Genomic DNA, 72089 nt, shown 5'->3' on the forward strand with positions numbered 1-72089 from the left:
GGTTGTCATCAACATCATGTTAAGTAGGTTTAGGAGGCATGATATCAGGAATGAAAGGACCAAATTGATCAGGTCTCACTAGATAATTACTATAGTTGCATAATTTTAGGAGCTGAAACAGAAATTAAAATTAAAATATTTTCATTCATAGCCTCCAAACATTAACAACGTAGAGTTTAAATACAGAATCTAGAGAATTTAGGGTGACTAAAGAGACTGGGCTTGGTAACAAGGGTCCATTCTGGAAATTAATAGACAAAATTAAGCTTATTCCACACAAAGTCAAAAATCCAACTGTGTCTTTGTTTAATACGTGTGGGCCTTTGGACCTTGATAGGATGTGGGCTCCTATCAATCACACTACTCGAATCAAAATCACAAGTTGGTTATCTTCCAAAGCTTGCTCTATCAACTTGAAGTGAAGATAAAACATCTTGCACATTAAACCCCGCCTAAGAATAACTGCACCAGAGAAAATGAAAACAACACAATCCATGTTGTAAGATGTAAACTTTGGAGCTACTAACATTGAATGAAGCATAACCATAACTAAAATGCCAAATGGTACTTAAACACAAAAAAAAAGTGCAATTGAATCTTCATATTCAAATTCCTATGAAGAATATCTGGCTCCTGACCTTGACACAGTTTTTATGAAGACACCAAGATCACAAAAAGAAGAAAAGGAAGACGACCATGAAGACACAAAAGATTCAAGCTTCAAGATATTTATAGATTTAGTCTTCATATAGGTACTTCTATCCTTATACTCACTTTAATATTTAGTAGCAATACTCAAATAAATCAAAACCATTTTTAAAGAATTGGATATGTCTAAAAATGCAAAGTCAAATTGCTCAGTAATGAGTTAATTGACCTGAGTAACAGGTTACCAGAACTGTATAACAGGTTACCAAAAATCTGTAATAGGTTACCAGAACTCCGTAACATGTTACCTGAACTGCGTAACAAGTTACCAGAGTTGTGAGGTAGTGGGTAACTGGGTTACTGGAACTACGTGCAGGTTACTAACTGAGAAAACAATAACAAAGTAAAACTAACTGATGTAATCGATTAATTCAGAGTATTAATATATTACCACCTTGGATAGAACATTTGGGTAATCAATTACCATATCGTGGCAATCGATTACACAGAGCTGTTGAAACCATATTTTCAAATTCAAATGAACAACTTTCGTCCAAAGTGAATAGGTTTCATTCCAATCGTGTCTCCTCTTCATGGAAGGATGTCTTGGTTGGTCGAAAGCCTATTTGAAGGCATTGTGACAACCAAATTAAAAACATACGACACACACGACATACACAATAACATACAATCACACAAAAACTTTCACAATTTAGTAAACAAAATTCTGCATATTTTGTTAGTAACTTTGTTCTTAAACTTTCATATTTTATGAAGTACCATCCAAAGTGTATCTAGTCTAAAATTTCAAAGATTAAGAGCATTGTATACGAAGTATTTAGATTGTGAGATTAAAGATTGCAAGTTATAAAATTGTAAAGGCAATCCTACCATTGTTATATTCTTCATCTTGGTTGTAAACTTTTCATCACAATGGTGTGTTGAGAAGGGGAAAAGAGTTCACTAGAAAATGGATTTTTCAAGGGTAGATAAGTTGTGAGTGTGTAAGGTACATAGGTCTCGTGGAGAGAATATGTAATTACAACTCAATTTATCCAGTGAAAAATCTCTTGTGTGGCAAGAGTACTAGATGTAACCTTCGTTGGACAAGAAGTCGAACCAGTATAAAAACTTTGTGTACTCTTCTTCTACTTATGCTTGTCATTTACTTTTGCATTACTTGGTTGAATTTTGCATAAATAATGTGTTGCACATACAGTTTGAGAACATAGCAGAAAAATCATCCATATTCTTACAACAACTAATTTAGCCCCCCCTAGTTGGCATCTTAAACTTACAATTGGCACCAGAGCTTATATGGAGTAATCTATTCTCCAATCGGATCATGTATTTAAGACGGCCTCAAGATCATTTCTGGCTGGGAGAAGGTTCCAACATCAATCGCCCTCCAAGCTTTTTTGGAGAATACTATGACTTCTGGAAAATCAGAATGAGTATCTATATAGAATCTCAAGACCTAGATATTTGGAACATGAAAGTGAAGTGCACCATAGGAGATTGATCTATGTTTTGATGAAGAAAAACATGAAGACCAACATGGAGACAAGCTTTAAGATCATTCAACATACAACATGTTGAGGACTCAAGTGGTGACTTATTAGACTTAGGTTATAATTCTTTATTATCTTTTTAGAAGTCTAAGATGCTTGCCATAGATATTGAGTCTAGGTTAGGTAAACCTAGGTGTGAATCTCACAAGACTTAATAAATTAATTAATCCTCTAAAATGAGACATCATCTAGAAATATATGATAATTAGGTTCATGCATTTGAATACATTGATTTTGTTCATTAAAGGTATTATATTTGGAAATCATGTATTGCATGAGCGTATATCATATAGGTAGTTTACCATGCATTAACAAGCTCATTTCAATGCATTAAGAAGATGATTTTATAATGTTTAATGGATTATGAATTATGTTAATCCATTAACTTAATCGATTATGAATAGTGTTAATCGATTAACAGAATCACAGTTTCAACAAAAAACTGAAAAACTGAAAACAGTAATTTTCAACAACCCGTTAATCGATTAAATGGGTACTTAATCAATTAACTGGGACTTTAGACAGCTTTATATTTAAACTGAAATCTTAGCATATGTGGCATAAGAATCCACACATTTTTACATCATTATCTCTACATATTTTCGAGTTACTCACTATCATATCTAGGAGAAAATATTGCATGTTGCATTAGGAGAATGATTAGACCATGCTAAGGCTTTAAGGTTCATATTCATATTGCATGTTCTTTGAAAATCCTTCTTGCATCATTCTTGTGTTTCTTGGAAAGAAAAGAGAGTTTTTTGATGATTGCATAATTTCAGAAACCTCATGCATGTACATTCATATTAGACTAGGAAGCCTTGTGAGTTCTTGCTTAGGTTTTAGTCTTTGATATTTATTGTAAAATCCGAGTATTAATTACTCATTCATAACTCAAAGCATTGTAATTCAAGGATTAGGAAAATCCTAGCTGCGGCTAGGTAAGGTGTTCTTCACAAAGACTTGGAGGTCTTGGGATAAATATCGATACCTTGGCTGGGGCTGAATCACGGTAAGAAAGGTTTTCTTGGGAGGCGGTTTTAGGAAAGGTCAAATCAAGGGTGATGAAGTTCTTTGGGTTCCAAGAAAGGAGCAATCAAGTCTTGTAATTGGAAGTGTGTATGTAACGATACACTGTGTTCTATAATGAAGAAGAAAATTTCCCAAGATTAGCAGGGGAGGCTTGGATGTAGTTTTACAGTAGACCGCAAAATGAATCAGGATAAAATCCTTGCACAATCTTTTCTATCTCTTTCTCTTTTACATTTCAAGTTGTAATATGCATGATATAATATGATAATTTGTATACTGGTTCTGTGCTATAACTAGTTTAATTTGCTGTAAAAATATCTGTTATATCATTGCCTGATATCTCGTAACCTCTTGTGCAAGAGAGCTATTAAACAAGATTTTATGCATTCTGTTTCTACTGGGTTTAATCGATTATAAATAGTGCTTAATCGATTAACTGAGCATATTTCAGCAAGTGTGCAAAAACCCAAAAATTGGAACTTGAGCTCCGCCACACCTATTCAACCCCCCCTCTATGTGTATTATGTCACTGATACCTAACAAAACGTGATTCAGGAAGGACAATATGAACCTTTCATCGTTGTTAATGGTGAAAGGGAAGTAAAGCCAAAATCTGTCTAGAATGATAAACATAAAAAGAAAATGCAATATAATCTTAAAGCAAAGAACATCACCACTTTAGCACTTGGTATTGACAAGTTCTTTAGAGTATCAAACTACAAATCTACTAAAGAAATGTGGGATACTCTAGAGACCACACATGAAGGAACTGAGGAAGTAGAAAGGTCCAGCCTCAATACTCTCTCCCAGGAATATGAAATGTTTCGTACGAAGCCTGGAGAGAAAAATACTAGATCTCCAAAATAGATTTAATCACCTTACAAATCATCTTATTGCACTTGGAAAAGTATAATCAAACAGCAACTTGAACTTGAAAGTTCTAATATCACATTCAAGACAATAGAAACCCAAGGTGATTGCTATTTCAGAAAAGAAAAGCTTATCAAAGGTGTCATTGGCTCTACTCTTTGGAAAGTTGCAAGAGCATGAGTCGGAACTGACCCAACTAGAGCAGCATGTAAAGCAAGAGAAGAAGAGAAAGAACATTTCTCTCAAATCTAAAGTAGAGGCATATGAATCCTCAGCAGAAGAGTCATAAAAAAGGAAATAGAAGAGATGAGCTGCTGGTGAAGAAGTTCAGTAGATTCCTGAAAAGGAATAAAAGTGGTAAGGTTGTACAACCAAGAAGATTCACCAAAAGCAATGAAGTTTCCACTTCAAATCAAACCTTCCACTGATTTAAATGTGGAAAATGTGGTCATATAATGATGGATTGTCCTACATTGAAGAAAAATTCTTTCAAGGCAAAATTTGAAAAGAAGACCACTAGACAGGCTTATATTGCATGGGGGGATAATGACTCAAGTTCCACTTCAAAACCAGAAAATGAAGAGCATACTCATCTCTCTCTAATGGCATCTCATCACTTTGATGATGAGGAGGTAAGTGAAACTAAACTTTTAAATAAGCTATCTTTTTCTCATTTACAAAATGCTTTCAATGAATTGCATAGTGAATACGTCACACTCACTACGATTTGTTTCACACAAAAAACTGAGATTGACACATTTCGCAATAAACTTTATTCTTCCTCTTGTCCAAATTGTATTACTCTTGAAAATATAATTTCCACTTTGAGTCTTCACCTTAATAATCTTAATAAGAGTAATACAAATTTAGATGACATGCTAAAGATACAAAGACACTCCACTGACCATAAAGGTCTCAGTTTTTCCAAACCTTCTTCACTTAAGAAAAAGTGGTTTCTAATAAAATTATTTGTTAAAAGCAAAGTATCCATACTCATCATATTCCTAAATCTAAATCAAGGATACAAATGCATCAAACCAATTGCACTTACTGTCTAAATCACGAGCAAACCTATAACACTTGCAAAATTAGAAAATATGGTATTCCCTTAGGACATTTTAAATGGGTAGAGAAAGGTACTAACCATGTAGGACCCAAAATCAATTAGGTACCTAATATTACTTAAATTGTTTTGTAGGAATATTTGGGAGCTACCAGCGGCTTATGGTATATGGATAGCGACTGCTCAAAATATATGACACGCGATAAAGGAAAGTTCTTTGTACTCACTCCAAGGGACGAAGGCTACATCACATATGATGATAATAACAAAGGAAAGATCATTGAATTTGGTAGAGTCGAGAAGTCACCTTATACTACAATAGAAGGAGTTTTATATGTTGAGGGACTCACGTACAACCTACTCAATATAAGTCAACTTTGGGACAAAGGGTTCCATGTGGCTTTCTACACCGACTAATGCATCATTGATAGTAAGGTATCTTAAAATTATAGATAGACTTGTTGGTAAGAGAATAAATAATATCTACATGATTGCTTTAAATGATTCTTCTCTTCCCAAAAATGTTTAACTATTAATGATCATGATTCATGGCTATGTCATAGGAGAACTATTCATATTCATATGGCTCAGTTGAATAGATTGGTAAAGAAAGATTTGGTTGTTGGTTTACCCAAAATGAAGTTTGTTAAAGACAAATTATGTAGTGCTTATCAAAAGGGTAAACTCACAAAGACTTATTTCGAACCAAAACATGTGGTTTCTTCTGATAGACCATTGCAGTTACTACACATGGACTTATTTGACCTTTCTTGGACCAAAATTTTCGGTTGTAACTACTATGCTCTTGTGATAGTAGACGCCTTTTCAAGATATAATTGGATTCTATTCTTGGTACACAAGAAATGAGGCATTTAATGCCTTTAGCAAATATGATAAGAGAGTGCAAAATGAAAAATCCTTGAAAATAGCTACTATACGAGGTGATCATGGGGGAGAATTCCAAAATGCTTCCTTTGAGAAATTTTGTGTTCATAATTGTATCACTCACAATTTCTATGCTTCTAGAACACCACAAAAAAATGGTTTTGTAAAGAGAAAGAATAGATTGTTGGGGGTACTGGCATGTACATTGTTGAATGAAACTAATCTACCAAAATATTTTTGGGTAGATGCGGTTAGTACGACATGTTATGTTTCTAACTGAGCCCTAATAAGACCTATTCTAAAGAAAACCCCTTATGAAATGTTCAAAGGTAGAAGAACATATATTTTTACTTACATGTGTTCAACTACAAATGTTATATGCTAAATAATGGAAAAGAAAACTTAGGAAACTTTGATATAAAAGTTGATGAAGGAATTTTCCTTACCTACTCTCTTAGAAGAAAAGCTTTTCGAATTTTCAATAAGAGAACTGCGGCCATGGAAAAATCTATTTCAGTGACTTTTGATGAAACTAATCCAACCTTGGAAGAAAAATTCTTGGTTGATGATGATGACTTTCCTAGTCGATCCTTGGAAGAATCCATTAATGATGTAACAACCAACATAGAGCTTCTAAAAATAGATGACAATATACCTTCACAAGAATAGCATATTCACTCTGATTTATCTAAAGAATGGAGAATTTATCGATATCATCTTATTGACAATATCATTGGTGATAAGTGGGGAGTTTCTACTCGCCTGAAATCGAATGATGCTTGTCTAAACATGACTTTTATTTCTCAAGTGGAACCATCCAAGATTAATGATGCAATCGAAGATGAACACTGGATTCTTGCTATACAAGAAGAGCTTAACCAAATTGAGAGAAACGACATTTGGGAACTTGTTCCTAGACCTAAAAAAAGACTTATTATAGGAATCGTTGGGTCTATCGAAATAAATCAGATGAAAATGGCTTTATTGCAAGAAATAAAGCAAGGCTTGTAGCACAAGGATACAACCAAGAAGAAAGGATCGACTTTGATGAAACCTTCGCTCATGTTTCTAGACTTGAAGCTATTAAACTACTGCTTGCATATGCATGTTCTTTAGATTTCCAGTTATATCAAATGGATGTAAAAAGTGCTTTTCTGTACATCAAACAACTGCTTGGGTTTTGAAGACTACAAGCATCCCTCTCACATCTAGAAGCTTAAGAAAGCCCTCTATGGCTTAAAGCAAGCTCCACGTGCATGGTATAATCGTCTAACAAACTTTTAAATTGAGAATGGTTTTACTAAAGGAAAGGTCGACACTATATATTCATTAAGAAAATAAATTGTCATACTTTACTTGTTCAAATTTATGTTAATGATATTATATTCGATTCTACTAATGATGCTCTCTGTAATGAATTTGGTAAGATGATGCAAGGGGAGTTTGAGATGTCCATGATGGGAAAATTGAACTATTTTCTTGGACTATAAATCAAACAACTGAAGGATGACATCATTATTTGTCAGTCTAAATAATGTAGGGATCTACTAAAACGCTTCGAAATGGATGACTACAACCCCACCAACATTCCTATGGGTTATGGAACATACATTGATGTTGATGAGACTAGAAAATGTGTCAACATCTCTACGTATCAAGGTATAATTATTCCCCTTCTTTATCTTACTGGAAGTAGACCTGATATTATGTTTAGTGTATGTCTTTGTACACGTTATCAATCAAAGCCTAAAGGGTCACATCTTACTGCTGTAAAGGGGATATTAAAATATATTAAAGGCAAACTTGATGTAGGACTATAGTATCCTAAAGGAAGTATATGTAATCTGGTAGGATATTCAGATTCAAATTTCGTTGGATGTAAATCTGAGAGGAAAAGTACTAATGTTACTTGCCATATTCTTGGAAAAGCATTAGTCTCTTGGATTATAAAAAGGAAGCTTGCATTGCTCTAAGTACTGCGGAGGAAGAATATATAGTAGTAGGAAGTTGTTGTGCCCAACTATTGTGGCTCAAGCAACAATTGTAAGATTACGGATTATACCTAGGACACATTCCCCTAGCATGTGATAAATCTCACAAAGAATCCAATTATGCATTCTTGGACTAAACATACTCATATAAGGTATCACTTCCTTAGGGGCCATGTCCAAAAGAAAGATTTTCTCTTAGAATCTTAATTAGTAACCATTTGAATCTTTCAGACTTAACTTTATATTAGGTGGTACCATTTTCTTTGAAAAGTAATACAATGTCTTACAATGTTTTACTATAAAAAAAGTGAATAAGTAACTTAGCCCTTATGATTTTGTTTTCCATTGTACTCAAAGATAAAAAATGTAAGCCAAAATAGTTCTTTCCAAGAATCATAAAAATGTTAAAAATAATTAATTTAAGACATTTAATTTTTTTTTATTATCATTTTAAGTTTTTCAATTTTTAGGAACAAACAAAATTTTTGATGGACTAAAACAGGTCTTAAAAATATAACTAAGTCTGAATATATATTTTTTAAATTGAGGTCCAAAAATAGGCGTTTTATTTCATGCTAACAATTTTTTCTAGAAAACTTAAATAAGTGTAAGATTTATCCATTGTCGGTATAAATATTTATAGATAATCACTACTTCATCCACCATTTATTTGAATTACGTTTTTGAAGATTCAATGATAATTAAATATGAATGGTGAATGATGCAATGACAATGTATAAAACTCATACGCTATTAGTGCATATATTTTTCATCTACTTAAATTAGTTTACTTATTTATTAATTAAAGGAAATGTTTTTATTATCTGTCATTTGAAGAAGATTTTGCTCTTGATATTACATCGATTTTGATGAAGACGTCAACATCACAAAAATTACTAAGTAAAAGGATTAAAGACCTTGAAGATTTAGAAGCATACTCAACAAATAATATATACTTTTAGATTTATGAAGCTTACCATGTTTTTCTTCTAACAAGGAAGATGGGGAGATGAAGGAGAGTGATGTTTTAGTTAATAAAGCAATATTTTATTTGGATAGTTGTTTATAAAAATTACATTTCAATATTTTATTGTATTACCAATGATATTCATTATCCCGTGGTAAGGAATTAATCACTTTTGGGATGAATAATTATCCTTCAAACAATTATCACTTACATGAATCGAATATTTAACAGTCCGATGAGACATTTACACTAGTGGACCAAATGGTAATTACATTTTGTTATATGACTTTTGAAATATATTTTAAAAATCATATTGGAAGAGCTTTGAAAAATACTCTTAGAATCATTGCTTCCCATGAAGGAGAAAATGAATAACCTCAATGTATTGATTGATTGAAAAAATTGATACCTCTCTCGGAAGAGAAGAAGGTATTAAATACAAGGTTAACTAAAAACAGAATGTTGTTGACAAACTAACTAACTACCTAAAGCTAAAAACAAAAAGGAAATACCAAGTAACAAATGAGACTAGGCTTCAGAAACTAAAGATCCCAAAAACTAAATAAAAAGAAATACAAAAAAGAAATACTCTTTGTTTTGCAGAAATTAAAAGGTAACTTCTTTTGTCTAGATAAGTGGCAAATATCACAGGGAGTTAAAGAATTTGATTTAACATTGGTATAAGGAAATTTCTTGCAAGAAATTGTCATTATAGAATGAGGTATGTGTCCTAATATGAGATGCCATACGGCTTAATTGACATTGTTCACAATTGAATTATAAAAGCTTAAAGAACTACAATTGTGTGAATTTATTGAATGTATAGAGAATAGTCCTTGTTGTAATCTAGCTGAACTAATCATCTTCTTGGTATAGTTCTGCAATATGAGACATTTATGCTTAGATAATATCAAATGGAAATTGAAATCAAGGGTTAATTTTACAAATGATATCAAATTGATATTAAACATTGGAATAAAGAAACATTTATTATACAATTGAGTTAGCGAGATGAACAATGCCATATATAGAACTAGGAATCTGGTTACCATTTGGAAATGTAATTATCGTAGGTGGTATGCACTTGTGCGTGGTGAAATTCTGCATATCAGAGGTGATATGAATTGTGGCTCTACTATCTAGGAGCCATTGTGAATATGTGTTACCTGGAGGAGGAATTGCAGTAATGTTGTGTCTTTGAATGTTGCAGCATATCCAAGATGTCTTGGACATGATCTTCTGTGAAGAGCTTATCATAACCTTGTAGTTTTTGATGTGTCCTGGAATCTTCATTTGTTGTGTCTTCTTTATCCATGGGAAAACAACAGTATGGTTTATATGTATGACATTTTTATTAGAGGGTGGCCTGGTCGATACCCAAGCTTTGAAAGCAGGCGTCAATAGTATGGTTTGATATCTCATAATAGGTGCAGAATCTATTATTTTGGTTTCTGTTATTTCCTGATCTAACACCTCTTCATCTAAAGAAATTGTTACCTCCTCCTCTCATAGAATAATTTTGTCTCTAGGAATATCCACCTCTAGAGTTAGTAGATAAGATGTGTCCTTCTTCCTTAGCTTGTGAAGGGTTTGGATTTCCTAGCTGTCTTTCATGCTGTATGAGCATGGAAAAGATCCTAGTGATGTTGAGGACGAGATCAATTAAAATAACTTGTGGTCTCACCTGGGAATTGTGCATTAAGGCCTATCAAAAACTCGATGACATAGTCTTGTTGCCCACAAGTCTGAATAGATTGTATCACTCCACAAGTATAAGAGATTGCACATTTACAATTCCTAATAGGCCTAAAGTTTTCAATTTCCTCCCATAACTATTTTAATTATGTAAGGAACTCTGAAATACTTTGATTACCTTGAGTAAGTTGGTAGAGCTGAAGCTGTAATTCTGCTATGCGAAATATATCACTTCGTCGGTATCTATCTTGTAGATCTTGCCATACATGTGCTGCAGAATCAATATAAAGGATTGACTTGACAATAGACTCTTCAACTGAGTATTGAATTCATAAAAGAATAATAGTATTGCATCTTATCCATGGATTATACAAGGATTCTATTTTCTCTAGTTGTTTGATGCTTCCATCAATGAAACCTAGTTTGTTCTTAGATTTGAGAACAAGCTTGAAGACACGAGGCCAAGAATGGTAACTTCTTCCATTCAATAATGGATTAACAATAAACGATGAGGGATTTTCGTTAGAATGAATAAAGTAAGGATTCAATGGCTTGTTGTAATATGCCATTGATGGTAACAATAAATTTCAGAAAGGGAAAGGGGTAAAATTGCAGATAGAGAAAGCATAACAAGAAATAGAGAAGAGGAATGAGGAGAGGTTGGTGATCAGAGCATGATACGCTCTGATACCATCTTAGAATCGTTGCTTCCGATGAAGGAGAAAATGAATAACCGTAGTGTATTGATTAATTGGAAAAATTGATACATCTCTCGGAAGAGGAGAAGGAATTAAACATAAGCCTAACTAAAAACAAAAAGCTGTTGAAAAATTAACTAACTGCCCAAAGCTAAAATCAGAAAGGAAAAACCAAATAACAAATGGAAGCGGCTTTAGAAACTTTAGAGCCCAAAAATTAAAGAAAAATAAATACAAAAGAAGAACCAACTAGCCTATAAAAACAATGAGGCCCATAAAGCTAAAATAACCAGAAAAAAGAAACACAAGGTTGAAGATGATAATGGAGTTTTCTTCAACCTCAAGGTAAAATATTTTAAGAAATAGGTTGAAAAATGATCCAAAATAAATTTTGAGATGTAATTGGTTGGATTTATTATTTTAAAATCTGAGATATAATTCTGGGATTTAAAATATATTATCATATCTATGAAAAAATTTCATTTTAACACTAATTAGTGGATAACATGGAGTGAAGAAAAAGATAACACAAAATATGGGAATGCGGATAATGTGTGTGGTTTGAGAATGGCTATTGGGTTTGTGAGAGGAATGAAGAGATTGTGTAAGAAGGAAAAGAAAAACAAAAAGGTGGTTGTGAAAGGAAAGTATATCTAAGTCTAATTATATTTTTACAAAAATCGAGGTCGAAAAATAAGTGTATTATTTCATGCACCAAATTGTTTATTTAATACTTAAATAAGTGTACTATCTATTCATTGTGAATATACAAATTCATACACAATTATAACTTTATTCACCATTTATTTGAATTACTTTTTTGAAGAATTAAGGATAATTAACTATGAATGATATATAATGTAATGACATTGTATAAATTAGTTGACTTATTTATTAATGAAAGAAAAGGCTTTTATTTTCTGTCATTTCATGATGGGAATAGCCTGTACTTGACATTGTCTCGGTTTTGATAAATACATGAACATCACAAAAAGAAGTAAAAGGATTGAAGACCTTGAAAATTTAGAAGCATACTCAACAAATGAGCAATAGTTTTAGATTGATGAAGCTTACCATATTTTTCTTCTCACATGCAAGATGGGGAGAGGACAGGAGGGTGGTGTTTTAGTTAGCAAAACAATATTTTATTTGCATAGTTGTTTATCAAAATTTCATTTCAAAATTTTATTGTATTATCAATGATATCCATTTTCATATGGTAAGGAATTAATCACTTTTAGGATAGATAATTTTTCTTTCAACAATTGTTACTCATAAAAATCGAACATTTCAATATATGTCTTTCGAAATTTATTTTTAAAAACCATATTGCAAGAGTTGTGGAAAATAAATTGGAAAGTTATCCAAAATAAATTTTAAGATGTAATTGATTGAATGTATTACTTTTAAGATGGAAAATTTTCATTTTAACATTAGTTAGTCTATAACATGTAGACAAGAAAAAGATAACACAAAATATGGGAATGTAGATAATGTATGTGGTTGGAGAATGACTATTGGGTTTGTGAGAGGAATAAAGAGATAGTGAAAGAGTGAAAAAAGAAAACAAAAAAGTGGTTGTGAAAGGGAAAGTATACCCAAGTCTAAATAGATTTTTTTTTAAATCTGAGGTTAAAAAATAAGTGATTTATTTCATGCACCAATTTTTTTGTTAAATACTTAAAAGAATGTAATATCTATGTGTTGTGATTATAAATGTTTATAAAAAATTATTACTTCATCCATTATTAATTTGAATTACTTTTTTTTTGAAGAGTTAATGATAATTAAAAAATGAACAGTGGATGATGCAATGACAATATATAAAACTCATACACTATTAGTGCATATATTTTTTCATGTACTTAAATTAGTTGACATATTTGTTAATTAAAGAATTTTTATTTTATTTTAAGTGATTCCACGATGTAAAGAAGATCTTGTTGCTCTTGACCTTGCTTCAATTTTAATGAAGACATGAATATCACAAATAGAAGTAAAAGAATTGAAGGCCTTCAAGATTTAGAAGCATACTCAAAAAATGATCAATATTTTAAGATTTCTACGATTTGTACTTCTATCCTAAATTATTATTACTTTAATTATTACCAAATGCACATAGAAAATATTTTGGAAAAATATCAAACTTAGTTTAAAAGATGAACTTGAATTTTCAAAATGTAAAGTAATAGGTTACTCGAACTAGTAAATGAGTTAATGTGATAGAGCAATTGATTACCCAAACTAAGTAATATGTTACCAAGCAAAAGTAACTATGATTAATTTATTACTCAATAGTATTCGATTATGCTGTAGGACAGAAGCTTTTAGTAACTGATTACACACATTGAGTAATCGATTACTCATTGTCGCTACCCCACTTTTGTAGACACAACAGGAATAATGCAAATAAATGCAATGGAGTCGTCATCGATGTTTTTTAGAGGGAAAACATGAAAACCAATTTTGAAGAATAACTTTTATAATGGGAAGTACATGCTCCTACATATCTCTAGTTGCAATAGAGAAATCAAGGCTATGTAGTTCTTTCAAAAATTAGTTGATAGCTTGAAGTATTTTTTTATAAAGTTAACAAGGTGAAATAACGTGACAAGGTACTAGTCTTATAATGCACTATCCTTCCTTGCTTTATGCAATATAAAATAGTGCGACAAGGAACTAGTCCTATAGTGCACTATCTATATTGCTTTTGTTAAGTTATTTCAAAAATAACAAGACAAGGTAACACGACAAGGAACTAGTCCTATAGTGCATTATCTATATTGCTTTTGTTAAGTTATTTCAAAAATAGCAAGACAAGGTAACTAATCCTGTAGTGCACCACATCTCCTTGCTTCATACAATATAATATAACGCGACAAGGAACTAGTCCTATAGTGCACCACTTTACATGGTTTTTATTAAATTATTTTAAAAATAACAAGACAAGGTAACGCGACAAGGAACTAGTCCTATAATGCACTTCATTTCCTTACTTCACACAACATAAGTTAAAGCGACTAGGAACTAGTCCTATAGCGCACCACTTTACATTGTTTTAATTAAATTATTTTAAAAATAATAAGATAAGGTAACACGACAAGGAATTAGTCCTATAGTGCACTACTTTATATTGCTTTTCGTATATTACTTTAAAAATTACATGATGAGGTACTGCGACAAGGAACTAGTCCAATGGTGCACCTTATATTGCTTTTATTAAATTATTTTAAAAATAAAAAGATGAGGAAATGCGAAAAAAATTAGTCCTATAGTGCACACCTCTCCTTGCTTTAGACAACATAAAGTAGCACAAAATGGAACTGGTCTTATAATGCACTATTTTATATTACTTTTATTAAATTATTATTTTTAAAAAATAACAACATGAGGTAACTCGACAAGGAACTAGTTCTATACTGCACTACCTCTCCTTACTTCAGACAACATAAAGTAACTAGACAAGGAACTAGTCCTATTGTGCACTACTTTACATTGTTTTTAAATTTATTTAAAAATTAACAACACAAGGTAATGCGTCAAGGCACAAAGCCTATAGTGGGCTACCTTGCCTTACTTTTGAAACTTATTTAGAAAAATATAACAAGCTAAAGTAACTCGACAAAACATAAGACCTATAGTGCACTACTTTACCATGCTTTAGAGAACATAAAGTAGTACGACAAGGCTCTAGTCCTATGATGCACTACTTTACATTTCTTTTTAAAAAAAATATTTTTATTTCATTTTTTGTTATAAAAAGATGTTTGGAAATTTTGAAGAGAAAACAGAAAAAACAAATAATATAAAAATCAAAATAAAAAAATGGTGAAATAAAATAAATAAAAAGGATTCGACTTAGGGTTACAGGATGACACCCTCACCTACTACTTGGACTAACGGCGGCTCGCCTAAGAGGCACAAACCTGCACCATCGGTAGTCGATGTCGGAAACCGACTCCCCTATTCTAGAGACGTGCTATGTCCCCCTTTTCTTTCTTCGATTTATGTAACTTAAGAGACCAAATATTTGATTACTTCATGGAATTAGTACAAATAGATTTAAGCAACAATATCATAATGACAAAGTGAGCAAAAAGAATAATAAATAATAAACAAAAACATGTTGTTACTTTGTTGATGAGGAGAGGATGAGAAGTCCAATATTGTATTGTTACACCCTCCTCTTTTCTTTTTTGGATGATGAATGCCTCCACTCTACTCTTTTTCTCTTCTTAGATTTAGGGTTGCCTCTTTTTATTTAAAAATCTAGGTCTGGCACGTTGGTGCTGAAATTAGAATTATAAAGGGAGAGTAAATTAGTGTTCTGAATGGGCCACAAATAACTCAATTGCTCCATTCTTTTAATTTTTACCCATCCTTTATTTCTTTTTATTATTTTTTAAAATAGTTTTAACTCTGGTCAAACTTGGATGGTCACAGTTGACCCTCTTTACCTATTTCTTACTAGATAAGAAGTGTAACGAAGTGTGAGAAAGAAGTGAAGATAAAAAAACCAAATTTTGATTGGGAAAGAGCACAAGGTGAAAATGTCACTAACATATGTGTAAATCGTAAGCTTGAGGTTAGTGGTTAATGAGATTATGAGTGACAAGTGTGATGCTTCATCTTGCGATTAAATGAGATCACTAGGGCCAAAGATACAAAAAAGGAGACCACTTTGGGTCAAAGACGCAACATGAGACCTATAGGGGTGTCAGATGCAAATATTAGACCACTTTGGGGTCATAGGCACAACATGTAACCACTGGGCGCCTGGATGCAAAAATAAGACCACTAGGGGTCAAATGCACAACACGAGACAATTGGGGGCTGGGTGCAAAGACGAGACCACTAGGGTTGAAAGGCACAACCCGAGACCACAAGGCATCGGGTGCAAATATGAGAGCACTTAGGTCAAAGGTACAACACGAGACCATTGGGGGGCATAGGTGCAAAGATGAGACCATTAGGGGTCGAAGACACAACACGAGACCACTAAGGCCTAAGTTCAAATATGAAACCACTAGGCTCAAAGGCACATCAGGAGACCACTTAGGGGTCGGGTGCAAAGATGAGACCACTAAGGTGTCAAAGGCACAACACGAGACCACTTGGGGATTTGGGTGCCATTATGAGACCACTAGGGGTCAAAGTTAGAACACGAGACCATTGGGAGCCTGGGTGCAAAGATGTGACCATTGGGGGCATAGGCACAACACGAGACCACTAGGAGGTCTGAGTGCAAGGGGGACCACGAGAATACACAAATATCGAGGAACTTAAGGTCATACTACATAAGGCACCATAGAAGGGTCAAAGGCACAACACTAGACCACTTGGGCATCTAGGTGCAAGGAGGACCATGAGAACACATATATAGTGCGGAACTCAAGGTCAAAATACAAAAGGTCCACAAAAGATTCAAATACACAACACGAGACCACTAGGAGTCTGTGTACAAGGAAGACTATGTGAACGAACAGATATCGATGAATTATAGGTCAAAATATAAAAGGGAGCACAGAAGGGTCAAAGGTACAACATGAGATCATTGGGGGCCTCAGTGCAAGGAAGACTACGGGAACACACGAATAGTGCGAAACTCTAGGTCAAAATACAAAAGGGACCAAATAAAGGTCTTAGGAACAACACGAGACTAATGGGGGGCTTGGGTGCAAGGGAGACCATGGGAACACACAAATAAGGAGGAACTCTAGGTCAAAATATAAAATGACCCACAAAAGGGTCAAAGGCACAACATGAGACCACTAAGGGCAAGAGAGACCACGGGAAAGCACAGATAGTGAGAAACTCTAAGTCAAAATTTAAAAGGGACCACACAAGGGTCAAAGGCACAACACGAGACCATTGGGGTGCTTGGGTGCAAGGGAGACCACAAGAATGTAAGGATAACGAGGAACTCAGGGTCAAAATACAAAAGGGACCACGAAATGGTCAAATGCACAACACGAGACCACTAAGATGTATGGATGCAAGGAGGACCACGAGAACACACAAGTAACAACGAATTGATGGTGAAAATACAAAAGGAAGCACTATAGGGATAAAGGTACAACACGATACCACTAGGGACTCAGGGAGACCACAGGAACGCACGAGTAGCGAGGAACTCTAGGTCAAAATATAAAAGAGACCACAAAAGTTCATAGGCACAACATGAGGATACAAGGGTTCCTAAGTGCAAGAGAGACCACGAGAATGCACATATAGTGAAGTACTCTCGGTCAAAATAGAAAAGTGACCACAAAAGGGTCAAAGGCACAACATGAGACCCCTGGGGGGCCTGATTGCAAGGGAGACCACGAGACATCATGGTTTGTGAGAAACTCTGGGTCAAAATACAAAAGGGACCACATAAGATTCAAAGCCACAACACAAGACCATTGGGGGCCTGGGTGCAAGGGAGACCACGGGAACGCACGAATAGCGAGGAACTCTGGGTCAAAATATAAAAGGGACTAAAAAGGGTTAAAGACACAACACGAGACCATTGGGGGGGTCTATGTGCAAGGAGGATCACAATAATATACGGATAGTGAGGAACTCAGTGTCAAAATATAAAAAGGACCATGGAAGGGTGAAAGGCACAACATGAGACCATTGGGGGGTCTAGGTGCAAGGAGGACCACGAGAACAAACGAATAATGAGGATCTCTGGGTCAATATACAAAAGGGTCAAAGGCGCAATATGAGACCACTTGGGGGGTGGGTGCAGGGGAGACTACGGGAATGCACGAATATCAAGGAAATTTGGGTCAAATATAAAAGGGACCACATAAAGGTCAAAGGCATAACACGAGACCACTAAGGGGCCTGGGTGCAAGGAAGAGCAAGGGAATTTTCGGATAGCAAGGAACATTGAGTTAGAATAGAAAAGGGACCATAGAAAGGTCAAAGTCATAACACGTGACTATTGGGGGCCTGGATGCAAGGTAGATCATGGGAACACACAAATAGCGAGGAACTCTAGGTCAAAATACAAAAGGGGCCATGGAAGGGTCAAAGGCATAACACGGGGCCATTAGGGGTCTGAGTGCAAGCGAACCACGAGAACACACGAATATCAAGGAACTCTAGGTAATATGAAAGGGACCACAGAAGGGCCAAAGGCACATCACGAGACCACTAAGTGGTCTAGGTGGAATGAGTACCATGGGAAAGCACAGATAGTGAGGAACCCATGGTCAAAATACAAAAGGGACCAGAGAAGGATCAAAGACATAACATGAGATCACTAGTGGGCCTAAGCGCAAGGGAGATCATGGGAATGCAAGGATAGAGAAGAACTCTGTGTGAAAATATAAAAGGGAACACAAAATGATTAAAGTCACAACACAAGACCACTGGGGGGCCTGGGTGCAAGGGAGACTACGGGAATGCACGGATAGCGCGAAACTTTGGATCAAAATAAAATAACACTTGGGTCAAGACTTTAGGCCATGTGTGTATATGATAGAGCTAATGCAAATGTTGTATGAGTAATGCGAAGATGTTTGTAATGGTACAAGCGTAATGAATTAAACACATGTGGACGACTTCATTGCCATGAAGTTTATTTGATATGAGACCATAACACTTCCCAACGAGATAATAACTAATCAAGACGTTATTGATCACATTCTCTGTCTTTTTTTGTCAATCTTGGAATACCCATGGGTACTACCTTCCTTCCTTACGAAGAAATGCATCATCTGTTCCTTGTTGATATACACCACGAGACTTAGCTCCAATGAGCTTTGTTAGCCCGAATCACTAGTGAAAGACATCATCATATGAGTTACCTAATTATGTAGTTCGAACATCATATTTATATAACTTGAGACATATCTAAGGGAACATGCATGCATATATGTATAGTAGGGAGATGAATAAATTTTCTTTTTATTGATATTCAAGGATTTTTAATAGGAAAGTTTAGTAATTTATGCGCTACGAGATGTATTACAAGTTACAAGAAAATTTCAAAATTTTTGCTCCAATATAAGGTATTTGCTTCCTCATCAATTGATCTCCCGAGACAATCGGATAACTAGACCACTATGTTTTCCTAGTTAAGTTCTCCCAAGAACTTCATATTTCATCCCATAATGCCCAAAACTTCTACAATTACAACTTGATGTGTAGACATATAGAGGATTATGGCTTACCCTAATGATAGTATACTTTCAAGAAAATTGCCTTTTCATTGGCCTAACATTTGCTTAGGTTGCCCTTTCGGATCATGAACCTAACAGGCTTTGGTCCATACCCTAATTTTTGGTTAAGCCGCCCTTTTGGGTTTTCAACCTAACAAGTTTCAGATTGATACCCTAACTTTTTCTGAGGTCACCCTTTAAGGTTTTCCACCTAATGGGTTTCTCATTCATACTCTAATTTTTGCTTAGGCTGACCATCTTGGTTGTTAACCTAATAGGATTTTCCTATATTACAAGTTTCTATTTTTAGGCATAGACTCTCTTGATTGCGTTTGTGTTGATAGGGTTGGGTAAAACATTTCCATGCATGCCTTGTAAGACTAGAACAAGTTACAAAATTTTGAAATTTTTTGCCCCAGTATAAGGTAATCGTTCATCCATCAATTACTCTTATTAGATATTAGAATACCTGGACCATTGTGATGGTTTTGTTTGATTCTTCCTATAACATCTTGCTCCTTCCCACATTGATCGAAACTTCTATGATTTTCACTTGATTCACAAACATGTGGAGGATCTTAGTTCGCCCCTAATGTGACAGACTCAGAAGAAAAAAATGTCATTTTATTGCCTTAACTTTTGTCTAGGTCGCCCTTTCGGGTTTTCAACCTAACATACTTTTTTTTCTTTCTTTAGGCATAGGATCTCTTAACCGCATCTATATTCCCATGTCAGGGTATCATTTCCCATGAGTATGCATTCTTGACAATGTATGGACCTTCATAGTTTAGGGGATCATTTCCCATGAGTATCTTCCTGATTTGGGAGGATCATTTTAAGCACTAAGTCCCCAACTTTGAATTCTCTGGTATGAACCTTATCAAAAGCTTTCACCACTCTACCTTGGTATAATTGACCATGGAAAATGGCCGTCAACCTTTTCTCTTCAATCATGTTCAATTTCTTATACTTGAGTTTAACCTATACCGACTCTTCTTGCTCTACTTTCATTACGACTCTTAATAAGAGAATCTCTACTTCTATGGGTGATACAACTTCCATCCTATATACCATTGTTGTATATCAAAAAATTATGGTGCCCAACATATTCGTCCCTTAGTGATAACTTATAAATCATATCCGCACCATCGATAAAAACAATTAATGAGATTGATAGGATAGTCATATTTTAGGCTTTCTTTGTTCAAATCTCTATGGTCTAACACATTCTCAATTTCCCTCCTTTCTTGGGTACTACTACCATATTATTCACTCATTCTTAGTTTCCCTCTAATTGTTTCGTTAACTCTTCTTTTACTCATCGGCCCTCTTCTCCATCACCAAAATCAATGGGATTATTTTCAGGTACCACAAAAGAATGAATTGATAAATATTCAAGTACCCTATAACTAGACATAATATCTACAAATTTGTATTACATGTGTTGATTTGTGAAACATCAGGGAAAGAAATGTGAAGAAGATCTTTGCTCTTGACCTTGGCACAGTTTTGATGAAGACACCAACATCACCAAAAAGAAGAATACTTATGAAGACAGTGAAGATTCAAAGCTTCATGACATTCAAGACTTTTAGTCTAAGTCTAAATAGGTACTTCTATCCTATACTCTTGAATATATAATAGTAGTATTGCTCAAAATATTTTAAAATAAAATTCAAACACTTCAAGTTTAAATAAAAAAATTTCAAAATATTAGGTAACTGATTACTCTAATATGAGTAACTGATTAACGTTCTTGAGTAACCGATTACTCTAATATGAGTAAAAATTACTCACAGTGAATTTTCAATTCATTGTTGGACAAAACATTTGGGTAACCGATTACTCAATGCTATAACCGTTTATTGAGAGTTGTTGAATCAGATTTTCAAATTCAAAGTGAATGGGTTTCAACCCAAAAGACATGGTTTCATTCCAATCAATTCCTACCCTTTCATAGAGGCATTTTGGCTGGTTGGAAATCCTATATAAAGGCAATGAAACTCATAAACACAACACACAACTTTCATACAACTTTCACACGATTCTGAAAAATTCTCTCACTATTTTTCTGCACTTTTGCACTCAGTTCTTAAACTTTGAAAAGAGAATGTTTCTGAGTTACTTGAAGTAATCGTTTCAAAAGTTTTACAAACCTATTGAGAAATATTACTTAGTATACAAGAGAGTTATTAGATTGCAAGTAATATTACATTTCATACTTGTAAAGGCAATCCAAGCCACTGATGTAATTCTTCATTCACTGAAAATACTTTCTTTCACGGGGTGTGATAAGAAAGGGGATAGATTTACTTGGAATGTTGTTTTCCAAGGTGAGATGTATGAGTGAGTGTGTAAGGTACATAGAAGTCTTGGGGTGAGATATTTGTATTTACAACTCATAATCTTTAGTGGAAAATCTCTTGTGTTGCAAGAATACTAGACGTAGCCTTTGATGGATAAGAAGGTGAACCAGTATAAAATTATGGTGTACTCTCTTCTCCCTTTATCTCTTCAATGATTTACTTGTTATTTTCTGCAAATTATTTTTGCTGCTCTTAAATCTTGATATTGTAGAAAAAGTGGCCATAATTTTTAGTCAACTAATTCACCCCCCTCTTAGTTGCAATCTTAGTCTTACAATTGGCACCAGAGCTATTTTTTTGAGTAAGTTATTCTTAAGTCTGATCCTATATTGAAGATGGCCTCAAGATTATTCCTAGGAGAAGATTCCAACATCAACCTCCCTCCAAGCTTTGTTGGAGAGTACTATGATTTCTGGAAAATCAGAATGAGAATCTTCATAGAATCTCAAGGCGTGGATATATGGAATGCAATTGAAGAAGGACCATATGAACCCTTCACCATTGTGATAAATGTAAGGGAAATAAAGCCCATGTCTTTATGGAATGATGAAGATAAGAAGAAGGTGCGACATGATCTCAAGGCAAAGAACGTCCTCACTTCAACTCTTGGCATTGATGAATTCTTTAGAGTATCAAACTACAAATCTACGAAAGAAATGTGGGGTACTCTAGAGACTACACATGAAGGATCGAAGGAGGTAAAAAGGTCTAGACTCAACACTCTTTCCCAAGAATACGAAATGTTTCATACGAAACGTGGAGAAAAGATTATGGATCTTCAAAAGAGATTTACTCATCTCACAAATCACCTTTATCAAACAGAGACTTGAACTTGAATGTTCTAAGATCACTCACTAGAACATGGCAACCAAAGGTAACAGCTATTTCTGAAAAGAAAAGTTTATCAAAAATGTCTTTGGCTGCATTGTTTGCTAAATTGCATGAAAACGAACTACAACTCAGCCAACTTGACCAACATGAAGAGCAAGAGAAGAAAAAGAAGAATATCTCTCTCAAGGCTAGAGTGGAAAAATACGAATCATTAGAAGATGAATCTGATAAGGAAGAGATGGAAGACATGAGTCTTTTTGTGAAGAAGTTCAGCAAGTTCCTCAAGAGGAACAAAGATGCTAGAACTGGACAAACAAGAAAATTAACCAAAACAATTACGCCTCCACTTTCAACCAAAATTTCACATGCTTTGAATGTGGCAAGGTTGGTCACATGAAGATGGATTGTCCAAATCTGAAGAAAAATTCTTTCAAAGGGAAGAATGAAACAAATAATGGACGAAGAGCCTACATTGCTTGGAAAGGCAACGATATCAGTTCCGCCTCTGAACATGAAAATGAAGAACAAGCGCATCTCTCTAATGGAATCTCATCATTCTTATGATGAAGAGGTAAACGATACTCAATTATATCCTTCTGAATTACAAACTGTTTTTAATGACCTACATGATGAATATGTCAAACTTAAAAAATGTTTCTAAAACAAAAGACTGAGTTAGATGTATTTAGAAACAAACCCTCATCATCTTCATGTCAAAATTGCATTACTCTTGAAAATAAAGTTTCAACATTAAGTCTTGAACTTAATAAAATAAACAAGAGTAGTAAAAGTTTGGAAAATATCATAAATGATCAAGGACACTCAACAGACCGAAGAGGTCTTGGCTATTCAAAAAGGCATGGTTCTAAGAAACAAAGTGTCTCAACTAAGATAAACCTTGAAAAACAAGGTACCCATGCATTTAAAAATAGTAAAAATAAATCAAGGATACATGAACATCAACCCACATGTACATATTTCAAAAACCATGGACATACACCAAATACTTGTATAATTAGAAAATATAGTGTACCCCTAGGTCATTTTAAATGGGTTGAGAAAGGTACTAACTATGTAGGACCCAAAGAATATTGGGTACATAATAAAACAAACTGTTTTGCATGAAAATTTGAGAGCCGCCTGGAACTTATGGTACTTGGATAGCGGTTGCTCAAAACACATGACGGGCGATAGCAACAAGTTAGTTGTCCTTACTCCAAGGGACAAAGACTATGTCACTTACGGTGATAACAACAAGGGAAAAATTCTTGGAGTTGAAGCCACCCTCAACAACCATAGAAGGTGTATTATATGTTGAAGGGCTCAAGCACAATCTTCTAAGCATAAGTCAATTATGCGACAAAGGCTTCCATGTGGCATTCTACCCAGATAAGTGCATCATTGAAAGTAAGAACTCCCAAAACTATAAACTCATTAGTAAGAGGATAAATAATATATATATATATATATATATGATTGACATAGACTCCTCCTTACCAATAACATGTTTAGTTGTAAATGATAATCATTATGCATGGCTTTGGCATAGGAGAATTGCTCATATACAGATGGACCATTTGAATAAACTTATTAAGAAAGACTTAGTTGTTGGTTTACCTAAAATGAAATTTGTTAAAGACAAACTATGTAGTGCTTCTCAAATGGGTAAACAAACAAAAACTTCTTTCAAACCTAACCATATGGTTTCTTCCGACAGACCATTGTAGTTACTACACATGGACTTATTTGGCCCCTCGAGGACAAAAAGTTATGGTGGTAACTATTATTCTCTTGTTATAGTAGACGATTTTTCAAGATAAACTTGGAGTATATTCTTAGTTCATAAGAGAGAGACATTCAAAGCTTTTAGCATTTATGCTCAAAGAGTTCAAAATGAAAAATAACTAAAAATCGCTACTATAAGAAGTGATCATAGGGGAGAATTTCAAAACTCTTCATTTGAAGAATTCTATGATGATCTTGGTATCAATCCTAGAACACCATAACAAAATGGTGTTGTAGAGAGAAAGAATCGGTCTTTAGAAGAACTGGCTCGTACAATGTTAAATGAAACAAACCTCCCAAAATATTTATGGGCTGATGCAATAAGTACTGCATGTTATGTTTCAAACCGAGTTCTTATAAGACTAATTCTTAAGAAAACCCCCTATGAACTCTTTAAAGGTAGAAAATCAAACATTTCTCATTTCCATGTATTTGGTTGTAAATGCTTTATTTTAAATAATGGTAAGGATAACTAAGAAAAATTTGATGCAAAAGCTGATGAAGGAATCATCCTAGGCTACTCTCTTACAAGTAAAGATTATATAATTTTTAATAAAATATCTCTAGCCATGGAAGAATCTGTTCATGATTCTTTTGATGAAACCAATCTTGAGATAAAGGATGGGTTAACTCCTAATGAGGAGGAATTGCCAAGTTCTTCTTCAAAAGAAATTTCTATCATTGAACCTACAACTGATATTGAGCATTTGAAAATGAATGATAACCTACCCTCTCAAGAAGAGCATATTAATTCAGAGTTACAAAAAGAATGGAGAACTCATGATACCATCCTATTGACAACATTATTACTGAATTAAATATGGGTATCACTACCCGACAAATTCTTGATAAATTCTGTCTAAATAGGGCCTTCGTCTCTCAAATAGAGCCCTCCAAGATTGATGAAGCAATCGAGGATGAACACTGGAATCTTATAATGCAAGAAGAATTAAACCAGTTTGAGAGAAATGAAGTCTAGGAACTTGTAAGTTCCTAGACCGAAAAACATGCATGTTATTGGAACTCGGTGGGTATTTCGTAATAAATCTGAGGAAAATCATATTATTGTTAGAAATAAAGCTAGACTAGTATAGACTTTGATAAAACTTTCGCTCCGGTTACTAGACTTGAAGCTATTAGGCTATTACTTGCATATTCCTGCTCTTTGAATTTTTCAGTTATATCTAATGGACGTAAAGAGTGATTTCCTCAACGGCTACATTCAAGAAGAAGTGTTTTTTGAACAACCTCCTGGTTTTGAAGATTACAAACACCCTTCTTATGTTTACAAATTAAAGAAAGCTCTCTATGGCTTAAAGCAAGCTCCTCGTGCATGGTATGATCGTCGTGCATGGTATGATCGTCTAACTAAATTTCTACTTGAAAAAGGTTTCAACAAAGGAAAGGTCGACACTACACTCTTTATAAAGAAAATAAATCATCATACTCTTCTTGTTCAAATTTATGTAGATGATATTATTTTTGGTTCTACTAATGAGGTTTTGTGTAGTGATTTTGGCAAAATGATGCAAGGAGAGTTTGAAATGTCTATGATGGGGAAGTTAAATTACTTCCTTGGACTTCAAACCAAACAACTTGATAATGGCATTTTAGTAAGTCAATCCAAGTATTGTAGAGATTTGCTAAAATGATTTGACATGGATGGACACAAGCCAATAGCTACTCCTATGGGATCCGGTACTTACATTGATACGGATGAAGCAGGAAAATGCATTGAAATATCAAAGTATCGAGGTATGACTGAATCTTTTTTATATTTAATTGTCAGTAGACCTGATATCATGTTTAGTATATGTCTGTATGCTCGCTGTCAATCTAAACCAAAATAATCACACTTAGTTGTTGTTAAGAGAATCATGAAATATCTTAAAGGTGCATCTAACGTTGGGTTGTGGTATCCAAAAGGAAGTATATGTGATTTGGTTGGTTATTCGGATTCAGATTTTGCTGGGTGCAACTCTAAGTGGAAAACTACAAGTGATACTTGTCATATTTTAGGAAATGCTTTAGTTTCTTGGTCTTGCAAGAAACAAGCATGTGTTGTCCTAAGCACTGCTGAAGCTGAATATATAGCAGCATGTAGTTGTTGTGTCCAAGTGTTGTGGCTTAAACAACAATTACGAGATTATGACTTAGAATTAGTGTGCACTCCTGTAAAATGTGACAATAGTAGTTCTATAAACCTCACAAAGAATCCTGTTATGCATTCTAGAATCAAACACATTGATATAAGGCATCATTTCCTTAGGGACCATGTCCAAAAGAAGGATGTGTCGGTAGAATTTGTTGATACTCATAACTAACTAGCAGATATATTCACTAAACCCTTGGCTAAAGAACTTTTTTTATAAAATTAGACGAGATTATATTCACATTGAAGCTTACTTATCTTAACATGATTATATTATTATATGTGTGCTTCATCATGTTTATCTCATGCCTACTTGTACTTAAAAGTGTTTATTTATGTTTAAATAATTGAAATTGCATGAAAATTTAATTTTTCTGGGGCCAGTAACCGATTACCCAAGTAAGTAACTGGTTACCCAAACCTGCTATTTGAAATTCTTAAAATTTTTAAATTGAGTAACCGATTACTCAAAGGTGAGTAACCGTTTACTCTATGCAGATATTTATATGAAATTTCCATTTTTTGGCACTTCTTCTTCCTCTTTCAAACCCTCTTCGTGACCAGACCTACAAGCATAAGGAAGATAGACCTCCTGCTTCTGAACTAGAACCTGCCCCTGCTAATATTTTTGAACCTCAACCTTCTACGCTTCATGCTCAATCATCCTCGTCTGTTGTCATGCCTTCAAATAAGATGATTATGGATGAGTTGATTTCTCTTCGAGGCTGCATCACTAACCGAATGGATGCCTTTGATACACAGAATCAACAAATACAGTATGAACTTCATCGTCTCTCTTCTAAGCTGAGCAGCATGGACGTTGATGAAGACAGTTTTGAGCCTGAGTCTTAGATTATATCTGTTGTTAGGACTTTACGGTTGTAATTTTATTATTTTTCTTGGTTTTAGACAAATTTGTATTATGTTGTTTGTATTTTTGTTGTTCGCATTATTACTGCTTGAACATCTTTTTAATTTTATGCTATTGCTCCAATTCCGTTATATCTTGATATCCATATTATTATATGTATGAGATATATATCCTATTGCTTGTATGCTATATATATTGTGCTGGAAAACTCATGACTTTTCTACTTTTTGATTAAGCCAAAAGGGGTTGAAAAGTTGGGAGAGTGTATTTTTTTTCAAAATTATTTCAGGCACACAACTCCAAATGAAAGGGGGAGCATACTCAAGACAAGTCAAGAATATCACAAAGTATGTTGCTCTCAAAAAACTACATTGTTAAGAAGATATTGGTTTATTATCTTCAAAAAAAGGGGAGATTGTGCAGAAAATCTCTGCTCCTGACCTTGGCACGATTTTGATGAAGACACCAACATCACCAAAAATAAGAAAAGGAAGAATACTTATGAAGAAAACGAAGATTCAAAGCTTCAAGATATTCAAGACTTTCACAGTCCAAATAAAATTCAGAGCGCATGAATTATAACATAATCAAATAATTACTTTAATGCAACTAAATCAATAACCGACTCACTCTACGAATTCTTTAAAAGTTCAATATCTTCATAAGGACGTACACCTTTGTTTATGAATATCTTGCCTTCCTCCAAGGTAATGATAGTGATGTGCAGATAAGGATCAATTAAGTCATCCGACATAACCCTTCTCCTATCCCCCTCATCTATGTTGACATCTAGATTTTCACATTCTGTGAATTGTTAGCCTTCATTGTTGTTCAAGCCCTAGTGTTAAAAACATGAGTTTGATTAGGGTTTTTTTCTAGGTTGTACAATGATTCCAATTTTAAATTTGTAACTCCCAAGGAGTTTGGGGTAAAAAATTATTTTGAGTTATTGAAACTATTTCTGTTATCAAATGAAGAACTTTATATATAACAAGTTGACCATCCCACAACCATTTTCTAGTGTTATAACCCCTCTAAATCGTATAGTGGTTGACGATAATCATAGAGAGCACACAGACTCCACAATATGGTTGCATCTATTCTATTGATAATTCATGGTCTTATGATATATAGATGAGACATCATTTGATAAAGGATCTTAAAAAACATGATAATGGTAGTCCTTTCTCACATGTTTATGCAATGGACGTATGATGGATACATGCATTTCACATAATTGGTATAATGATGTTGTAGTGACGTGAACGTCGAGTGAATTCCCATTTTCATTTCTTCTTCTTTCATTTTTTTTTCTTTTTTTTGGGCTTGACATGCATGAAACTGAATGAAAAAAAATCTGCATGGGTGCATGACATGCATGAATGCAAATATGTAATGCATTTTTTTTATTTTTTATACATGCCATGCCTATAGATGCTACTATGAAATGTTTTTTTTTAATTTATGGTATACACGTGGATGCTATAGACGCATGTGGGTGCTAGGATTTTTTTTCCTTTTTTTAGCATTACATGAATATAGATGCTATTATGACATAATTTTCCTTTTACATGCATGAATGCAAGTTTGTAATACATTTTTTATATATGACATGCTTATAGATGTTACTATGAAATGATTTTTTTCTTCATGAGTTCATGATATGCATGTGGAGAAAATTATGAAAAAAATTGTGAGCCTTACATTGTGGCATAAGGATACCCAAATGCAATGGTACTATTACACCACCTACGCTTTTATGTAAGGCGAGTCACTATGATCGCAGGATAGAAGTTTTTCCGACTTCATGACAAATATGGTAAAAATAATAACAAGATAAAAAAATGTTTACTCTTGTGTCCTATCCAAGAGTATTTTATCTTACCAGGTTTATTCGGGTTTTAAAGGCCACATCCTAAGGTGAAGTTCTAAGGTCAATATATGCAGAATTTGATGGTACTAGACATCCTCAAGGTCCCCGAACTGTCATCACTAGTAGAATGTGAGGACCCATATATTTCAAATATGATACAAAGATGTACAAGACACCATAGGGACCATATATGTGATACTCAGTAACAATCTGAGTGATACATCAATACAATATCAAAATATGCACGGAGGCTCAATGACGACAAGTCAATGTATCGTTAACAATAGGTAAATAGGTCTGGTAGATGTCTGAAAGAACAATGCATTATATGTGAAGTGTGTACAGGAGTGTACAAACCTTAACAACGAATTGTATATCAACCCAATAAACTGACCCAACACCTGTACATGATAGACAAACATAGCTTCTATGTACAAAAGTTAAATATATACACATTAGTGCTAACAAAAAAACAAGTAAACAAAAAATAAAAATCATAAAATTAAAATGATTAACAAAAGACACAATTAATCATAAAAGGCAGGACTCTCAGCTATGCCTAGCAGAGTCGTTATATTGTCGCTACCCATTTTCATGGACGCGACGAGAATAAAGCTAATAAATGTAATGGAGTTATCATCGATATTTTTAGATGGAAAACATGAAAAATCAATTTTAAAGAATAATGTTTGATCTTCCCACAGAGAAAATTTTAGTTCGAAACTTGGTTACAGATGAGGATGGTATTAGACACCTCATACCATCTGTTATAAAAAGGCACCTAGATCGATCATGTGGATATTCTTTCAAAACATTAATTTCACCCTCACATTATTAAACAAAAAGAAAGACAAAAAAATATTTTTATTTTTTTGTGACTGACAGAGAAATAATTGTTCCTACGTATCTCTAGCTACAATAGAGAAATCAAGGCTACGTAGTTCTTCTAGATAATAGTAGATCGATTGATGTATTTTTTTTATAAATTTAACAAGGTGAGCTAATGTGACAAGGCACTAGTCCTATAGTGTACTACCCCGCCTTGCCTTAGGCAACATAAAATAGCGCGAGAATGAACTATTTACATTGCTTTTGTTAAATTGTTTTAAAAATAAAAAGACAAGGTAATGTGACAAGGAACTAGTCCTCTAGTGCATTACCTCTCCTTGATTCATACAACATTAAGTAACGTGAAAAGGAGCTAGTTTTATACTGCATCATTTTACATTGTTTTTTATTAAAGTATTTTAGAAATAACAAGACAAGTTAACGTGACAAGGAGCTAGTCCTATAGTGCACTACCTCTCATTGCTTCATAAAACATAAAGTAACGCAACAAGTAATTAGTCCTATAGCGCACCACTTTACATTGTTTTTATTAAATTGTTTTAAAAATAACATGACAAGATAACGCGACAAGGAACTAGTCCTATAATGCACTACATCTCCTTGCTTCATACAACATAAAGTAGCGCGACAAGGAACTAGTTCTATAGTGCACTATTTACATTGCTTTTATTAAATTATTTTGAAAATAACAAGATGAGAGAATGCGACAAGGAACTAGTCTTATATTGCACTATCTTTCCTTGCTTCATAAAACATAAAGTAGCGCGACAAAGAACTGGTCCTATAATGTGTGAAGAAGATCTTTGCTCCTAACCTTGGCACAATTATGATGAAGACGCCATATCACCAAAAATAAGAAAAGGAAAAATACTTATGAAGACAAAGAAGACAAAGCTTCAAGACAAATTAGTCTAAGTCTAGATATGTGCTTCTATCCTATACTCTTGAATATACAATAGTAGTAATGCTCAAAATATTTTTAAAAGAAAATTGAATTACTTGAATATACTCAAAACAATTTTCAAAAATAGTGTGTAATGGGTTACTACATCAAAGTAACAGGTTACGTGTGTGAGAAAAAAGTTATCCAACTTAAAACTTATTAGAGTAATCCATTACTGTCTTTGAGTAACAGATTACAAGTTTTAGTGAAGTTGAGTAACTGATTGTTGCCTTGCTATAATCGATTACTCTAAATCGAATATAAATGCCCAGTGGACAAAATGTTTTGGGTAATCAGTTACCCACTGGTTGTAATTGATTACTGAGAGTAGTTGTATAAGATTTCAGATTTCAAAATGAAAGGTTTTCATCCCAAACGAAATATCATCACTCCAATCTATTCCTACCTTTTCGTAGAGGCACTATGAGTGATTGGAAAGTCTAATTAAAGGCATTGACTCTCACAATACAAACACACAACTCTCATAAACAGAATTTAAAAGCTCTTAGACACATTTTGAAATTATTTTCTGCACTTTTGGCAACTAGTTCTTAAACTTTCAAAGTTTATTTTTCTAAAGTTGCTTAAAGTAAAGTGTTTCAAAGTTTACCAACTTATAAAGAGCATTATTACTAAGTATGCAAAAGAGTTGATTGGATTGCAAGTTATATTACTTTCAAACTTGTAAAGACAATCTACCATTGTTGTACATTCTTCATTTCTATTGCATAATACTTTCTTTCACAAGGGTGTGATAAGAAAGGGGATTAGAATCACTTGGAAATGTGTTTTTTACAAGAGTGAATAAGGATTAGGGAGTGTGCAAGGAACATAGATATCTTGGGGTGAGATATTGTAATTGAAACTCATAATCTTTAGTGAAGAAATCTCTTGTGCTGCAAGAGTATTGGACGTAGCCTTCGGTGGACAAGAAGGCGAACCATTATAAAAATCCTTGTGTATTCTCTTCTCCCTTATCTCTTTGATTATTTACTTGTTTAATTGTTGCATATATTTTCTGATGCACCTTAACTCTTGATTTTGCAGAAAAAGTGGCCATATATTTTCTTGCTTTTTTAAATTATTTTAAAAATATCAAGATGAGGTAATGTGACAAGGAATTAGTCCTATAGTGCACTACTTATTTTTGCTTTAGACAACATAAATTAGCCCGACAAGGAACTAGTACTATAGTGCAATATTTTATATTGCTTTTATTAAATTATTATTTTAAAAATAACAAGATTAGGTAACGTGATAAGGAACTAGTCCTATAGTGCACTATTGCTGAATGAGCCACAACCGAGCCTAATTGTTGGGTACCACTTTTCCGATTTATCCGAAAAACCGAAAGTTGCTCTAGTTAATCGATTATTATCAGGTTAAATCGATTATGCACAGTTTGATTAATAGATTATGTCCAGCTTTAATCGATGATCCTGATTCTTGATATCTTTGGAAAACATATTTTCTCGGAATAAAAACAATGATGATTAGAAGTCTTTACTACCCTAAATTGATTCTTGATTATACTCAAACTACTAACACTTAGCACATATCACAGTATGCAATTAAAATAGAAATCAATAAAGACGAAATCATAAAAGAGATAGGGAAAGAGAAAGTGCTCAATGATTTTTATCTTGATTCGTTTACGGGTCCACTTGCAAACTACATCTAGACCTCCCCTTCTGATCTTAGGAGATTTTTCTTCACTATTGGGAATAGATGTTTAATTACAAGTACTATTCCAATATACCTGGCAAGAACTTCCTTCTTGAACCCGTTGAGCCTAGATACTCGGTTTGACCATACTATACGCCTACTAGGATACCACACCGTTCGTGAATCTGGCCCCAGCTGAAGTATCACTCGATCCAAGACTTCCTATTTCATGAAGACAATCAATTCTCTAATGTGATGATACAAACACATTACGAGAACAATCCTTGTGATTCACAAAATTAGTCAAGTTATTTGAACACTTATTGTACGGATAAAACTCAGAAATCGGCTCTACAACCCTCTACAAAAATTTCATAAACATCATAAAATTAAACGTGAAGTTTATGTAGGCTTTTTTTGCATATTATTCGTATGTACAAAGTTACAAATAAAATTTAAAAGTAATACTTTACTCTTTTACAATTTGCTCTAATAATTTAAAAGTAATACTTTACATATCTTCATAAGGACGTACACCTTTGTTTATGAATATCTTGCCTTCCTCCAAGGTAATGATAGTGATGTGCAGATAAGGATCAATTAAGTCATCCGACATAACCCTTCTCCTATCCCCCTCATCTATGTTGACATCTAGATTTTCACATTCTGTGAATTGTTAGCCTTCATTGTTGTTCAAGCCCTAGTGTTAAAAACATGAGTTTGATTAGGGTTTTTTTCTAGGTTGTACAATGATTCCAATTTTAAATTTGTAACTCCCAAGGAGTTTGGGGTAAAAAATTATTTTGAGTTATTGAAACTATTTCTGTTATCAAATGAAGAACTTTATATATAACAAGTTGACCATCCCACAACCATTTTCTAGTGTTATAACCCCTCTAAATCGTATAGTGGTTGACGATAATCATAGAGAGCACACAGACTCCACAATATGGTTGCATCTATTCTATTGATAATTCATGGTCTTATGATATATAGATGAGACATCATTTGATAAAGGATCTTAAAAAACATGATAATGGTAGTCCTTTCTCACATGTTTATGCAATGGACGTATGATGGATACATGCATTTCACATAATTGGTATAATGATGTTGTAGTGACGTGAACGTCGAGTGAATTCCCATTTTCATTTCTTCTTCTTTCATTTTTTTTTCTTTTTTTTGGGCTTGACATGCATGAAACTGAATGAAAAAAAATCTGCATGGGTGCATGACATGCATGAATGCAAATATGTAATGCATTTTTTTTATTTTTTATACATGCCATGCCTATAGATGCTACTATGAAATGTTTTTTTTTAATTTATGGTATACACGTGGATGCTATAGACGCATGTGGGTGCTAGGATTTTTTTTCCTTTTTTTAGCATTACATGAATATAGATGCTATTATGACATAATTTTCCTTTTACATGCATGAATGCAAGTTTGTAATACATTTTTTATATATGACATGCTTATAGATGTTACTATGAAATGATTTTTTTCTTCATGAGTTCATGATATGCATGTGGAGAAAATTATGAAAAAAATTGTGAGCCTTACATTGTGGCATAAGGATACCCAAATGCAATGGTACTATTACACCACCTACGCTTTTATGTAAGGCGAGTCACTATGATCGCAGGATAGAAGTTTTTCCGACTTCATGACAAATATGGTAAAAATAATAACAAGATAAAAAAATGTTTACTCTTGTGTCCTATCCAAGAGTATTTTATCTTACCAGGTTTATTCGGGTTTTAAAGGCCACATCCTAAGGTGAAGTTCTAAGGTCAATATATGCAGAATTTGATGGTACTAGACATCCTCAAGGTCCCCGAACTGTCATCACTAGTAGAATGTGAGGACCCATATATTTCAAATATGATACAAAGATGTACAAGACACCATAGGGACCATATATGTGATACTCAGTAACAATCTGAGTGATACATCAATACAATATCAAAATATGCACGGAGGCTCAATGACGACAAGTCAATGTATCGTTAACAATAGGTAAATAGGTCTGGTAGATGTCTGAAAGAACAATGCATTATATGTGAAGTGTGTACAGGAGTGTACAAACCTTAACAACGAATTGTATATCAACCCAATAAACTGACCCAACACCTGTACATGATAGACAAACATAGCTTCTATGTACAAAAGTTAAATATATACACATTAGTGCTAACAAAAAAACAAGTAAACAAAAAATAAAAATCATAAAATTAAAATGATTAACAAAAGACACAATTAATCATAAAAGGCAGGACTCTCAGCTATGCCTAGCAGAGTCGTTATATTGTCGCTACCCATTTTCATGGACGCGACGAGAATAAAGCTAATAAATGTAATGGAGTTATCATCGATATTTTTAGATGGAAAACATGAAAAATCAATTTTAAAGAATAATGTTTGATCTTCCCACAGAGAAAATTTTAGTTCGAAACTTGGTTACAGATGAGGATGGTATTAGACACCTCATACCATCTGTTATAAAAAGGCACCTAGATCGATCATGTGGATATTCTTTCAAAACATTAATTTCACCCTCACATTATTAAACAAAAAGAAAGACAAAAAAATATTTTTATTTTTTTGTGACTGACAGAGAAATAATTGTTCCTACGTATCTCTAGCTACAATAGAGAAATCAAGGCTACGTAGTTCTTCTAGATAATAGTAGATCGATTGATGTATTTTTTTTATAAATTTAACAAGGTGAGCTAATGTGACAAGGCACTAGTCCTATAGTGTACTACCCCGCCTTGCCTTAGGCAACATAAAATAGCGCGAGAATGAACTATTTACATTGCTTTTGTTAAATTGTTTTAAAAATAAAAAGACAAGGTAATGTGACAAGGAACTAGTCCTCTAGTGCATTACCTCTCCTTGATTCATACAACATTAAGTAACGTGAAAAGGAGCTAGTTTTATACTGCATCATTTTACATTGTTTTTTATTAAAGTATTTTAGAAATAACAAGACAAGTTAACGTGACAAGGAGCTAGTCCTATAGTGCACTACCTCTCATTGCTTCATAAAACATAAAGTAACGCAACAAGTAATTAGTCCTATAGCGCACCACTTTACATTGTTTTTATTAAATTGTTTTAAAAATAACATGACAAGATAACGCGACAAGGAACTAGTCCTATAATGCACTACATCTCCTTGCTTCATACAACATAAAGTAGCGCGACAAGGAACTAGTTCTATAGTGCACTATTTACATTGCTTTTATTAAATTATTTTGAAAATAACAAGATGAGAGAATGCGACAAGGAACTAGTCTTATATTGCACTATCTTTCCTTGCTTCATAAAACATAAAGTAGCGCGACAAAGAACTGGTCCTATAATGTGTGAAGAAGATCTTTGCTCCTAACCTTGGCACAATTATGATGAAGACGCCATATCACCAAAAATAAGAAAAGGAAAAATACTTATGAAGACAAAGAAGACAAAGCTTCAAGACAAATTAGTCTAAGTCTAAATATGTGCTTCTATCCTATACTCTTGAATATACAATAGTAGTAATGCTCAAAATATTTTTAAAAGAAAATTGAATTACTTGAATATACTCAAAACAATTTTCAAAAATAGTGTGTAATGGGTTACTACATCAAAGTAACAGGTTACGTGTGTGAGAAAAAAGTTATCCAACTTAAAACTTATTAGAGTAATCCATTACTGTCTTTGAGTAACAGATTACAAGTTTTAGTGAAGTTGAGTAACTGATTGTTGCCTTGCTATAATCGATTACTCTAAATCGAATATAAATGCCCAGTGGACAAAATGTTTTGGGTAATCAGTTACCCACTGGTTGTAATTGATTACTGAGAGTAGTTGTATAAGATTTCAGATTTCAAAATGAAAGGTTTTCATCCCAAACGAAATATCATCACTCCAATCTATTCCTACCTTTTCGTAGAGGCACTATGAGTGATTGGAAAGTCTAATTAAAGGCATTGACTCTCACAATACAAACACACAACTCTCATAAAAAAATTTAAAAGCTCTTACACACATTCTGAAATTATTTTTCTGCACTTTTGGCCACTAGTTCTTAAACTTTCAAAGTTTATTTTTCTAAAGTTGCTTAAAGTAAAGTGTTTCAAAGTTTACCAACTTATAAAGAGCATTATTACTAAGTATGCAAAAGAGTTGATTGGATTGCAAGTTATATTACTTTCAAACTTGTAAAGACAATCTACCATTGTTGTACATTCTTCATTTCTATTGCATAATACTTTCTTTCACAAGGGTGTGATAAGAAAGGGGATTAGAATCACTTGGAAATGTGTTTTTTACAAGAGTGAATAAGGATTAGGGAGTGTGCAAGGAACATAGATATCTTGGGGTGAGATATTGTAATTGAAACTCATAATCTTTAGTGAAGAAATCTCTTGTGCTGCAAGAGTATTGGACGTAGCCTTCGGTGGACAAGAAGGTGAACCATTATAAAAATCCTTGTGTATTCTCTTCTCCCTTATCTCTTTGATTATTTACTTGTTTAATTGTTGCATATATTTTCTGATGCACCTTAACTCTTGATTTTGCAGAAAAAGTGGCCATATATTTTCTTGCTTTTTTAAATTATTTTAAAAATATCAAGATGAGGTAATGTGACAAGGAATTAGTCCTATAGTGCACTACTTATTTTTGCTTTAGACAACATAAATTAGCCCGACAAGGAACTAGTACTATAGTGCAATATTTTATATTGCTTTTATTAAATTATTATTTTAAAAATAACAAGATTAGGTAACGTGATAAGGAACTAGTCCTATAGTGCACTATTGCTGAATGAGCCACAACCGAGCCTAATTGTTGGGTACCACTTTTCCGATTTATCCGAAAAACCGAAAGTTGCTCTAGTTAATCGATTATTATCAGGTTAAATCGATTATGCACAGTTTGATTAATAGATTATGTCCAGCTTTAATCGATGATCCTGATTCTTGATATCTTTGGAAAACATATTTTCTCGGAATAAAAACAATGATGATTAGAAGTCTTTACTACCCTAAATTGATTCTTGATTATACTCAAACTACTAACACTTAGCACATATCACAGTATGCAATTAAAATAGAAATCAATAAAGACGAAATCATAAAAGAGATAGGGAAAGAGAAAGTGCTCAATGATTTTTATCTTGATTCGTTTACGGGTCCACTTGCAAACTACATCTAGACCTCCCCTTCTGATCTTAGGAGATTTTTCTTCACTATTGGGAATAGATGTTTAATTACAAGTACTATTCCAATATACCTGGCAAGAACTTCCTTCTTGAACCCGTTGAGCCTAGATACTCGGTTTGACCATACTATACGCCTACTAGGATACCACACCGTTCGTGAATCTGGCCCCAGCTGAAGTATCACTCGATCCAAGACTTCCTATTTCATGAAGACAATCAATTCTCTAATGTGATGATACAAACACATTACGAGAACAATCCTTGTGATTCACAAAATTAGTCAAGTTATTTGAACACTTATTGTACGGATAAAACTCAGAAATCGGCTCTACAACCCTCTACAAAAATTTCATAAACATCATAAAATTAAACGTGAAGTTTATGTAGGCTTTTTTTGCATATTATTCGTATGTACAAAGTTACAAATAAAATTTAAAAGTAATACTTTACTCTTTTACAATTTGCTCTAATAATTTAAAAGTAATACTTTACTCTAACTTTATTCTTTTGTTCATTTTATTCTTTGATACCAACCTTTCATAAGAAATGGTATGGTTAACTTAACAAAATGAGACAAACCTTTATGGTATGGTTAAAAGGAACCCAAAAGGGGAGTAAATAAATAAAGTCACTAATTAAATAAATTGACCATCACTCATCACTCTAAAATAAATAAACTTGCAAATTTAATAAATAAACTCTACCAGGGAATTGTTTTTTAATATAAATTTTCTATATAGTATATTATATCATTAATAATTGTACATCAAATTTTTATTTACTTTTTTTACAAATTTAATTTTTAATTTGTATAAAAATGTAAATTACAACACTTTGTAAATTTATTTCTTTTCTACTAATCTCTTTCTTATAAATAGACAGAATCTTTACGTGCATGAATTGCATACACAAATAAATAGAATTTTCTTTCAATCTTGAGTTAGAAAAAACCTTAAAAAAGAAAAAGACTGAACATAAAGTAGATTATTCAATGACCAACAATCAAAAAAATGCTGATGGTTAAAGAGCTAAAAATCAACCCACTACTGAGGATTTTGTCAACTTCAACCCAAGAAGTATGATTAGAATAGGGAGGCCTACTAGCAATCAAAAGCCTCCTGAAATGAAATATGGATTTCTATAACTCATGTATGCAAATCATTTTGCTGAGTTGGATCATGAAGATTCATACAATCATCTGACTAAGTTCTATGAACTAGTCTAGACTATCGAAATTTCTAAGACAGAAGAAGAGGCTATGCTTCTTAGGATTTTCCCATTAACTCTCATTGGGAAAGCTAAGAAGTGGTTCTTGGATTTACCTCCACATATCCAACACAATTGGTATCCGGTGGAGGAAAAATTCATGAACATACACTCTCCGCAAGGGAAGTTTATGGATATGAAGACTGACATATCCACTTTTATGCAACTAGCAAAAGAAAGCCTTTGTGAATCATCAAATAGATTCAAGTCCATGCTGAGGAAATGCCCCAACCACGGGTTTGATGTAAAAACCCAAATTCATATTTTTATCAACGGATTACAGCATTAACAAAAATGTATCCTAAATGCAATTGCTGGTGGACAACTATTGACAAAACTCTCACAAGAGGCCATTAACATTATTGAGTCCATGGCCCTGAATGATCAAAAGAATCAACATTAGAGAGGACCCCTATCAAGAAGAGGTGGAATTCTTGAACTGAGCCCAACAGTTAGATTAAGTATCTCAAAAGCTAAATGATCTTCCTAGATAAATTAAAGAGTCTTCAAAGAAGCAGGTTTTTAGACGTGACCAATGCACTGATGATCATAACATGGGTCAACGCAAGCCTCAGACTGAGGAAGTCCAATTTGTCAACAATCCTCCAAGGTAAAATTTCTATAACAATTACCCAAGAGGAGGAAACCAATTTCAAGGAAACAAACCATGGAGTGTGAAGATGATCTTGCTCCTGACGTTGGTACGGTTTAGATGAAGACACCAACATCACACAAAAGCCAAAAAGGAAGAATACTTATGAAGACAAAGCTTCAAGAACTTAGAACCTAAGTCTTTAGGTACTTCTATCCTTATACTCTAAATATACAATTAGTAGTAATTCTCAAAAGTATTTTAAAAAGAAAATTGATAAAAAACAAGTGTAAATTAAAAAAAATTCAAAATACTATGTAACAGGTTACTAGATCTAAGTAACAGGTTATTGTCACTAGGTAACAGTTTACCAGAACTACGTAACAAGTTACATGAGTGAAAAACAAGTTATCCAACAAAAATTGATCAGGGTAATCGATTACACCTTTTGAGTAACCGATTACATAACATGGTAAACAATTACTTTGTTGGACCGAACAAATGGGTAATCGATTACACCTATTCAGTAATTGATTACAGCCTGTGAAAATCAATTATCGAGTTGGACAAAATGTTTGGGTAATCGATTACTGAGAGTTGTTGCACCAGTTTTCAAATTCAAACTACACAGCTTTCAACCAAAACGAAATGGTTTTATTCCAATCAATTCCAACCTTTTCGTAGAGGTGTTCTGCCTGATTGGAAAGTCTATATAAAGGCATTGAGACTCATAATTCACAACATATAACTTACTTACATAATCTATACTTTTTTGAAATACTTGCTCTATACTTCTTGCAACTTGTTCATAACTTATTTTCTGAAGTTGCCATAAGTGTTGATTCATGTTATTCAAACCTTATGAGCATTAGTGCTAAAGTATACAAAAGAGTTATTTGATTTCAAGATTTTATATTGTCAAATCTTGTAAAGGCAATCTTTGCCCTAGTTAAAGTTTTCTTCATTCAATTTGTGGAATTACCATCTGTCACAAGGGTGTGATAAAGAAAGGGGATAGAGTCACTTGGAATTGGTGTTTTCCAAATAGTGATGTAGTTATTAGAGAGTGAGTAAGGTACAAGGAAATCTTGGGATGAGAGATTGTAATTGCTACTCTTAATATCTAATGAAGAAATATCTTGTACTAAAAGAGTACTGGACATAGCCTTCGGTGGACAAGAAGGTGAACTAGTATAAAATCTCTGTGTACTCTCTTCTCCCTTAACTCCTTAAATTTACTTGATATTTTCTGCATAACTTTTTTGCTACTATTAACTCTGGAATTTTTCAGACAAATCTACCATAGTTTTTAAACAACTAATTCACCCACCTCTTAGTTGCAATCTCTGTCTTACAATTGGCACCAAAGCTTGTTTGAGTAAGTTATTCTCAAATCTGATCCTGAATCAGAATGAGAATCTTTATAGAATCTTAAGACCTGGACATCTGGCATGCGATTGAGGAACGACCTTATAAACCATTCACTATTATTAATGATATAAGGGTAGTGAAGCCAAGATCATCATGGAATATGAAGACAAAAAAAGGTGCAATACAATCTCAAGGCAAAGAACATCCTCACATCAACACTTGGCATTGATGAATTCTTTAGAATATCAAATTGCAAATCTGCTAAAGAAATGTGGGATACTCTAGAGACTATAAATGAAGGAACTGGGGAAGTCAAAAGGTCGAGACTCAGGAATATGAAATGTTTCGTATGAAGCCTGAAGAGAAAATACTAGATTTACGAAAGAGATTTACTCACCTCACAAATCATCTTATTGTACTTGGAAAAACTTTATCAAATAGTGACTTGAACTTCAAAATTCTAAGATCACTCATCTGAACATGGCAACCAAAAGTTACAGCCATTTCTGAAAAGAAAAGTTTATTTAAAATGTCATTGGCTACTTTATTTGGTAAATTGTAGAAACATGAATTGGAACTCAGCCAACTTGACCAACATGAAGAGCAAAAAAAGAAGAAGAAGAATATCTCTCTAAAAGCATAGGCAGACACATATGATTCATCAGGAGATGAATCAAAAAAGGAAGAGATGGAAGACATGAGTCTTTTTGTAAAGAAGTTCAGCAAGTTCCTTAAAGGGGACAAAGTCGCTAAAACTGAACAAATGAAGAAATTTACCAAGAACAATGACGCATTCACTCCAAACCAAAATTTTACATGCTTTGAATGTGATAAGACTGGACATATGAAGATGGATTGTCCACACCTGAAAAAGAATGCCTTCAAAGGCAAGAATGAAATGAGGACTGGACGAAGAGCCTACATCGCTTGGGAAGACAATGATACCAGTTCTGCCTCTGAACCTGAAAATAATGAACAAGCACATCTCTCACTAATGGCATCTCATCATTCTAATGATGAAGAGGTAAATGAAACTAACTTATTTTCTTCTTATAAATTGCAACTTGCATTTAATAGTTTACATGATGAATACGTCAAACTCACCAAACTATTTTTAAAACAAAAAACCGAGTTAGAAGTACTCAGGAATAAACCATCATCTTCTTCATGTCAAAATGGCATTATTCTATTCTTTAAAAGAAAGTTTCAACATTAAGTCTTGAACTTAATAAGATAAACAAGAGTAGCAAAAATCTGGACAAAATTATTAAAGAGCAAAGATATTTTACAGACCGAAGAGGTCTTGGCTATTTAAAAAGCAAAGTTTCTAAGAAACAAAATGTCTCAACAAAGAAAAAATTTCAGAAACGAAGTATCTATTCATTTAATTGTAATAACAATAAATCTAGGATACATAAACATCATCCCATATGCACTTATTGTAAGAAGCATGGGCATACACCAAACACTTGCATGATTAAAAAATATGGAGTGTTCTTAGGTCATCATAGATGGGTTGAGAAAGTTGTTAACCATGTAGGACCCAAAGAAAATTGGGTACCTAATACAACTTAACCTGTTTTTTAGGAAAATTTAAGAGTCGTCTGCAATCTATGGTACTTGGGCAGGGGCTGCTCAAAGCATATGATGGGCGACAAAGATAAGTTATCTGTCCTTACTCCAAGGGACGAATGCTATGTCACTTATGGTGATAACAACAAAAGAGAAATACTTGGAGTTGGTAGAATTGTTAAGTCACCTTCAACAACTATAGAAGGAGTACTATATGTTGAAGGACTCAAGCACAACTTGTTGAGCATAAGTCAACTATGCGACAAAGGATTTCATGTGGTTTTCTATCCTGATAAATGCATCATCGAAAATAAGGATTCTAATAACTCTAAACTAATTGTTAAGAAATAATATATATATGATTGACATAGACTCCTCTTTACCAATAACATGTTTAGTTGCTAATGATAATCAAGATACATGGCTTTGGCATAGGAGAATTGCTCATATTCATATGGATCCCTTGAATAAACTAATTAAGAGAGATTTAGTTGTTGGTTTACCCAAAATGATGTTTGTTAAAGATAAACTATGTAGTGCTTGTCAAATGGGTAAACAAACAAAAACCTCTTTCAAACCTAAACATATGGTTTCTTCCGATAGACCATTGCAGTTACTATACAAGGACTTATTTGGCTCCTCAAGGACCAAAAGTTATGGTGGTAACTATTATGCTCTTGTTATAGTAGAGGATTATTTAAGATATACTTGGAATCTAATATTAGTTCATAAGAATGAAGCATTCAATGTCTTTAGAAAATATGCTAATGGGAGAGAACTGATAATTCAAAATGAACATTTTCTAAAAATCGTTGCTATAAGAACTGATAATGGGAGAGAATTTCAAAACGCTTCTTTTAAAGAATTCTGTGATGATCTGGGTATCAATCACAATTTTTCTGCTCCTAGAACACCACAACAAAATGGTGTTGTAGAGAGAAAAAATCGGTCCTTAGAAGAACTTGCTCCTACAATGTTGAATGAAACTAATCTCCCAAACTAATTTTAGGCTGATGCAATTAGTACGCTATGTTATGTTTCAAACAGAGTTCATATAAGACCAATTCTCAAGAAAACCCCATATGAGCTCTTTAAAGTTAGAAAATCAAACATTTCTTATTTTCATGTATTCAGTTGTAAATGTTTTGTTATAAATAACGATAAAGATAACTTAGGTAAGTTTGATGCAAAAGCTGATGAAGGACTCTTCCTAGGCGACTCTCTTACGATTAAAATGCATAGAATTTTCAACAAAGGAAGTCTAGCCATGGAAGAATTTGTTCATGTGTCTTTTGATGAAACCAATCATATAATAAAGGTTGGGTTAACTCTTGATGAAGAGGATTTGCCAAGTTCCCCTTTAAAAGAAAATACATTTACCAATACAACAACCAATACTGAGCATTTGAAAATGAATGATACTCTATCTTCTCAAAAAGAGCATATTCATTCTGATTTACCCAAATAATGGAGACTCATCGAGATCATCCTATTGACAACATCATTGGTGACATAAGTTAGGGTGTCACTACCCGTTTAAAGCTAAATGATGCTTGTCTAAACATGGCTTTCATTTCTCAAATACAACCTTCCAAGATTGATGATGCAATCAAGGATGAACATTGGATTCTTGCTATGCAGGAAGAGTTGAACTAGTTTGAAAGAAATGAAGTTTGGGAACTTTTTCCTAGACCAGATAATGGGCATGTTATAGGAACTCATTGGATATTCCGTAATAAATCATATGAAAATAGAATTATTATTAGAAATAAAGCCAGATTGGTAGCACAAGGATATAATCAGGAAGAAGGAATTGATTTTGATGAAACATTTTGTCATGTTGCTAGACTTGAAGCTATTCGGTTGCTACTTGTATATGTTTGGTCTTTAAATTTTTAGTTATATCAAATGGACATAAAGAGTGCTTTTCTAAATGGTTATATACAATAAGAAGTGTTTGTAGAACAACCTCCAGGTTTGGAAAACTATAAATATCCTTCTCATGTGTATAAACTAAAGAAAGCTTTATATGACTTAAAGCAAGTTCATTATGCTTGGTACGATCGTCTAACAAACTTTTTATTGGAAATAAGGTTTTACCAAAGGAAAGGTTGACTCTACACTTTTTATTAAGAAAATAAATCATCATACTCTACTAATGAGATTTTGTGTAGTGATGCAAGGAGAGTTTGAAATGTCTATAATGGGGAAGTTAAATTACTTCCTTGTATTACAAATAAAACAACTCGACAATGATATTTTTGTGAGTCAATCCAAATACTGCAGAGACTTGCTGAAAAGATTTGAAATGGATGATTGTAGGCCAATTGACACTCCTATGGGTTCTGGTACTTATATTGATACATATGAAACTAGAAAATGTATAGAAATATCAAAGTATCAAGGTATGATTGGTTCCCTACTCTATTTAACTGCAACTAGACCTGATATAATGTTTAGTGTTTGTTTTTGTGTTTGATATCAATCAAAACCAAAAGAGTCAAATCTAGTTGTTGTCAAAAGAATCATTAAATATCTAAAAGACACAACTCTCGTTGGATTATGGTATCCAAAAGGAGTTATATGTGATTTGGTTGGGTATTCAGATTCATATTTTGCTGGATGCAAAACTGAGAGAAACGATACAAATTGTACTTGTCATATATTAGGAAATGCACTGGTCTCATGGTCATGCAAGAAACAAGTGCTGAAGTGGCAGGTAGTTGTTGTGCTCAAGTGTTATGGCTTAAACAATAATTACGAGATTATGGCTTAGATTTAGATGCATTCCCCTAAAATGTAATACTAGTGCTATACTTTTTTTGGCTGAAATTAGTGGAAATGCCGCAAGCTTCTGCAATAAATATGTCATTAACAACCAATTTTTGCCATGGCAGTTGGACTTTGTAGACTTCTGTAAGTGCAGTAGTAAGAAAAGGTTGTGAATGAGATAGGGAAAGGATATGAATGACATAGATTTGATGGGTTTGAGATAAGAGCATAATAATTTTGTTATTTTTTAATTTTAATAAAGTTTGTTTATTAAAACAACCGTGAGGGAAGACTTATTTTTATTTGAGTAAGTAAGGATAATTTTATGGAAATATTTGGGAACACATTATTAAAATGTTCATTCATTCATGTCAGCTAACCCTTATAGATATAAATTAAGATATAGATATGGATATACATATATATATATTTTCCTTCAATTCTTCTTCAATTTCTTGATTAATTCCTTAGGAATAGACTCATAAATGTGTTAAAACGACAGAAGAAGAGAAGCCAATCTTGTTGCTCCCATACCTGATGTTTGATGTTAACACGATCTGCAACTCTATCTTCCTCAGTTAGATATAATGATGGAATAGGTTAATCTTTTACATGTAAGGAATTTTTTCTCCATCAATTTTATAGACAGGTGAGGAAGAGAGAATTGAAGAGAAAAGGGAGAAGTCAAAGAACACGAATGAGAAGGTACTTGAAGTGGTGGTGATATAGACAATTGTGGTTGATTAGTATGTGACAGTGGATAATGTGCATTGGAGTAAGTTGTTGGGCATAGGAGAAATGAAGAGCGGAAACCATGGATCTAGAATATAGCTCAATGATATCATGTAAAAAATTGAAAAGTGTAACTGAATTTGTTTTATTAAAAATGACTGTTCAATCAATCATAAGAGAGAATAGAATCCTCTATATATATATATACCTGCCAGTTTGTACAAATGTCATATGCCTTAACTACCTCTGCTGACTTAGCAGAGTTAGGTGCAGATCGACTGTTAGCCTTCTACACTCTGTTCTTTACAAAGTGAATTCACACACAATTAAACCTATTTCATTTTTCCGTTTTTTGAGTTATTGCATTGATTTCAGACAACAATTTAGGCAAAAAGGTTGTAAGTGTTTTCTAAGAGTCCATTTGTGAGTTAGTTATTGGAGGACAATAAAGGGAAAAGAATAACTTCAGAGTCATGAAATACAATTATGAGTTGACTTTCAAGCCCTCCCTTTCATCTTCTTCCCCTCTAAAAACAAAGTCACAAACAAATCCTAATTGATAAGAACAAAAGGTGGGGATGTTGAACTTGACGTGGTTAGTGTGAATATTTTATCAATTTAGTGCCATGGAACATTAGAAAATTACTTTATTCGTTACTGTGCTGGTTCTAGCGCAATCATCTTCTATTTTGTGCTCAAATGAGATGTTCTGTCTTAATAATTACAATTTTGCCGTTGCATGAAAGTGATACAATAAGAGTAAACTCATGCATGCCTGATCATCACAATTATCACCTAGAAATGATTTTTCTAGATTCTTAGAAAACTTCTATGATTCGATATGCTTGTTTATAGTTTTGTCACCGGTTTGTCATTTTGATTGTGCACAGGAAAAAACCGATGCCAATTTTCCAATACCTACTTTTTTTCAATTCCTTGCTTTACTTGCCTTCACTGATTTAAATTGCCAATCAAAATCATGAAATAAAGATATAGCTACCAATTTATATGTGGTTTAATGTGTTGCATCTGCTGCAGCAAGAGTAACATAATATCATATTTTTTCAATTTTCAAAATAAATTAGTAGCAGGAAGTATGAAACTTGAAAATAATGAAAGATTACATCGGTAAATGATAAATTTTTGTTTAATTATGTTGTCGTAGTGATATGAACCTACCAAGACCTATCAACGAGGAAGAGCTAATTGGGTTAGGAGGGCCCATGACCCGATCCAAAACTAAGAAGACACACCAAACTTTCAACCAGTTAGTAGGAGAAGTGGCTGAATCAACAAAACACAGAAAGAAAGTCAAGCCCATACATTGCATCATTTTGATAGAAGTCACCAAAGTTGGCCACGGCCAAGGAGGGAATACATGAGCCGTGTGGGAGTTCTAAGTAAGAAAGTGGAGATCTTCATCTCCATATGTAGCCTATGAGTTATTTTATTTCCTTATTTTAAACAATAAATTATTAATAATTTCCTTTTAGGCTTTAAGTAGCCAAAGTGGTAGTTATAATAAATGGCATTAAGACTTATGTAATTCAGGTACAAATCATATGATTAGAAGAGACATGATTGTCTTTCCTTTCTTGAAAGAAGTGTTAACTACAAGGTTTGGAGGATTGATTTCTTTCTCATACTTAGACCAAATCAGAATTCAAGTGCATCAACTCTTGGAGATTATTTCCTTCCATAAAGAAGGCGTGGACTACAAAGTGCGGAGGAATTATTTTCTTTCCATACTTGGACCAAATCAGATTTCAATTATGCTCCAAATCATGAAGATAATGGCAATATTCAAAACCTTCCAAATCAAGATTCCCACATGTGGGAATTCGGACAAGGCAATCAAGATTCACAAATAATGAAGATAATGGCAAGTCTCAAAACTTACCAAATAGAGATTCCTTTCAAACTCATGGCATAGGCGTGTGAATGACAATTAAGGAGCATGGCAAAACTTTCCTAAAGTGTTCAACTCAGATTGGCAACCATCAATACCTTCCTTATCCATAATTAACATGTGTGTGTCGAATTCATCAATGGAATCACAAAAGATATGGGAAGACATGAAGACAAATTAATTGTTTACTTGTTTCATTCCAAGCCTCCCAATTCCGAACCTGGACGCCAACTCTAAGAAGATTCAACTCTCAAATTCAAAAGCCTACTTCAACCGAAAAGAGCACATGAGAATTAGAATAAAGAAGTCATCAATATCATTTATCTTCTCTTTTTACACGTGAAGAATAAGGCTTGCTAAATGCATGTTCCAAAATTTAAAATTAAGCCTTAAACATAAAAAGAACATGGGGGAATTAGATTAGGAAAGTCATCAATGTAATTTATTTGCCTCTTGCACATATGGAGTGAGGCTTAGTCGAATGCCCTTCCTATTTGAACTAGCTTTGGTTATGGAAATAAACACTTCAGATTTTACCTTGGGTAATCTTTCCTTGCTAGTTGAGAATTCTCCTATTTTCTTGGTTGAACCAAGATCAATTCTTATCAAGGTTCTTATTCCTTGTGGCAAAACTCATTAGGCTTATCAAGCAATTAAGCTTGTGCCACCTTCACCCCTCTTTCTTTTCCAAGTTCTTTTATCCTCATATAGAATCCTATATCCCACGGCCAAAATCCCTACAATCACCTAACCAAATTCATCATCTAAAAATCCATTCCAATAACCATAACTCTCGGCTAAATAACATTCCTTACATAACAAATCACCTTCTACATTCCCAACCCATAAGCCACAGCCAAACTCCCTTCAAATCACCAAACCAACACACATCCACCAAACCCAACATACTGCTAAAATTACCATCAAGAAAAGTCCAAAACAAAATTTCAAATTACCAATACTAGAATCACATCAAAAGGCTTACATCCAAGAACGATCAACAATCAAATTCAGAGTCCTTTCAAAAAGGATTCTATCAAGTGGTATTCAGAACTAGCCTTAGTGTAAGTCCATTTAGTTTTTGTTTGTCTTCATCAAAATAAAAAAAATTGTCTACCTTGTCAAAACCAAAATAAACCCAAAACGTATTTCCCTTACCCACAAAACCAAAAAAACAACCAAAAAAAACCCAAAACGTATTTCCCTTACCCACAAAACCGAAAAACACAAAAGAGTCTACCATTGTTCTTGTTTCAAAAATAAACCTACAGAAAAACATTTCGGTTGATCAGTTTGTGGTTTTCACCATTTTGGAACCAACTCGTGGTTAACTTGACTCAATCAAGAACCCAAGGAGGATTTGAGAGAAACGTGAGGGAGTGATACACACTAAACACATTGAGAGAAAAGAGTCAAGAGAGAATTGAGAAAATGTGTAGTCCTACAGGAGATGGAGCCGAGTCCCCCAGGATCGCGGCCTATATGCAAGCAATTGATGAAATGAGTGCACAATTTCTAGCACTCCAACAACAATTGGAGGAGATGCAGGTTCGAAAAAATCAAAGGCAACACAATAGTGGTTCAAGTGATTTTGAACCAGAAAGGAGAAGGAAGCGGGGGGAAAGGAGGAATGATGATGGTGGGCATACGGAGAGGAGGATGGAGGATCGAATGGATGGGGTCAAGATTAAAGTCCCTACCTTTATGAGGATGAACAATCCTGAAGCCTATTTGGAGTGGGAGTTGAAAATGGAGCAAGTTTTTTACTGTCATAATTATTCTGAGGAGAAAAAGGTCAAAGTGGCAGCCTTGGAATTCAAGGAGTATGCCAGGGTGTGGTGGGACCAATTTCAGAAGGAAAGAAGGAGGTGTGGTGCTGAACCAGTAGACTCTTAGGATGAGAAGAAGATCGTGATGAAAAAGAGGTTTGTTCTGTTATCCTATCAAAGGGATATCCATAACAAACTTCAAAGGTTGACCCAAGGAAACAAATCAGTGGGTGAGTACTACAAGGAGATGGAGTTGGCTCTTCTGAGATCCAACCATCATGAGGATCGTGAGGCCACTATGGCACAGTTTCTTCATGGAATCAACACAGAGATTCATGATATAGTGGAGTTACAACCATATGTAGAGCTAGATCATATGGTCCAACAATCCATGAAGGTCAATCAACAACTACGGAGGAGGAAATCTAAATACTCCTCCACCTCAAAATTCCAATATTTAGGGTGGAAGGACAAGTCTAAGAAGGAAGGGCCAATTCCAAAGGAGGTTGTGAGATCTTCCAACGGAATAAGCCCATGGAAAACACCACTAGGAGCAGGGAGGTCAAATTTTGCAAATGTCTAGGGCATGGCCACATAGGCTCACAATGCCCAACCAGGAGGACAATGATGGTGAAGAACGACGTGATGGAGTCTCAATCAGAGGCTTCAACTTCAGAGGAGAGTGATAAGGATGTTGTTTTTCCAGAGGGAGATCTTCTCATGGTGCAGAGGCTCTTAGGAAGCCAAGTTAGGGAAGATGAGGAGAGTCAATAGGAGAACATCTTCCACACTAGATGCTTAGTGGCAAGGAATGTATGTTCCCTAATTATTGATGGTGGTAGTTGTGCCAATATGGTGAGCACTAGGATGGTTTCTAAACTCAACCTTGTGACGAGGACCCACCCAACCCCTTATCGACTACAATGGTTAAGTGAGGTTGGAGAGATGGTGGTAAACCAATAGGTAGAGGTTCCCTTCTCTATAGGGAAATATGAGGATTTAATACTATGCGACGTACTGGTAAAGGAGGCTAGCCATATGCTGCTTGGCAGGCCTTGACAATATGATAGGAGAGCCATCCATGATGGTTTCTCTAACAAGTTAACATTAATGCATGGTAATAAGAAAATTGTATTATCACCCTTGTCTCTGAGGAAAGTTGGTGAAGATCAAAGAAAACTAAAATAAAAAATGGATCACGAAAAAAAAAAGAAAGGAATAATCCACAAAAAATGAATGAAAATGAATAGAGTGAAAAAAAGATAAAAAAAAGAAAAAATAAGAAGTTTGATAGCTTTCAAAGGGGAAGTAAAGGATGCTTTAATATCTAGACAACCCCTTTACCTACTCATTGGGAAACAATTTTGTTTAAGTATTAACTCTGATAATGTTTTGCCTGATTCTGTAAAACGTTTTCTGAAGGAATTTGAGGATGTATTTCATCAAGAGGTCCCACATGGCCTCCCACCTTTAAGGGGAATTGAGAATCATATTGGTCTCATTCCCGGAGCATCTTTGCCCAATAGGCCTACCTATCGGAGCAATCCTCATGATACTAAAGAAATCCAAAGGCAAGTGGAGGAGTTGATGCAAAAGGGTTGGGTTCAGGAAAGCATGAGTCCTTGCGTTGTTCCTGTAATACTTGTGCCCAAAAAGGATGGATCCTAGAGGATGTGTACCGACTGCAGGGAAATTAAAAATATCACGGAAGGACACCTATTAGCTTATTTCAGTGAGAAACTAGGTGGGCTAATGTTGAACTATTCCACCTATGATAAGGAACTGTATGCCTTGGTAAGGGCACTACAGACTTGGCAGCAATAACCTCTTTCCCAAGGGGTTTGTGACACATAGTGACCATGAGTCACTAAAATACTTAAAGCGGCAAGGTAAGCTTAATAAAAGACATGCTAAGTGGGTTGAATTCCTAGAGCAATTCCCTTATGTCATAAAACATAAGAAGGGAAAAGCCAATACTATGGCTGATGCTCTCTCAAGAAGACATACTTTGTTTTCTACTCTTGAGACAAAACTGTTGGGTTTCGAATTGATTAAAGATTTATATATTAATGACAATGATTTTGCTGATGTATATAATAAATGTGAAAATGTTGTTGTCAATGGATATTATAGGCAAGATGTATATTTATTTAAAGAGAATCGCTTGTGTATGCCTAGAGTGTCCATTAGAGACTTGATTGTTAAGGAGTCTCGTGAAGGGGGTTTAATGGGCCACTTTGGGGTCCAAAAGACCCTAGATATGTTAAAAAAACACTTCTAGTGGCCTTACATAAGGTGAGATGTGTAAATGCACTATGAGAATTGCATTGTTTTCAAGCGGGCCAAAGTAAAAGCATGCCCCATGGGCTTTATACTCTATTGCCCATACCTGATTATCTGTTGGTAGACTTATCCATGGACTTTATGGTTGCTTTTCCACGATCTAAAAATGGAAAAGATTCAATTTTTGTTGTATAAATCGTTTTTCAAAAATGGCTCATTTCATACCTTGTAAAAAAGTTGATGATACAACTCATATTGCTGACTTATTCTTTAAAGAAGTGGTAAGACTACATAGATTACCACAAAGTATTGTAAGTGACAAGGACACCAAGTTCCTCAGTCATTTCTGGAGGACTAGGTGGGGGAAGCTTGGGACTAAACTCCTATTTTCCACCATGTGCCATCCCCAAACAGATGGCCAAAATGAAGTTGTTAATAGAACTTTATCTACCCTCTTCAGGAAAATAATTAAAAGGGATATAAAAATTTGGGAAGAATGTCTACCCCATGTTGAATTTGCTTACAACAGGGCCACTCATAGTACCACGAAAATGTCTTCTTTCGAGATAGTTTATGGGTTCCAACCGTTAACCTCTCTTGATTTATTACATGTGCTCAACTCATCTATGTTGCACCATAAAGATGGTAAGTCCAAAGCAGACTATGTGAAAAAAATTCATGAACGGGTCAAGGCCCAAATAGAGCACAAAATGGAAGAGTACACCAAACAGGCCAATAAGGGGCGAAGGAAGGTGATCTTTGAGCCTGAAGACCTGGTATGGGTTTACATGAGGAAGGAAAGGTTTCTGGCCCAATGGAAATCCAAACTCCAAGCTAAGGGAGATGGCCCATTTCGGGTACTAGAGAGAATCAACAACAATGCCTACAAATTGGATATGCTAGATGAGTATGGGAATATTAGTGCCACATTTAATGTAGCTGACCTTTTTCTTTTGGATACAGGTGATGAAGACGTTGATTTGAGGTCGAATTCACTCCAAGAAGGAGGGGATGATATGAATCTACCAATGCCCATCAATGAGAAAAAGCTAATTGGGCTAGGAGGGCCCATGACCTGATCCAAGACTAAGAAGGCACATCAAGCTCTCAACCAATTAGTAGGAGAAGTGGCTGAATCAACAAAGTCTAGCAACAAAGTTCAGCAACAAAGTCAAGCCCATATATTGCATCATTTTCATTGAAGTCACCCAAGTTGGCCACGATCAAGGAGGAACTACATGAGGCATGTGGGAGTTCTAATTAATAAAGTGGATATCATCATCTCCATATGAAGCCGATAAGTTATTTTATTTCCTTATTTCAAAGAACAAATAATAATTTCCTTTTAGGCTTTAAGTAGCCGAAGTGGTAGTTGTAATAAATGGCATTAAGACTTATGTAATGCAGGTACAAATCATATGCTTAGAAGAGACATTATTGTCTTTCCTTTCTTGAAAGGGGCCTGAACTACAAGGTTTGGAGGATTGATTTCCTTCTCATAGTTAGACCAAATCAGAATTCAAGTGCATCAACTCTTGGAGATTATTTTCTTACATAATGAAGGCGTGGACTATAGAGTGTGGAGGAATTATTTTCTTTCCATACTTGGACCAAATCAGATTTCAATTATGCTCCAAATCATGAAGATAATGGCAAGATTCAAAACCTTCCAAATCAAGATTCCCACATGTGGGAATTCGGCCAAGGCAATCAAGATTCACTAATCGTGAAGATAATGGCAAGTCTCAAAACTTATGAAATAGAGATTCACTTAAAACTCATGGCATAGACATGTGAATGACAATATAGGAGCATGACAAAACTTTCTTGAAGTATTCAACTTAGATTGGCAACCATCAATACCTTCCTTATCCATAATTAACACGTGTGTGTCGAATTCATCAATGGAATCACACAAGATATGGGAAGACATGAAGACAAATTAATTGTTTCCGTGTTTCATTCCAAGCCTCCCAATTCCGAACCTGGACACCAACTCTAAGAAGATTCAACTCTCAAATTCAAAAGCCTACTTCAACCGAAAAGAGCACATGGGAATTAGTATAAGGAAGTCATCAATATCATTTATCTTCTGTTTTTACAGTGACGAATAAGGCTTGCTACATGCATGTTCAAAGTTTCAAAATTAAGCCTTAAACACAAAAAGCACATGGGGGAATTAGATTAGGAAAGTTATCAATGTAATTTGCATGCCTCTTGCACGTATGGAGTGAAGCTTAGCCGAATGCCCTTCGTATTTGAACTAGTTTTGGCTATGGAAATAAACACTTCAGATTTTACCTTGCATAATAGTTCATTGCTAGTTGAGAATTCTTCTAGTTTCTTGGTTGAGCCAAGATCATTTCTTATCAAAGTTCTTATTCCTTGTGGCGAAACTCATTAGGCTTATCAAGCAATCAAGCTTGTGGCGCCTTCACCCCTCTATCTTTTCCAAGTTCTTTTATGCTCACATATACAATCATATATTCCACGACCAAAATCCCTACAATCACCTTGCCAAATTCATCATCTACAAATCCATTCCAATAACCATAACTCTCGGCCAAATAACATTCCTTACGTAACAAATCACCTTCTACATTCCCAACCCATAAGCCAAGGCCAAACTCCCTTCTAGTCATCGAACCAACACACATCCACCAAACCCAACTCACGCCTACAATTACTATCAAGAAAAGACCAAAACAAAATTTCAAATTACCAATACCAGAATCACATCAAAAGGCTTACAGCCAAGAATGTTCAACAATCAAATTCAGAGTCCTCTCAAAAGGGTCTCTATCACGTAGCTTGTGTCTTAATCTGAAAATTATGGTATATTCATCTGCTTGAAAGTGGAAAATATTTGACCTTGGAAAAATTGCAATAATGCAAATTAAGTATGGCAAATTTATTTTATACCTTGACTAAAATATTACAATCTTAGTGCACATTTTTAATTAATTACCAATTTAGTGTAGTTTTTTTTGAAATCATCAATTGGGGTGACGATTTATAAAGAACTCAACAATGGGGTTACCGAGTTTCATTTTTTTTCTTCTACCTACACCAAACTCGTCAACATCATAGTAGATTTTAGGAAATATTTTTTTTTCTTAAAATCTCCCTTAACATTGGCCACTTTCATCTTTCACTTGTCAAATTCTCAACTTATTAAAGTATGAAGTATAATGTTCTGAAAGCATACATAATACAAAAACAAAATTAAAATGTACAAGAATTCCGACGAAAGTTTTTTGATGGTTATCCATATTTACAAATATAGAGTCACTAAGTTGCTTTTTACAGTTTGCTTACAAAAAAAGTGGTTTTTTACAATTTGCTTATAAAAAAAGTGGCTTTTTGATTTTTTGGTATATAAGTTTGTACATGAGCAAGAGAATTGAGTATTTTGCATAGTATTTTTAGAGTTGAATTTACATTGTTATATCCGAGTATTCAGTACTCAAGAAAACTCAAAATCTGTATCAAACAAGGAAAGTGTTCCCTTGGTGAGTAACATCACTTCAAGAATAGATCTTGTTTTCTTTGCAAAGACTAGGAGGTCTCGGTGCAAGCGATACATGGTTGGGGCCTTATCGCGAAAAGATATGTGATCTTATTACGCGAGATAGAGAGGTCAAATTGAGGTTGTCAAGCTTGTAGAGTCCAAGAAAGTAGAGTCTTAATTTTGTCGTTTATTGGAAGTTTGTGTATATCAAACATTTTTCAATAGTGAAGAAGAAAAATCTCTCGAGATCAGAAGGGGAGGATCTTGTAGTGGACTGCAAACGAACCAGGATAAATATTTCCTTCTGCACAATTTTCTAACCCTAATCTCCTTTACTTTTGTGCTTTATATTCTTGTTATTTGATTGATTATGTGTTACATTTTATATTTTGTATAAACATCATTCTATTATCTATGTAAATCAATTAAGTGCATAAGGATTGGTAATTGGTGACTTGTGTTGCAAGAAACCATTAAAATAAAGAATCTGCACGAATCAATATAATCGATTATCCACACGCATAATCGATTAATTCTAGCACGGATTAATCGATTAATACCAAGCTTAATCGATTAAGTGTAGTAACTTTTTGTTGTGCGCAAAATTTAGGAAAAGGAGAATAAGTGATCTACAACACCTATTCAACCCCTCCATCTAAGTGTATTATGACCCATTGATACCCAATACCATGATCATTCATAAAAAGGAAATAACTCATGTTAGCAAACCCTATAAAATATATTTTGATTGAGTTTGCTTACCATTACGTTTGCACATTATTGATAATTTACTTTCAAATTTTAATAAATAGATATATGCAATATTTATGAGTTACTTAATCGACTTACCACCTCAAGGAGAAAATTTAGAAAGAACATTTGTAAAGAAAGTTAATGACATGATTAGAGTTGCCAAGGTGGATTAAACCTGGCTCGAGGGGGCTGGCTTACCATGGGTTGATTAGCAATAATAAGTTGGATCGAGCTAAAACGAAAATAATGCAAGCGGAGATTTAGACTACTCAACTCGGCCCATCTTGGTTACCAAGTGAGTTTAGTTGACTTAGTCCAACATAAATTCTCATTAAGTTTACAAAAATTCATCATCACACCATCATTGAAACCTGGGTTTTTGTAACCTAAATCTAATATTCATTCAAACCGTAATTTTTCTTTTCTTCTTCTGCATGTTGTTGTGCATAAACTTGAAGCTAACTTACAATGTATATCCTTTTAGAGTAAGTTGTTGACTTGAATAAGAATAATCACACCATGGGTATTGAGGTTACAATGGATCATTCACTTCATAAATATAACATAACTAATAATAAGCCGTCTTCAACATGTGTTAATATTGGGATCGATCAATGTCCTAATTTAAAATTCTTAATATTTAATCATTAGAATGTCATAAGAGATCTTAATCAATAATTTATTGAATGAATTTCTTAAGTTTTATCCGTTTCTACTTGTACTTTCAATAATACCTTCAAGATTGAAGCATAACAATCTAGTGTTAAGAAAATTTTCAACAAAATAATAATATGCAATTTAGATTTACGGTATAACATTAATACATGATATTGGTATGAATAAAGTCATTCTTAAAATATGATAGAAAAGAGGGGAAAATGAGATGAAATTAAGGTAGTAGAATTTGTTAATTTTTGTTATAAATAGAAGTTGGACTTTTGAGAAATGTACCAAAAGGTATTAGTAGATTGTTTGAAACTCGTTTTATTCTTGTTCTTTTTTGAACCATTGCTTATTCTTATATTAAAATCATAATTTTAAAATCACATTGACATGAAACCTTGCCAAATTCATATATAGACCATTTATGACTGAAATCTCCCAATTTTAACCATTGGGAGTCCTTCTCCAATTTTAACCACCAAAACCAATTGTTCTAGTATTCCATTGCTACCAATAATGCTTACTATTTGCCTTCCTATGTTACAAAAATATTAATAAAGAGGAAACAACAAAGAATATATATGTAACGAGTGAAGTGTACTGGGCCAAAATACAAACAAACCTAAAAGCATGCTCATATGCAAAAGATGATTAACTTGTACTCTATAGTTAATTAAGCCTAGATAATCCAAAAAGACTTTAAGAAATTGTTGAGATTGCATGTGTGCAATAAATATTATATAGTTTTGATGAAGATAAGGATACAAAGGCAAGTTTGAAGACGAAGACAACTTAACAATCAACAAAGCCAAGATTCAAAGCCTAAGCATGAAGGAAAACTTGGGTAACTGTTTTAGTTCTTTGAAGTCTTAAGATGTTTGCTTAGAAGGAGTCTAGGCTAGGTGAACGAGAATTAGAGTCTCACAAAATTAAAATTGTCCAACTTAAAATAGGAGACTTAAATTCATATAATCATGATCATGCATCTACATATTGATTTTAATGCATCAAAATCTTATATCTTTTGAAAATCATATATCATGGATACACATATCATGTAGAAGGTTCGTCATAAATTAAAGAAACTAATTTTCAAACAGTTAATCGATTACATCATGTGTTAACCGGTTAAATAATAATGGGAACCTATTAATCGATTGAGTATGAGATTAATCGATTAACAGAGTTACAATTTCTAAAGATTTTAATATTTTGGCGTCGTTAATCAATTAAGCCAAACTTTAATCGATTAAACAATGCAGAAAACAGATTCATATAAAAACTGAATTTTTCCCGTTTTCTTATAATCAATCAATTCTTGAAACACATCAGAGATTAATTTGAAAATACATTTTGAGTGAAATTAGTGTTCTATGAAAAGTCTTTTAACTTTCTTGATACATGAAAGTGAGATATGGTAGTTTCAATTGGGAATTATCATTTGTGTATTGATTGTCAAAAACCCATTTAAAAAACCTAGATAAACCATAATTTTCTATTCAATTTTTTGTAAGATTTCTAGTCAGATTTTAGTGTTATTTTGTATTGTTAGCTTAGCACAATTAAGGTGAAGCAATAACTTGTAAACTTGTGATGTTTTACATGAGTTCTCTTGTTGTATTAGTGTCACCGTGTAATAGAGAATCAAGGTGTAAATTCTAGCTCAAGTTAGGTTGAGTGTTCACTAATACAAGGGTCTTGGAAGTGAGTTAGTAGTGGCTGAGGTCAAAAACATAGTGGTGAGGATTATCCATAGAGGGTTGAGGGTCAAACCATTCAGGGATATCCATAGTCCAAGAAAGAAGTCTTGTATTGATTGGAAGTGTGTTTTGTAAAACATTTGACTTTCATTAGTGAAGAAAAATCTCCTATGATCAGAAGGGGAGACTTGGATGTAGTTTGCAAGTGGACCCGCAAATGAACTAGGATAAAAGATTATGACTCGAGTTTTCTATCCCTTATCTTTTAATTTTTGTCAATTTACGATTTATTTAGTTAGAATTAATTTGCTTATTGAGTTTACTAGTTGCTCTGGTTATATGATATCAATTAAGTGTAAATTCATTAAGTCTTGCATCTGAATTGATTAAAATTTTGGCTAACTTTCTATTCAAGAAATCTTATTTTTCAAGAAAGAAAAGAATAAGGTTAATCGTTTAAACATGTGCATTATTGATTAAAGTGTGATGTCATTAATCAATTAAGGGTCTGTATAATCGACTAAACTTGTTGTTTTTTGAATATCTGATTAATCAAAAAAAGAGGCTATAAGATTCAACTAGACCTATCCACCTCCAGGTGATGACCATAATTCCTTGTTATCCAACAACTGGTATCAGAGCTAGTACAATAGTACTTGCTTGACCTCTCAGATCGTTGATCCTAGACACTGTTACTATGGGCTCCACTAACCCTTTCGGCGACATGGCTCATCCATCAACCACACTTCGATTTTCAGTGGCAAGGGGTACATTTACTGGAAAGTCAAAATGAGGATATTCATCGAGGCTATCGATACATATATTTGGGATTCTATACAAAATGACCCTTATACTCCACTACACCCAGTGGAAGGTGAAACCAAGTAGAAAACGAAAAGGCTATGTGAAAGTGTGCATGTCAAGAGGAACACTTTGGAAAGCTCTCCTTGAACGTCATGGTTTTGATGAGGACAACTTGTGCCTAAAAGAGCTTGAAGATCACCAACAAATCAACGTGCTTAAGTCTTTTATTTGGTACTAGGCTTAGACTAGATTCTAGTTTAAGTTGAGTCGAAGGCTTAGGGCACCTAATACATGTCTCATATGCATATATCCTTAAATCATTTCATCCATGAGATATGTCATTCATAATATGTTCATGCATTACATAAATACATGTATATGTGCATTCTAGGCATAAAACTAAGTGTTAAACATGTATTATCTAAATGCATAACGTATTTGATGTTTTCTATTTGAAAATACACATTTTATTTACTGTTAATCGATTAACCATACCTTTAATCGATTAACCCAACTGCTGTGAAAAGTGGTTGCTACTGGAACACGTTTTTAAATGCTGTTAATCGATTAAGGCTTTACGTTAATCGATTAACCTAACTGATTTTTAAGTTGGTGAAACTGAAAACTGAAAAAACAGAATCAGTTATAATTTTAGTCCCGTTAATCGATTAAGAAGACATTTAATCGATTATCTGGGGTTCTGGACTGATTCTTTATAAACTGCGTTTTCAGAATTAATCTCATAAGTTGCATGTTGCATTTATTAGAGAGTTAGAGCATTTTACGTGTTAATTGTTGCATCTATTTGTTAAGTGCATTAGTGAGTTTAGAAATGAGAGATTCCTTGCTTTAGGATTGAGTGCATTTCATGTTATAATCTCTCATGTTTTCCCTCACATGTTCATGCATATTTTGATGCGTTTTTCATGAAGTTTATGATTCTGTAACTTCTGTTTTCATAACTAATACTTGTCATTTCACATGAGTTTGTGTTAGATGTGCATTAGAGTAAAGCCTTCTTGTTATATTTGAGCTTAGGAATAGCTTAATTTTACTCTTGTAATTCTTGAATAATTGTTGTAAAGGGAATCTCTTGGTGTCGTATCACCAGTAGAGATTGTGTGTTTCTTCATAGCTTAGAGTGTAAGAAAAGGAAAGAACGAGAGATTCTTTGGCTGGGGCTACGCCGAAAGAAACGTTTTCTTTATCGGTAGGAAGGGAGTCAAACCATTGAATAGTTTCTTTGATTTCTTGTCATTTGCTAAGTGTTGTAATTGGATAATGTGTTTGTAAATTACATTGATTCGATTATAGTGAAGGAAATCTCCCAAGTCAGCCGGGAGGCCTGGATGTAGTTTGCAGTGGACAGCAAACGAACCAGGATAAAAATTCGATTTGCAGGATTTGTTTCTCTCTCTCTCTTTACTGTTTTCAATCGATTAATTTGTATATTTGATTCAACTAATACATTCTGTTCTTTTGTTGTATTGCAAGCTATTCTGATATACAAATTTGTAAGCTCTGTATTCGTTCTGTTATCGGTTATCTGTTTCGCATTTAATCGTTTCTGTAATTGCTTACTGGTTCTGTTTAATCGATTAATATTCCTGTGTTAATCGATTATACTGTTTCTATTAATCGATTAAAATAGTTTCTGTTTTAAAACTGTTTTTGTGTTAATCGATTAAGACTGTGCTTATAATCGATTATCCTTTTCTCCTTAATCGATTAAATAGGGTTGATTCAGCATTAAGTGTTGATTTGCGAAAAGCGGTAATTCTAACCGCGACACCTATTCAACCCCCCCCTTCTAGGTGTATTGTAACCACTGATACCTAACAAGTGGTATCAGAGCTAGTACGAAGTGCTAGCTCAACCGCGTATTCGTGATCCTAAAGGGAAAAGGAATGGGTTCTTCAAATCCATTTGGTGGTGATGGGTCATCCATTAATCGACCACCAATATTCAGTGGTGAAGGGTATGCCTACTGGAAAGTGCGCATGCAAATTTTTATTGAGGCCATAGACTCGGATATTTGGGAATCCGTAGTCAACGGCCCTTACGTTCCACAACATCTTGTGGACGATCAACCTAAAGATAAACCGAAAAGTTTATGGACCGATGATGAGCGCAAAAAGGTCCAGCATAACCTGCGCGCCAAAAACATCATCACATCGGCCCTATCATATGATGAATTCTTTAGGGTCTCGCAGTGCCATAATGCGAAAGAAATGTGGGACACTTTACAAGTGACTCACGAAGGCACTAGCGAAGTCAAGCGCGCAAGATTGAACGCGCTGACCCACGAATATGAGTTGTTTCGCATGTTACCAAGCGAATCAATATGTGATATGCAAAAGCGATTCACTCATATTGTCAACCATTTAGTTGCTCTCGATAAATCATTTGCTAGAGGTGAACTAACTAATAAAGTTTTGCGTTGTCTTGACAGGAGATGGCAACCAAAGGTGACTGCAATTGTTGAGTCTAAAGATTTAGATTCTATGCCTTTAGCTACTTTATTTGGAAAACTTCAAGAGCATGAAATGGAGTTGGGTCGCTTGACCATGAATGAAGAATCAGACCGGAAGAAGAAGAGCATCACTTTGAAGGCCACGACCTCCAAAGACAAAGAAGAGAAAATTGATGATGAATCTGATTCCGATCTAGATGATGAAACTATGGGTCTCCTAGTCCGAAAATTTAGCAAATTCATTAAAAGAAAAGGAGGACTCAAAAAGTTTCAAAAGAAGGAAGCGAAAGAGTCAACCAGTAAAGGCAAGAATAACAAGGATCGCTTCACTTGCCATGAGTGTGGAAAGGTAGGGCACATGAGGTTTCAGTGTCCAACCTACCTAAAGAAGGTTGATTCAGAGAAGAGCACTCCCAGGGACTTCAAATCCAAGAAAGCTTACATCGTTTGGGATGTACCTGAGGAGGAATCGACATCGAGCACCTATAGTGAGGAGGAGTCAGCAAAGCTGTGTCTGATGGCCAGATCTGACATCAATACAAATTCAGACTCATGCAAGGGCAATGATGAGGTATATTCTGACACCTCATCCACTTCGAATGATTCACCTCCTTATGATGTATTGTATGATGCTTATGTCGAGTTGCATGATGAATTAAAGAAATTGGCTAGAATTAACATTGATAGGAAAAGAATAATCCTGATAAACGAACAAAAAATAAGCCAATTACAAAAAGAATTAGATGAATTAAAACTGGAAAATGAAACTTTAGATCTCATCTATTCTTGTAGTTCATGTAACTGCTCTGCTAGTAACTTATGTCAAAAACCTGTCTGTGAGACTTGCGAGACTTTGCAAGAGGACAATTTTAAACTAAATGAAAAACTCACACGTCTCACAAACAGTAAACTGCAATTAGATAACCTGCTTAATCAAACTAGAAATGTTGGTGATCGAACTGGTCTAGGTTATACTCGCACTGCTAAAAAGAAGCGACCATATAGAAAACCGGTAGCTCAAGCTAAAAACAAATATCATAAGCATTCTCCTACTTGTTTTTATTGTAACACATATGGTCATACTTATCATTCATGCTATATCAAAAAGTATGGTATACCTAGCGGAGTTTATGTATGGAAAAAGAAGGGAGATAATTCCCTAATCACTAACAGAAAAGGACCCAACACCAATTGGGTACCTGAGAAAAGTAAGTAATCTATTTTGCAGGTATGTCTCCGAACACATGGACAAAAATGGTACTTAGATAGTGGGTGTTCGAGGCATATGACAGGTGATAGATCAAATTTCCTGGATCTCTCACTTAAAGGAAAAGGATACGTCACTTATGGAGACAACAACAAGGGAAAGATACTCGGCACAGGAACAGTTGGTAACTCATCCCAAACTCTGATTGATAATGTCCTTTATGTTGAAGGACTAGAACATAACTTGTTGAGTATAAGCCAACTCTGCGATAAAGGTAATCGTGTATCCTTCGATTCTGATTGTTGTGTCATTCGTGATATTTTATCTAATAACGTTAAATTTGTTGGTCACCGTATAAATAATATTTACATGGTTAATTTGGACGATGTCACTACATTATTTTCAAAATGCCTTATTTCTAAAGAAGATGACATCTGGCTATGGCATAGACGTGTTGCACATATCCATATAAAGCATCTAGATAAATTATCATCAAACGAACTAGTTGAGGGGCTACCAAAATTGAATTTTAAAACTAAAGAAATTTGTGACACTTGTCAAAAGTGTAAACAAACCAAAAACTCTTTTAAAAATAAAAATGTGATATCCACCTCAAGACCTTTGGAGCTACTCCATATGGACTTGTTTGGACCATCACAAATCATGAGTTTTGGTGGTAGTTACTACGCTCTAGTTATTGTTGATGATTTCTCTAGATTTACATGGACATTGTTTTTATCATCAAAAAGCGACGCGTTCAAAAATTTTAAAAATCTTGCCAAGCAAATCCAAAACCAACTTAACCTAAAAATAATATATATACGAAGTGATCACGGGGGAGAATTTGAGAACTTTCAGTTCGACAAATTCTGTGATAAGCATGGCATTTTGCATCAGTTCTCTGCTCCTCGCACTCCACAACAAAATGGAGTTGTAGAGAGGAAAAATCGTGTTTTAGAAGAATTAGCGAGAACCATGCTTAACGAAAGTAATACCCCCAAGTACTTCTGGGCTGATGCAGTTCATACTGCATGCTATGTTATAAATCGAGTACTCTTAAGGCCAAACTTGAACAAAACTCCTTATGAACTTTTAAAAGGCCGCAAACCAAATATATCCCATCTTCACGCTTTCGGTTGCAAATGTTTTATATTAAATAATGGAAAGCGGGCCTTAGGGAAATTCGACTCTAAAGCCGATGAGGGAATATTTTTGGGATACTCGATTCATAGCAAAGCGTTCAGAGTCTTTAACAAATATTTAATGCAAGTTGAAGAGTCTATCCATGTACAGTTTGACGAATCTTCTCCAAAAGAGAAGAGAAAGGTCGTTTCTGATGATGTTGCAGGTGCTTTGGAAGAAGCATACTCCAAGGACATGGATAATGAAAAAGGAGCCAATGATGAAGGTCAAATCGAACCTCAAGAGCACTCAGACATGCCTACCGTGTGGAAAACAAAGAAAGCTCACCCAATTGATAAAGTTATAGGTGACATATCTACGGGAGTGGTAACCCGTAGTTCCTTACGAAATTTCTGTAATTTTGTAGCTTTTGTATCGCAAATTGAGCCTAAGACCGTTGATGAGGCCATTGAGGATGTACACTGGGGTATAGCTATGCAAGAAGAGCTAAACCAGTTTGAGCGCAATCATGTGTGGGACTTGGTCCCCAAACCTAATGATCATCCCGTAATTGGTACTCGATGGGTCTTCAGAAATAAACTTGATGAATCTGGCTTAATAATTCGAAATAAAGCACGTTTGGTGGCCAAAGGCTACAACCAGGAGGAGGGTATCGATTATGACGAAACCTACGCTCCTGTAGCCAGACTAGAGGCCATCAGAATGCTTCTTTCCTTTGCATCTTTAATGAACTTCAAACTCTTTCAAATGGATGTAAAAAGCGCCTTCCTGAATGGATACATTCAAGAAGAAGTTTATGTTGACCAACCGCCTGGTTTTGAAAATTTTAAATATCCGAACCATGTTTACAAACTTAAAAAGGCACTATATGGTCTCAAACAAGCTCCTAGAGCTTGGTATGACAGACTTAGTACCTTTCTTTTAGAAAAAGGGTTCGAGAGAGGCTTGGTTGACACAACGCTTTTTATTAGAAAATCAGAAAATCATGTTCTGCTTGTACAAATCTATGTAGATGACATAATATTTGGATCTACTAATGATATCTTGTGTAGAGAATTTTCTGAGATGATGCAGGGGGAGTTCGAAATGTCTATGATGGGAGAACTCACATTCTTTCTAGGATTGCAGATAAAGCAGCTAGAAAGTGGGATATTCATCCATCAGGCGAAATACTGCAAAGAGCTACTCAAGAAATTTGAAATGGACAAATGTAAGGAAGCTTCCACACCTATGGCATCTGCTTGCTACTTAGACAAAGATGAGAAAGGAAAAGCAATCGAGGTAACGAAGTATCGTGGTATGATTGGGTCTTTACTTTACTTAACTGCAAGTAGACCTGATATCATGTTCAGTGTATGCATGTGTGCGAGATATCAATCATCACCTAGAGAATCACACTATATAACTGTTAAAAGAATCATGAGATATCTAAAAGGAACTATTAACATGGGATTATGGTATCCTCGGGATGCCTCACTATCCTTGGTGGGTTATTCCGATTCCGATTTCGCCGGATGTAAGTTGGATCGGAAAAGCACTAGTGGTACTTGCCACCTATTGGGCAGTTCATTAGTAGCATGGCACAGCAAGAAGCAAGCCTGTGTTGCTTTGTCCACCGCTGAAGCGGAATACATTGCCGCTGGTGTGTGTTGCGCTCAAATCCTTTGGATGAAGCAGCAACTTAAGGACTTTGGTCTTAAACTTGAAAAGATCCCAATAAAATGCGATAATACAAGTGCCATTAACCTATCCAAGAATCCCGTTTTGCATTCTAGAACAAAGCATATAGAAATTAGACATCATTTTTTGCGTGACCATGTACAAAAAGGTGACTGTGTTCTTGAATTTGTGGAAACATCTAAACAGTTAGCAGATATTTTCACCAAGCCCCTTCCCAGGGATACCTTCTATGTTCTAAGGAGAGAACTAGGAATTCTTGATGAACAATATCTTGTTTAAAAATTGTTTAGCTGTTTGCATAAATTGTCTTGCTTCTCTATGCCTATGTGTTTCATGTTTGAATGATATATGTTAAAAATGCAAAAATATATCTCTTGATTAACTTCTTAATGTGATTATATATGTCTCGATAAATCTGTAATAATGCATACGTGTGTCCTAAAAAGTCGAAACCACTCTGCTGCCTAAAAACGAAATTTTCTCTGATTTAATCGATTATGCCAATAGTTAATCGATTACCTGGGCTTCATTTCTGGAAAATTCAAATTTTCTAAAACTTAATCGATTAAACAGCCCGTTAATCGATTACCTGGGCAATTTTTTTTGAAAATTCAAATTTTACACTGTTTTAATCGATTAAACCATCCCGTTAATCGATTAAAACCAGTACGTTAAAGGCAAACAGTGTCTCGGTCTTGCACTTTTTCTGACCTTTTCGCAACCTCTTTGCGCCTTGATTTTCTGAAACAGCAACAATACTAATCCAGGTGCAATAGGATTAAGTAAACCTCATCCTAAACCTCTCAAACCTTCCGAAATCATTCTATTTCATCCAAAAATCCACTCAATTCCGAATCATCCAATCCAAACCCTAGGTTAGGCTTTGCCCCTCTGTTCATCAATCTCAGTTTCGAGTTCATCATCTTCAATGGAGCAGAGTCGTCCAAAGCGGGTCAAGACTACAGCAACGCGCATTCGAAGAAGGGAAACCGGCTCACCCTCCACTCGGGACCGCGGTGACCCCTATTATTCCCTCATTTTGCAAGAGACCCGGTTGGCAAAATTTCAAGGCCGCAAGCCTACATACATCAGGTATGCCGACTTAACCTGGTTAGCGGAACAAAACTTTAGTTTTCCGCATGACATGGAGGCTCAAGGAGCCGTTCAGTTTTTGGAATTGAAGGGACGCGTATACCCTGCTCTAGTTAGGGAATTTTACGCTAATTTTAGATACAAGGATGGCAAATATTGGTCCATGATTTCCGGTAATCTGTTTGAGATGAGTGAGGATTTATTTCTGAATGTTGGAGGTTTATCGTCGTCTGGTTTTGGAATAGGGGACTGTTCTTGGGTCAAGGACAATTTTGATCCCGTTGATGTGTATAAGTCATTCCTTCGGGGCCCTCATCTGTATATTCAGGGTCAACTGACCAAGGCAGGGTCACTTTCTGTTGAGAACAGGTTATTGCATTATGTTATTGCTTACATATTAGTGCAGCGGAACACTAATCATGCACAGCCTACTGTGAATGATTTGCGTTTCATGTACGCTGTAAAGAATAACGTGATGATCAATTGGCCTGAGGAGATTCTGAAAATCATGAACAGCGTTTCATTGTCTCAGTCCAAGCTGCTCCCGTATAGCATTTTCATATCCCGCATTGTTGATTATTTGCGCATTGACATTTCTGATACCATCATTACTGAGTACACTGATAAAGATCACTTGGTGGGTGAGAGTCTCATTCATAAGATGGGAATTTACAAGTATGGTACTACATGGCAGTATCAGGAGGACTATACCACCTTTGATCTGGACTTGTCGGATAATGAGCATCAGGAGGATTTGGGTAATCAGAATGCAACTAATCAGGGGGAGTCGTCTGGAACAGCACCTCAGAGCTCTGTGTTTGGTTTAGCTCAGATGGAAGCCATGGAACAACGACTTAACAACCGCATGGATCTGCACTTCCAAGGGCTGAAGGACTCTTATTTTGCAGGTATGGAGCAATACGAGGAACGTCAGAATGCCTACACCGATAACAAAATTCAGGAGCTGAGGACTATGATTCAGTCTACCGCTGAGGCTCAGAATGCCATGTTCTGCTCAGAATTTCAGAAGCTGTCTATGCTTATCCAGGGAAATCAGAACACTGCTGTGCCTGATGATCAGCCTGTCTATCCTCCGCCTCAACCTTAGTTTAGCTGACCTTAGACCTAGGTTATCCTATCCTTAGGTTTATTTTTATCTTGTGGCACCTTCTGGATTTAGTTATCGTTGTTGCTTTCAGAACTGATTCGTATTTTGCTATTTGTCTTTTATTTGACTTTATGGCCTGTACTATTTCATGACTTTCTTTACTCTTTATGCTATGCAAATGTTTGTGTTTTTGCTATAATTATGTCAAAATAGCTTATTTGCCTTAGTGAATGGATCTTGATCATTTGAGATTTAATAATGCTTACAATGCTTAATATTTGATTAAATCTTGCATGCCATTCTCACTTCTTATTAGCTATTTTTTGTCCAATAAAGCGCATTTGTTCAATTTACCCATAAATGAAACAGGTTAATTTGTTAAAACCCAAATTAATTCATTAACATTGTTTTATGATTAACTAATATCTCTTCCTAGCTTTTTTGACCTGGGTTATCTTTTTGATAATGTCAAAAGGGGGAGAAAGGTTGTTTTGTTGCTTCTCAATTGTGCAGGTTGATCGTTATAACAGCTTCCGATAAATGTGCGCATTCCATCAACCTTGCCAACACAATCTTCAAGCTTATTCATCAAGCAATTGTTACTTTAAAATTGATGAACTTGATGTAGAGTTTGTCATCATCAAAAAGGGGGAGATTGAAAGTGTGCATGTCAAGAGGAACACTTTGGAAAGCTCTCCTTGAACGTCATGGTTTTGATGAGGACAACGTGTGCCTAAAAGTGCTTGAAGATAACCAACAATCCAACGTGCTTAAGTCTTTTATTTGGTACTAGGCTTAGACTAGTTTCTAGTTTAAGTTGAGTCGAAGGCTTAGGGCACCTAAAACATGTCTCATATGCATTTATCTTTAAATCATTTCATCCATGAGATATGTTCATTTGATAATATGTTCATGCATTACATAAATACATGTATATATGCATTCTAGGCATAAAACTAAGTGTCAAACATGTATTATCTAAGTGCATAACATATTTGATGTTTTCTATTTGAAAATACATATTTTATTTAGTGTTAATCGATTAACCATACCTTTAATCGATTAACCCAACTGCTGTGTAAAGTGGTTGCCACTGGAACACGTTTTTGTAATGCAGTTAATCGATTAAAGGTTTACGTTAATCGATTAACCTAACTGATTTTTAAGTTGTTGAAACTGAAAAACTGAAAAACAGAATCAGTTATGATTTTTAGTCCCGTTAATCGATTAAGAAGGTATTTAATCGATTATCTGGGGTTCTGGACTGATTCTTTATAAACTGCGTTTTCAGAATTAATCTCATAAGTTGCATGTTGCATTTATTAGAGAGTTAGAGCATTCTACGTGTTAATTGCTGCATCTATTTGTTAATTGCATTAGTGAGTTTAGAAATGAGAGATTCCTTGCTTTAGGATTGAGTGCATTTCATGTTATAATCTCTCACGTTTTCCCTCACATGTTCATGCATATTTTGATGCGTTTTTTCATGAATTTTATGATTCTGTAACTTCTGTTTTCATAACTAATACTTGTCATTTCACATGTGTTTGTGTTAAATGTGCATTAGAGTAAAGCCTTCATGTTGTATTTGAGCTTAGGTATAGCTTAATATTACTCTTGTAATTCTTGTATAATTGTTGTGAAAGGGAATCTCTTGGTGTCGTATCACCAGTAGAGATTGTGTGTTTCTTCATAGCTTAGAGTGTAAGAAAAGGAAAGAACGAGAGATTCTTTGGCTGGGGCTACGCCGAAAGAAACGTTTTCTTTATCGGTAGGAAGGGAGTCAAACCATTGGATAGTTTCTTTGATTTCTTGTCATTTGCTAAGTGTTGTAATTGGATAATGTGTTTGTAAATTACATTGATTCGATTATAGTGAAGGAAATCTCCCAAGTCAGCCGGGAGGCCTGGATGTAGTTTGCAGTGGACAGCAAACGAACCAGGATAAAAATTCGAGTTGCAGGATTCAGAGGAATGCTCACTCAATTGAGAATATTAAGACTAAAACAAACTTTTAAATTATTATTGTGGAGACTGCCAAAACTTGTTGCGATTTCGATTGCGACCTTAAACCTAGATTTAAAACCTTGGAGGAGAGATTCTCTCAAGACCCTGAGCTTCTTCGCCACCCTTGTTGCATTGTGAATGATTTCATATATACTACAACCTGCAAAAAAAACTTATTTCACGCTTCTTAAAAGCAACAATCTATGACTGATATATATATACATATGTATATATATATATACATATATATATATATATCGCCTGATTTGATATCCAAAGCAGTCTTAATTCAAAACATGTAACTAAAAAATAGAAAACTTTGCCTGAAGAGATGAAATGGCAAGAGAGTGATGAAAAAGATAGATGGATAGAAATGATTTATAAAAATGAGCAATATATTAGTAAAATGTAAGTGTTATTCTGGGTTGTGCAGATACAGATTCATGTATTATGTTGAAATTAAATTAATTTCCTGCAAACAATGCCTTCAAATTGTACATTTCATAAATAGTCAAATTTATGGAAATATGTTTATAAATGGCCTTGGTGAGAATGTGGGAAAACAATGTTTTGAGTTTAAAATATAGCAATATACTAACATTAATTGAATTCAATTCATTAAATGACTTTCGTAATTAAATTATTTTAATCTTAATTCTCCTTTTTTTCTACACCTTAATTTCCATAAATATATCCTCCGGTTTTGCTAGATAAATTCTTCAAATATATCATTTTTTGAGGAACTCAGTATCCTTAGTCTTTCAGAGATTCATTCAACGGTTACATGGTCAAAGTGAGAAAAATATATTGTCAGGATAGTATTTCATGGATAAGCATGAGTATTATGACACAACATAGATTATCAGATCAATTTTTTGATATAATTATTATAAGACAGATTTTTTTATAATAAAATGGGGTGGAATGCACCAGGCCCATGTTTAATGAGATTTGAGATAGTAGATATACAATTTACTTCTAAATCGAAAACACAATTTTAATTTTTAGCTTTTGACTATTAGGCCTTAACATTCAAAAACTTCAAATACTCCACCTTAATTCAAAGTACGAGATTCACGAAACAAGTTGCTTCCCGCTCCGTGACTGAAACCTGTAAGATACAAAAGTAAGATGTTTTATATACACTAAATATTTCCTTGTACCTTCATATTACAAAGAATTAAGTAACGATCTTTCAAAATACAATAGAATCCATCTACACTAAATAAAAAATATATTTAGTATTTTGAATTAAGGTTGTAAGATGCAACTTGTTTCGTGAATCTGGTACTTTGAATTAAGGTGGAGTATTTGAAGTTTTTGAATGTTAAAGCCTACTAGTCAAAAGCTAAAAATTAATTCAGATTTCCAAGTTATCTTAACTGAGTATTTTAATTATTTTATTGACAAATATTAGTATATTAGAATTTTGTTGTGTATGAAATTTGAACTACAACTTTTTCACTCTATTTTTTAAACCCTTCCCCCGAATATTAAACTTTAGCTTAATAAGTCGGATGTAATGAAAGGGGCTATGAAATTCAAGTCCTATGG

The sequence above is a fragment of the Lupinus angustifolius genome, chromosome LG06, assembly GCF_001865875.1.
Source record: "Lupinus angustifolius cultivar Tanjil chromosome LG06, LupAngTanjil_v1.0, whole genome shotgun sequence".
In the NCBI taxonomy this organism is placed as follows: Eukaryota; Viridiplantae; Streptophyta; class Magnoliopsida; order Fabales; family Fabaceae; genus Lupinus; species Lupinus angustifolius.